This window comes from Ursus americanus, chromosome 5 (assembly GCF_024610735.1).
Source record: "Ursus americanus isolate L20-20 chromosome 5, mUrsAme1.1.p, whole genome shotgun sequence".
Lineage (NCBI taxonomy): Eukaryota > Metazoa > Chordata > Mammalia > Carnivora > Ursidae > Ursus > Ursus americanus.
Window position 1 is genome coordinate 27,248,038 of NC_142131.1, and position 71,692 is coordinate 27,319,729.

General features: G+C 45.7%; 1 protein-coding gene across 1 annotated transcript; it reads right to left on the reverse strand.

The window, feature by feature from the left end:
- Positions 1–7,683: 7,683 nt before the first annotated feature.
- THBS4 (thrombospondin 4) lies at positions 7,684–48,539 on the reverse strand. Its single transcript, XM_045796389.2, has 22 exons — positions 48,253–48,539; positions 43,358–43,561; positions 32,013–32,260; positions 29,514–29,622; positions 29,052–29,134; positions 28,655–28,706; positions 28,232–28,443; positions 26,623–26,760; positions 24,261–24,329; positions 22,407–22,559; positions 19,502–19,606; positions 18,864–18,971; positions 18,450–18,609; positions 16,536–16,654; positions 15,611–15,663; positions 12,989–13,182; positions 11,887–12,065; positions 11,230–11,278; positions 10,936–11,132; positions 10,129–10,301; positions 8,415–8,554; positions 7,684–7,892 (listed from the first exon to the last, which is right to left on the reverse strand). The coding sequence occupies exons 1-22, from the start codon at positions 48,338–48,340 to the stop codon at positions 7,831–7,833; spliced, it is 2,895 nt and encodes a 964-aa protein (XP_045652345.2). The 5' UTR covers positions 48,341–48,539; the 3' UTR covers positions 7,684–7,830.
- Positions 48,540–71,692: the final 23,153 nt, after the last annotated feature.

Genomic DNA, 71,692 nt, shown 5'->3' on the forward strand with positions numbered 1-71,692 from the left:
GAGGTTCCCTGGGCTTACGGGGGGAGAGGAGGTGGTGGTTCTTTCCAGGGTGGCCGCATTGGGCCTCCTCATGATGGGCCTGCCTGCCCTCGTGAGCTTGGCTCTCTGGGCACTGCTCCAGGGTGTGGCCGGCTGTCCAGCCCACGGTCAGGAACAGGTGCCCCATGAGAAGCTCCTTGCCCTCTCTCACACCGTGTAGGAGTGGGGCAGACAAGGCCACTCCGGACCCCACCACCCCTCTGCTGCTCCAGCCTTGGGGGATCCCTTTTTCTTCTTCTTCTGCCACTCCCTGCTCTGCCTTTGGAGCAATTCTGATTTCATTCTGTAAGTCTGACTTTTCCAAACAGTGTTCTTGGTGGCTGTTTCTTTTCTTTTTTTACATAGGCCCCAGAAACCCAGAGCAGATCCTACACCTTAGATCATCAGCATTTGAGGTCATTCAGACTGTGGTGGGGCAGCTCCTTAACACACTGACGCCATCTTCCTTTCCTATTTCCCTGTTCCCCAATTCTCCCATTCAGGCAGGGGCTGGACTCTGAGCTTATTACCTCAAAGGGCGTGTGGCGTGTGTGAGTCAGAGCCAGCCTGCAAGCTAAGCCTTTAGGAGAACTTTGGGGGCGGGAGTAAAGGAAGACTGGGAACAGACAGAATGTGTCAACCAAAAGCAAGGGGGAAGATGAGGCTTTCCTCCTCAGACTAGGGAGAGATTATCTCACACTAGAGGGAGAGGGAGAAGCAGGGAGGGGACGCCTGGAGGGCTCTCTGCAGCCCCACACGTGAGGGCCAGTAAAGAAATGGCTGCATAGGTTCATACAGGTTTGCGGGCCCTACTTGCGGCCTTTTTGCTTCAGAAAATGGAGGGTGGGCGCTGACCATGGTTATATTGGAGGAATCCGTGCAGACAGATACTCCCCAGCCCCTCACACTTTGGTGCTGAGAAGGTATCCTGGAGTCTTGAGCCTGGGAGAAGAATGGAAACCCCAAGAAACACCGGAGTCGTGTTTCTCTAGCATCTGGCAGAATGAGCTTTCAAAATAAAAACAAGCTGGAATTTGGGAATTAAAGTTGTTTTTCTCACAAACCTGAGTTCAGGGTCTGGGTTCATGGCTACTGCAGTGCTGAGGAGGCAGGCCATGTGAAGAAAATACTTTTCATTCTTTTGTGAGAGGCTCAGGAGTAGGCCTGGGTTACTTCTCAGTCAGGCGTCTGGCCGGAAAAGGGAGCTTTCCTTCTACAGGCCTCCGGCAGCCGCAGCCCTCGGGATAAGTACGTGCATTTAGGCATCCTTCTAAGGTTTAACACGGGGGCAGGGAGGAAAGAGAGGTGCTCCTCGCCACATCCCCAGCCAAGGCTGGCTCAAGTCCAGCCTGGCACATTCCCCAGGCCAAGTGGCCAGCCCGTGAGGCTCTGATGGCTAGAGCAGGGCTGCCGGGCCTTTGGGAGACGCCGCAGCCCGCTGCCTGGTGAGGCACCCGGAGCCGTGGGGAGCCGCACCAACGTTCTCTCACCCCCTGTACGGAGACAGCCCCCTAGTAGACATGGCCTGCAGTCTAGAACGACGGTCTCTACCAACCCGGAGTGGAGGCTGTATTTACCCAGACTAGCACTGGGCTGTTTTTTGTTGGTTTTGTTTTTTTCTTACGAGGGCAGTGCTTGTACACAGAAAGCACAATTTATGGCTACTTTAATTTTTTTAATTAGTGTTTGATTGATTACAGATACAGATGGCAAAGCCTTAAGTTTATACGTTCTACTTAGAAATTTTATTACTCTTCCATACTCTATAAGTACACAAATGTACTTATTACTCTATAGCAAAATGTATCATCACTTTTAAGTTTTTGATTGTTTAGTCTCATTTGCAAACTTAAATTTCCACAAGCAATTTCAATTGCATTTATAAATTAAATATATTTATAGCATGTAAAATACTGTATTTATAGTAGACTATAAACTTAGTATGTTTATATTTCATTTATAAATTTAATTTTTTGGTCATTTGACCAAACCTATATAGGTACTCAAGTAACTCTTGTAAATATAACAAATTTATAAATTGTGGATTTAACTTAACTACCTCACTCTTATATAGTCAACCAAATTCTTTCATACCATTTAACTTAAAACCAGAAGTCTAAAGTCAAATACACAACTATACATTTTTAATTGAACCACAAGTTCAATTTATTAGATTCTCTAATATGCCAAATTCTTTAAAACATTTCAAGTAATTTATTTGTATTTAAAAATTTTTCCCCTTTTTAATTTAAATTCAATTAACATAAAATGTATTATTTGTTTCAAGGGTACAGGTCTCTGATTCATTAGTCTTATATAACACCCAGTGCTCATTATAACACATACCCTCCCCAATGTCCATCTCCCAGTTACCCCCCCTCCCCTCCAGCAACCCTCAGTTTGTTTCTTATGATTAAGAAGAGTCTCTTATGGTTTGTCTCCCTCTGTGGTTTCGTCTTGTTTCATTTTTTCCTCTCTTCCCCTATGATCCTCTGCCTTGTTTTTTAAATTCTACATATCAGTGAGATCATATGATAATTGTCTTTCTCTGACTGACTTATTTCGCTTAGCATAATACCCTCTAGTTCCATCCACGTCGTTGCAAATGGCAAGATTTCTTTTTCTTTTTGATGGCTGCTATTTTTTATTTTTTAAAAAGCTTATTTCAGTAATCTCTGTACCCAGCATGGGGCTCAAACTTACAACCCTGAGATCAAGAGTCGCACGCTCTTCCAACTGAGCCAGCCGGGCACCCCTCAAGTACTTTAAATATCACATATTCAGGGGCACTTGGGTGGCTTAGTCGGTTAAGTGTCAGACTCCTGGTTTCAGCTCAGGTCATGATCTCATGGGTCGAGAGATGGAGCCCCTCTCCCCCTCCCACGCTCAGCGGGGAGTCTGCTTGAGATTCTCTCCCTCTGCCCTCCTCCCCCATGCACTTGCTCACTCTCACGCTCTCTATAATAAATCAATCAATCTAAAAAAAATACCATATATTCAAAGATAATTCCTAAACCCTACACAACAATATAAGATGGTAGGTTTAGCATCTCTGTACTTAATTTTAAGTTTTCTCAGGAGAAAAAACCCTGACCCACTAAGGCAATTATACTTAAAAAATTTAGGGTAAACTTCTCAGTGAACTGAGGTTATTAACCAAAGATTTGGGCAAGGATGTCCGTTCTGGAGCTGTGGACACTGGGGGGGGGGGATTTTGTTCGTAACTCTGAAAGGAAGGCTGAGTGCTCATAAACCCAGTGATTTTAGGGACCCTAAGTGTATGGCCTTTAACAAGGGTACCTCGTGCCTCACTCTTCTTGATTTATATCGTTAATGAACTAGTTCTCTAGTTTCTTCCAGACCAGATTCTTTTTTGTTGTATCAATATACTCCAAGGTATCTTTCTAGTCTGGGCCATAAGAAATGCTTATAGATACTTAAATAATGGGTAACTGGATTCTTTTATTTTTCTCATTCTCTTTCACTCGATAGCCCCGCATTAAAATTAACCTAAGGGTAGTCACCTGTAATAATTCCCAGATATAGGAATAATAACCTGGGAGAAGAGGAGGAAGAGCTTCCTTCTGGTTGGATGGAGGCAAAATGTGCTCCATCCCCTCTCTGCCCCTGCTTCCATGTTCCTGGGCCTTCTCCCCACGGCACCAGTGCCCTCCTCCTGCCCCAGGAAGTCTCCCCACATCCTGTGGGAGTCCACCCTAGTATGGTCTTTCCCCACGGCGACATGTCTCTTCTTTTTCCCAGTCACCCCTCCCTCAGGACCCTTGATCTCATGAACAGTCAGGAGGAAGATAGGCAATAGAATGAATTTATCCTAGTTGGTGAGTGAGTGAGGGCCGCTCCGACTCCTAGTAAGATTCAAACGAAGACCTTACTAACATGAATAGAACGCATAGAAACTCGAGTTTCTGCCGTAGGGTTGGGTATAAACATTTAAAAGTCCCAGATTTCACTTTGGGGGAGAGGGTCCCACACCGGCTAGTCCACTCCCGTAGTGTGTTGCTGGTATCTGGTTAGACTTTCCCAAGTGTTCCCTGATTCTCAGAACTTCTTCCACTTCTCCCCCTTTTTTTAATTGAATCAGTTTGACATGTAATGTGTAAATTGAAGCATTACGACTTGTTAATTGGTACATTTATATATTGTAGTATGATTGCCATCATAGTGATATTTAGCACCTCTACCATGTTCTATAATTATTCTTTCTTTTTAGCAGTTGGGATAGTTACGTTTTAGTCTCCTAGTAGATTGATGACTGTAGCACAGTATTGTCTGTATTCACTGTACTACACTTCAGCTCTCCGGGACTGATTGACTATTCACTACAAGTCTGTACTCTTACACACCATCGGTCTTATCCTGCCTACCCCCACCCTCTGGTAAGCACCGTTTTACTCTGTTTTTTAGGAGTTTGACCTTTTTAGGTGCCATATATAAGTGATATCATACGTAAGTACTTACCTTTCTCTGACTTATCTCACTTAGAATGTTGTGCTCAAGGTCCCTCATGTTGTCACAAATGGCAGGATATCCTCCTTTCTCGTGGCTGAACAACATTCCATCATGTATATTTACCACATCTTTTTTATCCTTTCATCCACTGGTGGGCATTCAGGTTGTTTCTATATCTTGGCCGTTGTGAACAATGCTGCGATAAACATGGGGTCACAGGTATCTAGTTGAAGTCCTGTTCTCCTTTCCTTTGGGCATATGCCCAGGAGTGGAATTGCTGGGTGGTATGGTAGATCTATTTTTAATTTTTTGAGGAACCTCGATAATGGTTTTCATAATGATTGGACCAATTTACTTTCTCACCAACAGTGTGAAAGTGTTCCCTTTTCACCGGCTCCTCACCAGCCCTTGTTATTTCTTGTCTTGATGACAGCCATTCTAACAGGTGTGAGGTGATAGCTCTTTATGGCTTTGATTAGCATTTCCCTGATGCTCGGTGATGTTGCCTATCTTTCTATGTGCCTGTTGGCCATTTTGATGTCCTCTTTGGAAAAACGTTTAGTTCTGTCCATTTTAAAATCAGACTTTTTTTTATTGAGTAGTATGATTCTTTGTATATATTGAATATTAACCCCTTATCTGATGTACGGTTTGCAAAATTTTTCTCTCATTCTATAGGTTTTTTCATTTAGTTTCTTTTCCTGTGCAGAAGTTTTGAGATTGATGTAGTTCCACTGCTGACTTTCACTTTTGCTGTTTGTGCTCTTGACATCGTATTTAAAAAATCATTGCCAAGACCAATGTCAAGAAGCTTTTTCTGTACACTTTTTCTGGTACTTCTCCATTTTTTTTAAAAAAGATTTTTTTTTAGACAGAGTGAGAGGGGCAGAAGGAGAGTGGAAGAAGACTCCCTGCTGAGCTCGGAGCCTGTCGTGGGGCTCGATTTCAAGACCCTGAGATCATGACCTGAGCTGAAATCAAGAGTTGGGCACTTGACCAACTGAGCCACCCAGTTGCCCCAGTAATTCTCCATTTAAACAAGAAGTTTTCTGAAAGTTTCAAACTTTCTATACCAGTTCCCACGATATTGAGGAGGGATGACTAGAAGTAAGACAAGATAGTGTACCCACCCAGTTGTGTGTTGGTAAATGTTTCACAGTCAGCTCTCTAGTGCTCTACTCTGTAGTGTTTGCCAATTTCTGTGGCGTAAATATTTCCACAATGGCTAATTTCAAACTATCAACAGCTTGACAACTAGCTCAAAAAATTCCTCAAAACTTAGTGGTTGGCTTTCACGAGCTGGTAAGCGCTGGCTTCAGCACATCACTGGATCTGTTTGCTCTCTGTATGTGATGACTTTGTCTTCCCAACAATGTAATAAGCTCCCTAAGGGATGCAATTAGATTCTTGATCTCCAGTAGGCTGATGGCACTAGCATGGTTATAGACACGAAAGTATCGATTAAGGAAACTTTCTTGTGGATATATTGCTTTCTCAGAGCAATGGCACAGCTAATAGCAGGGAGACTTGGGGGTGGGCAGGGCACAGGAAGGCTGCCTCCTCTTTCCACCGGCCTCAGGAAGCAGTGAAGAAGAGAACAGGGGAGTCACAGGATGGTTTCGATAAGGAAACCAGGATCATTGAAAGTCAGATCGAGATACTGTAAGAATTCACCTCAGATTCGCATCCAGATCTGATCAACACACCTTCCCCTCAGAGATTAGTGTATTTCCTGTCCAGGATCTGCTGTGTGCTTTGAGGATGAGAATGAAGTCTCTCAAGAAGTGGATCTGTGGTTTTCATCACAGACTGCCTAGGAAATTGCCAAAGACTCAGTAGAAGGGCATTAAAATGGCTCTAAAGGTCTGACCTGACCGTACTGTTGATACGGTGGATGGAGGAGCTCCTAGAGTCCCTAAGGGCCCGGGAAATAACAACCTTTGAGTGAGATACAAAAAGTGACGCAAAGGGGTAAGATTGAAAGAGGACAGTCTCTAACCAAGTGAATTTGTCCTTCTGAGGGTTTTTTGGAATTGGGGAAGATTTGTAGATGTAGAACCACAAATTGGAAAAAGCCCGTGACAGCAAGATGGTGCAGAAATCCTCGGAAGGCAGCTCCTGGAGCGGGATCCCCCTGGGAGACTAGACCGTGTCAGCAGAGGGAGCGGTTGGTAGACAGGCCTGAGTTGCATCCACTCCTTGAAAACCCTGATGTGGGAGATCAAGTGTGCTACGTTACGAGGCAACATCTGTCTCTGGGCTTGACGTGTGTAGATGGGATACCTCGAAACCCTCCATATCTCGTATTTGTCACGCCTGTGCCATTGTATTTTCTGCCTACTGAAATCAAACTGGTGACTGTGTCTCTCCTTCATTTAGAATCAATTTAAGAGACCTCCAGGAATTTTGGGATAGGAGAATATTTTACTACTCAGCAATAGTCTTTGAAACAGAATTCTTAGGGAATTTATAAAAACTAGCCAGGATCTTTACCTTACAGATGGGATGGTAAAAAAAGCTAGTGTAGAGAGGAGGCAATCTCTGCCCTGCTCTGCTGTGGTGTCACGGACACCACCCTAGTTCGAGCCTGTGTTGTGAGGAGCTGTTTGAGTTGTAAGAGGGCTCGTGTGATCCATCTACACTATTGTCCGTGTTACTTAAGAGGCAGCCAGCCCGCCAGCCAGCAAACACGCACTAGATACTTACTCTGTTCTAGGTACGATGCTGGGCATGGGGGATACGGATGGTAAGACAGGGTCCCTTAGCTCAATAAGCTTACCTTCCACTAGGGGGAGCCAGATCTATAAATAAGCAGAACAGCGGTGCGGAAGGTGCGTGTGGAGTGGGGGAGAGGGCTAGAAAGGACTGGACGGGTTTGCTCCAGGATTGGTCAGGAGAAGTCAGCTTGGGGAAGGTTCCCCCGAGCATGTGTTTTTGAGGCTACTTCCCCAGAAGAGGGAGGCTGCTGAGGTGAGCCTGGCACCTGGCCGCCTTCTCTGTGAAGCTAAGCGGGAGGGACCAAAGAGGAGACCTCTGGCCTGGGCCTTCCTGACTCACACACTTGCTCAATAATCTCCTGACTGAGCCCGTCCGAGCCAAAAAGATCCCCCTGCAAGTTCAACATGCGTCCCTCCAAGAACAGTACACAGCCCATCAAAGCCTGGGCCACACGTAAGCAATGTCTGAGTAACATGGTTTTTAGAAATTCTCTCTTCTTCTTTATTGTCACATTCATATAAAAAGTTTGATATATCTGGATTGGTACAAGAAAGCCACAGTGTATATAAAAAAAAATAGATGGCTTTAGTGTTTGGAAAAGCAGTTACGGATTGCTTCCTTGGTTTAATTATCCAGGCGATCAAAGTTCTGGGTTTGAAACTCTTGGAAGTCCTCTGGGATGGTGTCTGCAATCAAGAACAGGCAGGGGGTTAGGAAGGCTCCTTCCACCGGAATCCTGGTGCAGCTCGTGCTGTGCAAGCATCCTGTAGGGGTCACTGTCAGCCCGAGCAACAGGCCCCAGATGACTCCGCAGCCATTTTCTACCTCAGGCTGCTTTGTAAATTGTTGGCTTAAAGCCCAGGAGTGCTCATTGACAGGCCTGAAGGAAATTAGCAGGCAGAATGGATTTTGAGTGTGATTATGTTTGAGCCATGAGAAAATAAAGGCTGCCTGTAAATTAAATCTGATGGAATTTCTCACTGAACCCCCAAATCCTAAGCCAAGCAGTTAAATTCTGTGGGTCTCAATCTATCAAATAGGAAAAAAAAAGATCTACCATTTACTTTAGTTACACAGAGGCTGTTACATTTTAATGAAGATGGGGCATGAGCTTTGGGCTTCTGGGAGGAAAATGTGCAATAAAAATAAGGTGGTATTATTTAATTCTAGTAATAATATTGTATAGTAGTAACAAGAATGTGCGTTACCATTGCAGCGATACTTGAGGTTGGACCAAATGATGTTTTCTTGGGAGAAGCAGAACACGCCGAGCCGGCCTCCACGCATGGTGGTGTCTATGGTGACCCCGGAGTCGGCCACCAAGTCGGAGCCTTCATAAAATCGCACTCTGCAGATGACACAGCCCAAGCGGTCACCAAGAAACTCAAACCCAGGTCAAGGTACAACCCACTTCTTTGCTGTTCCATAATCCATTTTTCACAGGCCTGGACTGTGCTCCAGCTGCTGCCCCTTCCCTACTAGACGGGGGGCTCCATGCAGTCGGGGCTGGCTGCTCATGCCCTCCCATACTCTCTCCCCCAAAGGCCCAACGTGATTTGGGCAGAGTCAAACTCGAAGGTGCCTGCTGAGGAGTTAAAGAGAAAACACAGTATGACCCAGGACCAAGAGACTTGGTGACCTCACTGTCCTTTGGGTTACCTTGTCTGGACACCATGCTTAAAAACCACTGCTTTTCCTCTGGTCTGAACGATAGAATCTGGTGGAATCTCAGAGTAGTGGTCTCTGTCGGGAGCAGTAGCACTCCCTAAAGAAGGGTTTTAGAAATTTGTGGGGACATTTCTGGCTGTTCCTCTGGCATTTTATGACAGAAGCCAGGGAGGCTGAATGGCTTACAAGGCCTTGGAGAGAACAAGAAAAACTCGTCTTGCGCCCTATATGCTTTTGGAGTGTCCTCCAGACACTTGGGTAGGTGAAAAGCCCATTTATAATTATCTGGACCTAGACCCTAACTTCCTTTTACTTGTGAACATCAAGTATTTTTTGCGCTGTTTTAATATATACTGAAATTATGGAGTACTTTGTTTTGCTTAAAAAGAATTGTTCTCCCTTTTAGAAATTAAGTCACCCGCAGAACAATCCACATTAGAATGTCACTGCTTCTATTTCATGGTGTGTTGTAGTGTAGTGCTAAGTGTTTATGTGATTTTGTTACAAATTATTCTTATTTTTCTCTATTATAGGTGTTAGGGATCAGATCGTATTTTCTATGATTTCATTCTGGGAGAGAAAAGGAGGCCTTGTGCTTCACAGGGCTGAGAACACGATCGTCTTACTGTGCGGCAAACAGTACACTGGACTCCATGTCTCACAGGAGAACAGAACATGAGTTAGTGTCATGATTTTTTCCCCACTAGGCTGGCTTCCCGCCCTGGTCAGGAGATTGCAATGGGTACTCCTTCCTCAGTGTGCTACAGGGGGAAGGCCTGGCAGTGAGGAGACCAAGGTCAACTGAGATCCAGACACCGCCTTCATGGCGTTTCTAATCCAGCAGGGAAGAGCCGGTGAGCGACTCCCTGCAGTGCGCTGTGGACTGGTCATGAGTAAGCGCCGTCCAGGGCAGGTGTGGCTGAGCCACTCCTCCCCTCACACTGGCCAGCATGGCAGAGAGGGGCTCACCATCCTCCCCTGCTGAGACAGGCTTCCCCCCCCCCCCCCCGCCCTTTGCAGAAGGTCCCTCTACCCCCAGCTTGTCCTTAATGTCCAGGTGGTTAGTCTGAGCTTAGGTGTCTCCTTCCCGCTTCTTTACTGGGAGCCAGAGCCTGATGTCTCGGAAGTCCCGGCGTGCCCTTGGAGGCCATCCTGGGTCCAGACTGCTGAGGGCAGCCAAGGCCCTGTGATGCAGAATGAGGGTGAGCTTGGCTTCCCGTGCAAGGTGAGGAGATAGATAGGTCCTGCACGTACCTGATGTAGCCCACCTGGGGCCTGTGCTGCAGGAACCAGCGGTAGGACACCTTGTCCTTCCAGCCCACGTTCCTTGAGTCCTTCCAGAGCAGCCGCACCTGGTCGCTGGTGTCCCCAGTGTGCCACAGGGAGTTGCGGAGATGCTCCCCGGGACCGGTCTTAGACTTAACGGCCTGGAAAGGAAATAGGCAAGGTTTTAGAACAGAAGGCACAGCCCACCCTTCCTGCTTCCTGGGTCCCTAGGGGTGGTGATTTCATGGTTACAATGTGGCTGCCTTAGATCTGGACAAAAGCATAAACACTTAAATGCCCTTTTTACTGAGGTGACCCTTAATCCCTGAGTCATCAGCACTGGCTGATACCCCATCAACTCCTTCCATGTTTTTCCTGCTGTAAATCCAGTACTCCCCACATCTGTCCGAAGAGTGCTCAGAAGTCTGCCTTTTCCCAGAGCAGGAGTGACAGAGGCAGCATCTCAGCCTTCCTAGACGGAACTGGCCCCAGCGTGGGAACGGATGAGCCACTTTCAGGCGTGGTGCACCTGCTGACATGCCCCCAGAGCTCCCCCAACTCTTGATCCCCACTTGAGCTGACAGTCTCCCCGTTGGTCACCCCGAGGTTAGGATGTGGCTGGTACGCAGGAATGAAGGCAAGGCCCAGGGTGGGCTCTGGTGTTCCCTGCCCTGAACTCAACACAAATAACCTCAATTCCATAGACAAACTAACTGCCCTATGGGAGAACAGGACTTACTTAAAAGGAGGGTGAAAGGCTCGAAGGGGAGAGGAGTGGCTGAGCACTGTGGCTACCTTAAGCTGGATGCCGGGTTCGGCGACAGCCCGGAACGGCGTGGCTTGCCAGTATGTCTGCTCTGTCTGCTTCCACATGACCACGTAGAAGCTGGAGCTGTCCTGGTAACCGAAGATGAAGCCGGCGTAGTCATCGTCCGTCTGGGTGTTCACGTGGAAGGTCCCTTCAAAGTCCACTCCGTTGAACGCCGTGTACCCTGGAGGGATCCGAAGCAGATCAGAGAAGCAGACCGGCCACGTGAGCAGCCGCCGGGACTGCATTCCACCCACGTGGTGCGGAGGCCCTGGACCTACCCACTGCCAGGCCGGGATCGCTGTTCATCGTCTGCACGATCTCCATGCCCTGCAGAGAAAGTTAAAGTTCAGGGCCATCGTAGAGGGTGGGCAAGCTCCAGGCAGCCCGGAGCCTCTGGCGGCACTGGGGAGTGCTCAGCGAGCTCCGACCCCCACGCACAGATGGTGGTATCTGAGCAACTCTCTACCTTGCTGGGCGCTCCAGGAGCGCACATACTGTGGGGGGAGAAAAGGCTGAATAGAAATAATTTTGCCAGAACTGTAATGAAGGGTCTGTTGAATCGGCTTCAACTTCTAATGACTGTGACTTGCTGGGTGACGCTAAAAAATCGAAGCCTCTCCGTGCCTGCCTGCTGTAGTTTCACAGCAAGGAGGACGTGTGGAAGGCGGCCTGCTGGAGAGAGCAGGAGCGTGGCTCTGGGGTCAGACTGCCTGGGTCCCCACCCCAGCATTCTCAGCCGCTCCCTGCCGTGCTCCCATGAGCCATCATTTCCCGCTGATGGGTACACCGGGGCCTAGCGGCAGTGTCTGTCACAGGGCTACGGTGAGCAGTCCGTGCAGTGCGGGACGCCACACCCTCTCGCGGTTACCTGCTTCTCCCAGAAGGGCCGGTGCGGACAGGCAGAGCCGAGCTGCTGCCAACCACGGGGCACGTACCTGGTTCAGGACCACCCAGTTGGGATCGATCTGGGCGTCTCCTTCAGGGTCCAGGACCACAGTCTGGTAGGCTCTGAAGTCAGTCAGGGTGACCTCTGCATTCTCCGGGCAGACGTCGATCCGATCGATGACCTGGTCCTGGTCAAAGTCTGTCTCGCAGATGTCTCCCACGCCGTCGCCTGAGTGGGGTGGGGGAGGAGGAGAGGAGCTGGCTCCGGGCCGCACGCACCGCTGCTCCTTGACCGAGACAGGGCTGGGCAAGGAGCTGAGGGAGCCCATGCCCCACCTCCAGGGCCAACTTTTCAACCCACGTGGGCAGAGAAACCCAGAATCAGCCACGTCTGAGGTGGCCCTGGGCCCCGCCCTGGAGTCTTCATGGTGGCTTGGTGAACCCCACTGTATGTGACCAAAAGAATTTCCTGGGGACAGAGTGGAAGAAGAAACCCTGCATGTTCTCTGAGGACACTGGGGTTCACCAACTGGTGGATCTTGAGGCTGACCTTACATAAGCAACTGTCTGTAGCACTGTCTCTAGTCCATACAAAAAACAAGGAAATTGTTGTCATCAGACTGGCCCTAAGACCATAATTTCTGATGATCCTTAGGCTGAATCTGGCTCGTAGTAGGTTTTGTTCAGCTGACATGGTATTAAAATATTTGAATTAAATACTGCATGGCTGTGGATGGACATGCCCTCGCCAACTCTGTCTCATTTCTGGCTTTGTGCAGGCTTATTGGCCTGGTCCCCGCAGCCCTCTGAGTCTGTGAGCCCATCTAAGCCATTGCTGCTCTTCCCTTCTCTCTGTCCTGCTCCTTTTCTGTGACTCCTGGTGAAAAGGAGCAAGCAAGATGCTGGCGCAGTTGCCCAAGCTCCTGGAGCGGGAGCGTATGGCTGCTTCCTGTCCCGTGTGACCTCATCCCAGGGCTGCTCAGAAGCTGCAAAGCAGCTCTTCTCTGCAGAGTAAGAGAACGGGGTCTACCAGCCGTCTGCTGTCCACACAAGCTGTGGCTGCTCAGAGAAGCCCTGGGAGAGGCATGCCACAGTATGCCTGGCCGAAGGGAGTTTGGGGGTCCCACGCAGCCCTGGGCTGAGCCCACTTACTGTTGCTATCCTCCTGGGCTGGGTTGGGGACCAGCCGGCAGTTGTCCGGTCCAGGGGGCACCAGGTCTGGGATGCCATCGTTGTCATCGTCGTCATCACACTCATCACCAATCCCATCCTTATCAGTGTCCAGCTGGGCACTGTTAATGACTGTGGGGCAGTTGTCTGTGCTGTCCTGGTGCCCATCTCCATCACTGTGGGAGAAAGAAGAGGTGATGTGTGGCACTGGTGAGCAGAGAACAGGGGTAAGAAACAGAGCTGGGGTTTGGGGGCTTGTCTTGTCAAACCCATATGTCTTCAGACAAGGCTGCCCTCTGGGCCTCACAGACCATTTTCCTACTTCCTCATCTTGTTGAAACAAATAGATCATACTAAAGAAAATAAAAGGTGATTTTGTGATCAGATGCTCCTATCAGACCCCAGGGACTACGGTCGCCACCACTACCACCACCACCCAGAGAACGTACAAAGGGAACAAAGTGTGAAGGGCAGTGGAGCCCGGCTGTTCAGTGTGAATCCAGGCTCAGCGTCCTCATCTGTAAAATGGGCATAACAGAGCCTACCTCATAGGGCTGTTACAAAGATTAAATGCTTACATGATGAGAACTTCGCATATTACATCTGAATATATGATAAAGCATCTCTACGTGCTGGCTGCTGGGAAGCCCTGCAGTGTTTCCTAGTCCTCCTCCCATTCCTTGGCCAGCAGACCCAAGAAGGATCAGATGTGAATGCCGCAGGGAGAACGGCAGAGAGAAGAGGGCCGCCCCTTTCCGAGAGGGTAGCTTGGAGTCTGGGCTCACTCCTGCTCTCAAGCACTTCTCAGAACCCTCATTCTCTGCCCACGTGACAAGTCTTTTTCCAGGCCTAGTGGCCGCCCAAGGAGGAGACTGCCCTGTCCCCAGAGGTTTCCCTGAGTTGACAGAGGCCTCCCATGACTGCTCTGAATCTGAGTGGATGCACCTTCCACCCTCCTCCCATGGCCTGTCCCAGGCAGGGGTAGGACGGGGGAGGGAAGTCAGAGACCAGTCCATGCCTTTCAGACCAGAGGGGTCCCACCTGGCCAAGCAGAGGACGGCACGGCTCCAACAGCGCCATGCCTGTGCCTGCAGCAGGGCTGGTTTCTAAATCCCAAGATGGAGCTATTTCCATTCGCAGCCATTCTATACAGCCTTGAACATTTTTATGCAAAACAAGCAGTTCCTGTCCTCCTCCCCAAGGTTCAAGTTTGTGGGAATTAAAATGGAGCAGAATGAGTCATGTATTTTAGGCGAATATCTAGAGGCTGACAGGGCTGGGTATTTCAGAGATTCCTTGGATGGCAGCGCAAGAGGACCCGCAACAGGGAACATTCTTGATGTCCGCCACTTAAGGTACCCGTCCCACCTTCCCCGCCGAAATGGCGACCTCCTAGGTCAGACGCTCTTGCTGCCTTGCCTCTCCTCATGCTGTGGTAACACTATCACAGCCGGTTGGCTGCCGGTCACCTGAGGGCCAGCCTTCCGCCGGAGCCTTACCTACGTTCTCTTTCATTTTACCCGAACCTGCAAGGTACATTGCATTCTCTCTGCTTTGCAGAGCAAGAACTTGAGAATGCAATCGAGAAGTACACTGAAGTTCACTTGGCTCGCGTGGGCTCAGGCCTCAAGGACACTGAGCACAGGGACTGAGATGGGGCTTTCTAGGAGCTGTCCTCGCACAGGGTGCGGCTCAGGAACCACGGTCTGGAGGGCAACCTGAGAGAGGAGGTTGGGAAGGGAGGCCCTGTTTCCTCCTGTCTGCCTCCCCGAGTCCCTTCCCTCGCGCAGCCCCGTCCCATTGCCTAAGCGTTCCTGCTGCAGATGAAAGGGGACCGAGCCTCGGACCACAGGCGCCTCCGGGGGGGGGGGGGGTGCACTTGTCTACGTTCCTGGTGACGTTCCCACAGCAGCTGATCCGGCCCCGGGTTAACACAGGACTCCCTCCATGGGGGGCTAGGAGGGTTGACAAAACTCATTTGCCCAGAACAATACCACCAAATAACGGGCACAGAATGAAAGAATTCCAAGGACACTGAAATCACAGTGATCCCTCAGCAAACTGACAGCTTTGTTTTGGGATCATGGTGAAGCTTTCCGGAGCTGAAGGAATATAGTAATAAAAGAGCTAAAGCTATGGAGTGCCTCTCTCTGCGTCAGGGAAACTCATGTGCACTCTGTCAATTCACGCAGTCCTCACGGCAGACCTGTGAGCTGGATGCCCTTGTCCTCTCCGTTTTTCCGGTGAGGCTTCTGAGGCAGAGTCTGGTGACCCGCTCACGATTAGTTTGTAAGCGAAGGAGCTGGGACGTGTGTCCAGCTGCGTCACCCAGACCCCAGCTCGGAAGCACGAGGCTCCGCCGCCTCTCCAGTAATAGACTCTCACTTGCTAGAGCGCCTCCTGGCCCCTCTGGACACTGTCACCCGGCTACAGAGAACTTTCAAGGACGTGATGACCCTGACCAGAGGCAGGGCTACTGTCCCACCAGTAGCTCAATCTATTCAGAGAGATCCCGAAGCAAGGTAGCAGCAGAAAGCGCTGAGAGCTAAAATGGTCTCTGGATTTTTCATATGGCCCTAACGCAGCTGGGAAAATGTGCCATACCTGTCCTGATTGGTGTCACAGGAGTCCCCGACCAGATCGTTATCCACATCAGACTGCAAAGAGAACAGAACATGTTATTATTTATCCCTGGGCCTTCACGCACAGAATGTTCTAGAGAAGGCAGACCTGGCCCATCATCACTGCATCTCAGGAATTATTTCTCTGGAATTGGGTTGGTGCAGAACTGCAAAAGGACAACACCATATTGGTGTAGGCACAATGCTGAATTGTCAAAAAAGCCTTCCAAAATATCAAACCACATGGCTGGGCTGCCTACACACCAGATGAGCTGACTGGAGAGGGCGCCGGGGCAGGATGGTGGCAGGTGGAGACGTGGAACTCTGGCACGGGTCGGAGGGGAGCCAGCCAAAGGCCTGGGGACGAGGCAAACTGATTTTGCTTTGCCTCTGCATGTTGGAATTGGGCCAGAATGGGAGTGAGTCACAGAGGGCAACAATGACGCCCCTCTCACAGGGCTTTAAAAATACATGACACATCCCATCCAATTATCCAGACAGGAAGGAGGAGTGAGAGGGAAACAACCCGTCGCTGACTGAACGGCATCTGAAGCGTCCGTGCACAGGCTGTGTAGGGTTTGGGGGCTAAAAGGACACAAGGCTCCCAGTGGTTAGCCGCCACGTTGCATGTTCGTCTCAGCAAAAACAACTGGTTTTGGGCAACATTAAACTCCTGCTCCTCACCTCACAGCCAATGTGCAGCCTGTGCGATCCACCCAGACGGCCTCAGGCCCCCGGAGCTGTCTTCCCAGAAGCTCCAGGCCTAAGTGTGCAGTGCGGCCACCTCTGCTCCAGGAGGCACACAGCAACAGCAGGGAGCTGAGCCGGCGTCTCTAAGACACTTGTCATAAAGACTTCGTGCACACGGAAGCTCAGCCTAGAGTCCGAATCCCCCGAATGCTACTCACCTGGTTAGGGTTGCTGACATCAGGACAACTGTCACAGACATCCCCCACGCCATCCCCATCCTTGTCCCATTGGTCACGATTGGGAACTTTTGGGCAGTTGTCCAGAATGTTTTTTATTCCTACAAGAAAGGAACACTTCCCCGAGTCAGGTGAACATCGCAGAGAGGCTTAGAACACAGACTTCTGGGTGCTAAGAGACCAGGCCTGTACCCAGGTACGCGGGGAGTGACTTGTACCCGGGCCATCGTCCCAGAGCCACAACCTTTCTCGGCAGTTATCTGCACGTAATCTCAAAGGATGGATTCTGGGAGACTTACAAATGAATGGTGACCTGAGGCCTTTCTCCACGGAGTTTTAAGCTGTCCAAGACGTCAAGGGCTATCACTGCAACCAGATGAGGAGGTCATGAGGGCGAGGTGGGCTGACCCGAGAGAGGGACCTTGTGGGGGTGTGAACAAAGACTGGGACTGGAGGGCGGGGGCAGGGGCGTGCTGAGCCTGGCCCACCGTGCCCGTCCCCTCTCAGCTTTTGTCTCATCATGTCCTCTCATACCAGCAGCTTGCCATCAGTCATGGCGGGAGTGCTATTTCTATCCCCGAAACTGGCAAATGCTACAACTTGGGGCTTGTTTCCTTGAGCTGGTTTGCCAGCATACCACTGGATCTGGCCATCAGTCAGGCTTGTAGAAGATAGGAGTGGGGTGTGTGTGGGGTGTGTGTGTGTGTGTGTGTGTGTGTGTGTGTGTGTGTGTGTGTGATGGGTGGCTGGGTGGAGGGGAGGGGGTACATTTCTGGAAAGATTTTCCTTCAAGGCCCTTGTGATATGAGATGTTTCTCAGGAACTATCAGATCCAGTCTATACTTTGAGGATAGTCATGTATGTGTTATGAAAGCGATACAGAAACAAATGTCCTTCAGGGGTCCCGGGTGGCTCAATTGGTAAAGTGGCTGACTCTTGATTTCGGCTCAGGTCATGATTTCAGGGTCTTGAGATCAAGCCCCATGTGAAGCTCAGTGGGGACTTGCTTGAGATTCTCGCTCTCCGTCTCCCCCTTGCCACCCCCTCACTCTCTCTCTCTCTTTCAAATAAATAAATAAATCTTAAAAAACCCCAAACATGTCCTTCTTCACACCCCGAGAGGCTCCAGCGCTCAAGCTGTGCTCCGGGGGGTGTCGTTCACACAGCGCCCACTCGAAGGCCCCGTCAGTGGTGCCAGGCGCTGGGCAGTGCAGCTGTCCTGCCTCCAGCCTCCTTCCAGAATAGGCAGGGCATGCACACGTCTCCCAGGAGACGCCCAATCCCCCGCAGGAGGAGCCAAACCCGGCCGCAGCCTGCGACCCTGTCGAGGCCCCTCATTCTGCTCTCCGCTTCCAGGACTCTTAGGCATGGAAAAGAGGCTGGTTTGGGTGGTGGGCAAAGATACACTCTTTCTGGGAAGACAGAGGCCCTACAAAGACACAGCCCTGACAAGACACTGCTTGAAGTAATTCTTACAAAGTTTCTGGCTGTGACGTGGAGGTCCAGAAACACCCAGGGTTATTAAATAGGGGAGTGGGTTATGGAGTCTCCTTCCATGGAAACAGGTGGGCCAGGGGCCCCTGGGTGGCTCAGTTGGTTAAGTGTCTGACTCTTGATTTTTGGCTCAGGTCATGATCTCAGGCTTGTGAGTCCGGCTCTGTACTGGGTGTGGAACCTAAGATTCTCTCTTTCCCTCTCCCTGTCCCCACCTCCTTGTCTTTAAAAAAAAAAAAAAAAAGAAAGAAAAAAACAAACAGGTGGGCCAGACATAGGCCGAGGGGAACCACTCAAGTGTGGGAGGCCTTCCGAGGTAGCAGTTCCATTTCTGCTCCTAACAGACAAAAAGGGCAAAAGGACAAATGAGTCCCAAATAAAAGCAAAGCGAGACAAGCTGACCATCTCCGTCCATGTCGTCATCACAGGCGTCTCCTTTTCCATCCCCATCGGTGTCTTTCTGGTCATTATTCAGGACATTCCGGCAGTTATCACAGGCGTCCCCAAAGATATCTTTGTCGCTGTTCCTTTGGTCCACGTTGTGAGTCAGGACACAGTTATCCTAAAGCATCGGAAGACCAAACGTCTACTCAGACTCTACTTACCCTCCTCGGTTGCTGGCCCTGGGTGGGCGCCAGCCAGCCTCCACCCGCACGTGCATGCCCCGTCAGCGCTCAGGGTAAAGTCACAATGCCACGGCATCGCAGGCATGGAAACGAACACTCGGGGTGACTCATGTAACAGGTAACTTCACGGGCTTTCTTCCACCATCCCTGGGATGTGGCACCTCCCAGGCCCTCCCGGCAGAGCAAGCACCTGTTCATTGACGATCCCATCTCCGTCGGCATCCTCGTCACAGGCGTCCCCAATGCCGTCTCTGTCTGCATCCTCCTGGCCAGAGTTTGGCACGTACTTGCAGTTGTCCTAGGGAGAAGCAACAGAGCTCAGAGAGGCATCCATGTCGGACTCTTTTTCAATTTTAGTAACGCATAATTGACAAAACGAATATATTTGAAGCGTACGTGTCACGGATTCCCACCATTAACACGTCCAGCTCCTCACATGTTGACCTTTTTTTTTTCTGCAAACATTAAAGTTCTGCCCTTTCAGTGAATTTCAATTAGATTGTACTGTGTTATCAGCCAAAGTCACCATGTTGTACATGAGATCCTCAGACCTTATTCATCTTATCACTGAAAGTCTGTACCCTTTTATCCACTTCTCCCTATTTCCCCCGCCCCCATCTACCTCTGTCTTAGGTCAGAAAGGATTTCCGATCTCAAGTCTGATGGCAGCCACCTGACTTCATCGTGGATGGCTGTTTTGCAACGTGTGAGATACAGCTGCTTGAAAAATGCCATTTTCCATGGAGCCCACAGAATCTCTCCCCCAGAGAACACAGGGCTCTGGAAAGCCACGGTGGGTGTAGTTTTTCCCCCGTGTGCCCTTCTTACCTTCTTGCAGTTCCTGGCAGAGCACGGCAGTTCTTCGTCGGGGTAACTGTCGATGTCCACGTCCCTCCCGCAGATATAGCCGTCGCCAGCCCAGCCGACGCCGCACTGTGAAGGCAAAGCCCAGCACGCACTTGGGGAGCTGAGCCTGGTCGGGGGGGGGGGGGGCGACTCACAGGGGCCTCCGCTCTGAACCTCTGAATCCTTGCTCCCGTGTGCATGTCCCCAGAGGGAGGGCCCAGAGCGACACAGCATTGACAGGATTTTAAAACTATTATTTTTTGATTAGTCTAATGAATCAAAAGGTACAAAGGGACAGAGTGGAAACTCCTTCCCATTCCTGTTCCCTTGGCTCAGGCAATCCATTCTTCTGTATCCTTTAAGAAATACGCCATGCACAGACAGGCAAATACACATTCTTTTTCTTCTTTTGTCTTTTGACACAATTGAGAACACATCTATCTACTGTTCTGCAATTTAAAAACTTAGCATCATACCTTGGAGCTCTTTCCATACTCCCTCACGTAGAGCCATGCCATTCTTTCTGATGGTCACAGGTGCGTCCTACGTAAAGTGGTACACGTGTGCCTCCACGAATTCAACCAGTCCTTTACTGGTGGGTGTCTGGTTTGTAAAACACTTTTCTACTGCATACAATGCTAAAACAAGGAAGTCTAGGACATTTGTCCTTCTGCGCCCGTACTGGTTTCTCGGTGTGGAAAGCTTGCTTCAAAGGGTCGTTGTAATTTTGAGTTACTGTTGCAATGTTCTCCGTGTGACTATCTAATGTCCTCTCAGCAGAAACGAACGTGTGTGGCTTTTTAACATTTTCCTTATCATTCTTCAACTACAGTCCTAGCTCTGAATTTAACAGTCTTCTAGATCCGTTCCCACCAAAAGAATAACCTTCCAGGGTGCTTTACCTCTATTCATGCTCTTTCAACAGAGAAAGATTCCCCCAGGTGCACGGTTGGGTCTGCAAGTTCTCTTTGTCCCTGGAAAAGTCTACCCAAGTATCCTGCCACCACCAGCCATGGACTTCACTGCCAGCATAATAGGCATTAACAGTTATTCTATATCAGACTGTATTACCATTGTCTCCAATCGGCACAATGACCCTGCAAGGTCGTTGTTTTCCCATTGTACCAGAGACAACTAGGCTCTCAAGCAAGGGTCACCGGCAAATCAGAGAGAAGAGAAATGCTTCCCTACGTGGTGCCCTGGGCATGAGGTGGGACCTGGGAGCTCAGCCCAGGAGCAGGATAGACACCTGCAGAGGGGGCAAGTAGGACAGCAGGAACACAGAGGAAGAGGACCTGGAAAAGAGGAGGGAACCAGAAAGGCAGGGAGGGGGCAGAGAGTCTGAGGAACAGAAGCAGGGCCAAGGGAAAAGAAACTCTCCATGAATAAACGTTAAATTTCCTGGCCTTGCTAATCAAAATAAGGTGATTGAAGACCAGTGACTTCCTAAGCGGCAGCCTGCCTGCTCTCAATCACCCAGGCTCTCCTGCAACCAGAGATTTAGAAGGCAGGAGGCCAAAGACGCCCCTCCCTTACGGGCCCCTATTTCCGCTCAATTGCTTCGGTGGGCCTTCAGAAGGCCTGGAAAGCTCAGCCATGGGGTATGGTTCTTGACTCATTTTAATGAAGAAAAAATTTCCTCTAGGAACAAATACATTTTTAATGAGCCATTTTTCTGGCAGATTAAATTATTTTAGTAGTCACACCAAGTATATTAATCCTTTCCCATCTGTCGTTGTGCCTTATTACAAATTCAAAAACATATTAAGAGCCCCATCACCCACCATCCCAGGGAAGTCATTAATTTGTTCACACAAAATTAGGATTTACACATAGATTTACCCTTGCCTCTCAATGGTAATAAACATGCCCAGGCAACAGGAATTAGGAAAGTCGTGGGGTTTTCCCCTCCGACCTAGCTTGCTCCTTCATCAGGACCTTGTCACGGATTATCTGTGCTGCTAGAGAGAACGGACGCTATTAAATTTAACTTCTGATTCTTCTCGTTCTATTTGAAAAGCGATATGCTCACTGTAGAAAATTTTGCAAGCGTAACGTTAAAGAAGTCTAAGTTTGAGGTAGAAAGAAGGATCAGGTGATCACTGTGAACCCGCAAATCCCAGGATCGGAAGGGCCACCTGCCAGGGCCTGGCTCACTGCGAAGGAAGGAAGGAGAAGACGAGCAGCTGAAGTGGCTGCTGTCTCAGCATCTCCAGGCCCTGAGCACCCCAGAGCCCGGGATTTGGGAGTGGATGGCAGGCCTGGGCCTTCTTCTTCACCTCTGGCCCACCACACACTGCCTGGCATGAGACCGGGGTCAGCCTGTGACCGTCCCGCGCTCTTGCCAGCCGCCGCCTCCCCAGATCGGCTCCGGGTTGGGACACAGAGACGAAGAACAGTGAGCACCCCCTGAGCCATTCCGGAATCCAGGTGCGGGTGGACTCGGAGTAGTGCCGCCGGCCCCCTCCTGCTCACCAGGGGACACGGGCTCTCTGGGCGTGTCTGACAGCTGAACCACCTCACTGCACACAGCCGTGTGTCCAAAGCTACACGCGGAAGGGAGGGAAGGAGGCGCCTTCCCTTCTTGCTGCCCACTTCTTGGCCCTTCGCAGAGGGTGCCTGGGAGGGGGGGCTCCCCCGCGGATGTGCCCGCGGACATGGTGTCGACCCCGGCCAAGAGGGAGAGAGAAGGCAGCTGCTGTGAGAGGAACTTGAGGCTGCTCCCCAGGAGCTCAGTGAGCCCTGTTCCTATCACACTCTGCATTTATCTCCTTGGGAATGTTTTCACTTTTGAGTCCTTTTCACCGGGAAGCAAGGAGAACCGGAGGATGGGAGGTATTTAAAACGGAAGAGGAAAACATGGTGAGGCGGGTGACGAGCAACTCACCACACACGTCACGTCACCCTGCCTCTCTTCGATGCACTGCGCGTTCACGCTGCAAGGATTCAGCTCAGGGTTTCTGCAGCTTCTTTCGGTTTTGCATCCCCTCGTCTGATCACCCGTGTACCCTGGTTTGCAGGGCCCACAGCGGTAAGATCCCTGCAGGGAGCAAAGATCGGACGGTGAGCCGGCGGCTCAAAACTGCGGGCAAAGCTCCCGCGATCGTGTTCACTTTCCTATGTACCCGACGATGCCGAGATGACGTGACCCCCGTGCCTGCCTCTCCACGTACGTGTCCATCTCATAAAATTGTGGGAACCCGGAGGAAGACACCGCCAGCCTGGAAGCTGCAGCGAGCTGCGCAGACATGAGGCTAGAACAAACCACTGTCACTGGCCTGCCAGCTTCAGTGTGAGGACAAAGGGGGGAAAGGCCTGATGGTGCCGGGGAAGCTCTGGGAGGTGGAGTGAGAATTTATTCTGGGGACAAGGGAGGTGGTGTGATTGAAAAGCAGGTTAGGGGGGAAAAAGGGCTTTTTTTAAACCATTCCTTTGGCTTTTTTACAACTGAGTGACAGAGAACAGGTGCACAGAGAAATGTCAGTGGCCCTGCCCCAAGTATTCTCGGTGAGCGAGGCAGCCATGGAGGTGGCCTGGCAAATGAGCTCTCAGCGCCACGGCAACGGCACCGCCAGGCCAGCCACGACTTCATGGTTTCTTTAAACAGCTTGACTGAGATCAAATTTACATCGCATGAAAGACACCGTGTGAAACCTACAGTTCAACGATCTGGGTCACTGACAAACTCCTACTTGCCACATCATAAGGGTGTCCTTCAGTGGTCCTTCTTGGTCTATGAGCCTCACTGGACTGCTCCGTGGGGCCACTTCTTGCCTTTTCTCTGCTCCTGCTCTTTCACCTCTGCCCCTTCTTGAGGTTCTCTGCAGTTCTACTTTCTAGAAAGTTCCACTGTCTAGTTTCCTTCCCCGAGGGTGGCTTTAGTGATTCCCTTTATGTCAGTGTCTCCCAAATCTATACCTGCACCCTAGGTAAGACAGCCCGGGGGAGAAGCAAAGAAGCAACAATCCCCACCGGCTTCGAGGCAGCAGACTGTGTGAACGAGAACACGGGCTCTGCGGCCAGACTGGAAGCCTTAGGAGATGCGTGGCCCGGGCCCCATCACTTTTCCGTAGCCCAGTGTCTTCAACTGTAAAATGGGAATCACTGTGCCTATTGACAAAGTGATTGTGAGGATTCAAATACGTGACTTGTTATTTATAAAATGTTTTTACATTCAAGGCAACTAGGAACCTAGAGGCGGAATAACTTTCCCAGGGACGTCAAGTTGGAAGCCGCCATTCCAAAATGGAATCAGTGGCTCTCTTGTGGACAGTTTACTGGGATACGAAACCATATCTAAATATATACATTTTAGGCCCCCTCAAAGGCTAAGCATTTTAATACAAATGACTTTTGAAAAGACTTCTACAAATCATGAATACTATTTGGGGATTGTGTCATCACCAATAAAATGCATCTTCTGAACCAGATACACTCAGAAGCTCTTCACATTTTTAAAATACAAGAACGATGTTTTATTCAATAAATATTTTTCTGAAAGCCCAACATGGCAATTTTGGTTAAGGTCTGCCACTTATAAAATTTTTCTTATATAAAAATTACTTATCAAATTACTCTTACATGAAAAAACTCTTTTTCAACATAAACTTTTATCTTCATTTGCCAATCAAATATATTGTGCCCATCTGTTCTATGTGTGTTTTGGGGTTATGATTCATAAACATACACTTGTTTGAATAACTGATCTGCTTTGATAACATCATCCATAAAAAATGCTTACCAAAGTGTTAATACAGATAGAATTGAGAACACATGCTCCGTTTCGACACTCATCAATGTCGGTGCAGACCTAGGGCAGAGAAGTGTAAAGACATACTCAGTTTAAGAAGAAGTGCAAATAAATTTTGCTTTGTTTTGCTAGCTTTGTGTGAAGGCATGGAATTTCAGGTACGATGCTAACAGGAGCGTCACTTCCGCCACCTCCTTGCATTTGTACGGATCTGTACTCCAACTAATTTTAAGTGATAGTTGCCAACCTGGTATTTCAAGTTGTTCAGAAAACACAGCTGGTATGGTTAATCTGTGCTACAACCTTTTTACTCAGGAAGATTCTTCTCTATCCTGCTTGGTACTCCATGGACTTCTATCTGAAGATTTCTAGCTTTCTTCAATTCTGGAGAATTCTCAGCTTCCTCCTGCTCCTACTCTTTCAATTCTTTGGAACCACTATTAAACCAATATTAGACTTTCTCATTCATCTCTTCTTTTGACCCTTAACCTCCTTCTTGTTCATATTTTCCACATCTTTCTCTGTGCTGCATTCCGGATGACTTCCCTACATCCACCTCCATTCTCTACGTTCTCTGACAGCTGTCTTGCCCGTCTGTTGAGTTTTGTGGGTTTGTCTGTTGCTTGGTTTTAAGCGGGCTCCACGCCCAGTGTGGAGCCCAACCCGGAACTTGAACTCACGACCCTGAGATGAAGACCTGAGCTGAGATCAAGAGTCGGATGCTTACCCGATGGAGGCACTCAGACGCCCCCCTCACCCACTGAGTTTCAAATGTCAATGATGACATTTTTCAGTGAATAAATTTAACTTGGCTATTTTTCAGAGTTGCCCTTTTTTTTTTTCTCATGTTGTCCTATTTTTTAGTTATGGTATCTATTCCTTCCTTTTTCTCTTTATCCCTTCGAATTGTTCTGTAGGCATCATGTTTCCTCATGATAGCTTCTTAAGCAAATCACCATTTCTGTTTGTGAACCTATCTTTGGTGGCTCCGTTTTCCCATGTTCCACTGGCAGTGAGTTTCAGACTCTTCCCAGGTGGTATGGTGTTGGCATTAGCCAGGGCCCTGGGGGTTTTACTGCTCCGGGGCTAGTTCTTCATTACTGTTCCGGCCTGTACTCCCACATTACACGAGTAAGGCAGATGTGGAGCTGCTGACAGTGTGTGGTAGGGACCTGGGGCTCTGATTTGTTGTGGGCAGCTTTCCTTTTTGTCAACCATGTCCCAGAGAGGACATCCAGCTTTCTTGTCACTAGTGGGGGCTAGCAGTTTTCTTATCTCCTCCTCATGGGTAGGGTAGCTCTTTGAGGCTCAGGTCTTTAGGAAGGGGTGTTGGGTCTTTCTCAAGGTCCGCATAGGTGCTCAAACCCCAGATCCCCACTCCCAGGGGACACCCAGCCCCCACCTCCTGTGAGCATGAATTTGTTGAGCTGTGGCAAGATGGCTCCCTTCTACTTCAGTTCAGCCCACCACACTTCTGGAAATCTGACTAGCTCACATAAAGCACCAGTTATTTCCTCTGTCTCTTTTCCTTGGTTTCGTCTTGGAGGTTTTGTCTTTAGAGGAGAGAGAGAAAAACTCTGGGTCATCACTCTAATAGCTTCTTGTCACTCCTGTGTCCAGCTTGCCCTTTTTTCTAGTCTAAAAAAGGATGCCCTCTAGAATCCTTCCATAGGTGGCTAGAAAATCATGAACCCCTGCCCTTCTTCAAACCTAATAATTTCCCTAAGGTAGTAAAATATATTTATAGACCAACCATTTTTAAGGGCTGAAAGCATCAAAAAGAGTTTCACAGTCAGTCAGTTAAATAATGGCCAGGATATAGTAGTACATTTGGAAATAAATGGAGACTGTCACAAAGTGCTCGAGTGCTTTATGGCAATTTATAGCTTACATAGGAAGAAGGGCGGTTTCCTCAGGGGATTACTTCTACTCTTGAAATCCTCTCATCTCTGAAACAGCTTCTTATCAGCAACAGTGACTCTATAAAAGTGACCTAATTTTTCAAAGCTTTTATTTGTTTCCCTGATTCTCAAGTTATTCTGCAGGACAAAACGTTCAGTGGCTCACAGAAGAGGCCTGAAATCACACCACATACTTAGGGTTACCCCACTCACTGTTTTCCTAGCGATACTCTGTTATCCTGATTTAACAGCTTCCTCCCTACTAGACATTATGAACATATATGCTCAGAAATGAGTCGGAAAGCGTCCTCATTTGCCCTCGGGGCACCGTGACGTTCCGCGTGGCATTGGCTGTTCAAAGAGTAGTTATAATGAAAGAGGTGGGCGCAAACCAAAGTTTTTTGGTTGGTAATTCAGATTTAAAAAATAAATAGACCATCACTTCAGCCCACCTGCTTGTTTGACTTGGCAAAACTGATGCCGACACCCTGTACTATGGGGCCGGTGAAGCCCACGGGGCAGGCCTCGCACCGGAAGCCGGGAGCCAAGTTCACACAGCGCACGCCTGGGTAGCAGGGATGGTATTTGCACTGGAAAGGAAAAGAAAACAAAACAAAACCAAAGTCTTAAGCCACACAGGGAAAACACAAACTTTCTTTCATCTATTCAGACGTGCTTGTTTACTCAACTCCCCATTTGTCGGTGACCAAAATGGTAAAAGGAAAGAAAAGCTTCTCGTTTTATAGTTACCCACAGAATCCCAGACACACACAGTCGCCTTTTGGTGGGGTTTGCTCTATCACAGAATGACGGCACAGCCGAGTGAGAAGGTCCTTCATGACCACCAGTCTACCTCCCAGTGTCAATTCCCTGGTATTCTACCTTGTAATTTAAAAATCACCATGACAGGACAGTGCTCCTGGACTGCTTGTCACCTGGCTGTTAGAGGACTCCAAACACACTACTGAACCACCTTCTCAAATGAAGAGGTCCAGAGAAGACTCAGCCAGGGTACTTGTGTTTCTGGTAAGACGTGGTCTGTCAGGGTCTGGGCCTGCCTTTATGCCCTATCAAGTCCGTGGCTTTCCAAAGCTCTCGGAGCCTAGGAGACTGGTTCTTTTTTTTTTTTTTTTTTTTAACCACTTCAACTAATGTAAAAAACATGACCATTTCCTGCACTTTCAAAAGGAGGAAAATTCCAGCTCACAGATAGAATCCAGATGCAGTTCTGTGAAACATGCACGATGGTTCTCCAATAGAGGGTTTACTACAGACCATCTTAATTGCTTACTACCCGAGGAAGTAATTAGCTGAGTGCTACCATGAGCCTGCAGGAGCTGTGGGTGTGTCTGTGTGTGCATACGAACGCACACCTAAACTCCTTGCACGCACCTTGCCCCCTTCTTTCTCCTTCTAGCCCTCCTCTGGCCTGGGGGGAAGGGAAAGGCATATTCTGGTGGTCGTCTTGCTACCTATGTGAACACTGCTTTGGGACCGGACTAAGGACGGGCTAACCATGCCCTTGAACCAGCCTCCTGCATTGGCTTTGCAAGCCGGCCGAACAACCTGTGTTCGCCGTATGTGTCTTCCTTCAGAACTTTGATACTTACGGGTTATAGGACCTCCTCCACGGGTCTTGTGGGTTTAAGATCCCCCTCTGCATTTCCAATTTAGGAAGGCTGAAGAAATTAGTTGCAAGCCCTGAAATATACCCTAACACAGATCTTCCCCCTCCCACATATGTAGAAGGGTAGAAAAATCAAAACTAATGCTGACTGCATCGGAGAAATAAATTGGTGTTGGAATACAAATGTCAGCACGGTAGCAGCACGGCCCAGGCGACAGCTGGAGACAGAGACGGGAGATATAACGAACGCAGCCACAGCACTGTGTGCCTCCTTCGTGCCCCTGCTCGTGGTCACTTGTGCTCTCTAAGGGCTCATGACGGTGTAGTTTTTATGTCACCTGGAGGACACCCCGAGTCATCCCTTAGTCATCCACCTGGCTACAGGGTGTCCAAGATACTTAGGGATCCCCTACCCCATCGAGTTGAACTCTTACCTCGTCGATATCAGAACAGGTGATCCCGTTTCCGGTGTAGCCGTCAGGGCAGGGCCCACACTGGAAGCCGTCTCTGGTGTCCGTACACCGGACGCCGCGGAAGCAGGAGTTGGAATCACAGCGGCGCACGGGAGGCATCGGGGACGTCGCGGGCGCTGGGGGTGCCGGGGGCACCAGTGTGTTTGCGGTTGGAGACTGAAAGCTGAGTGGACCTAGAGAAAAACAACAATCCATAGACTTAGTGACCACCAGAGAAACACAGCTGATACAAAATGAAACCTGGTTTCCCAACGAGCTCCCCCTTCCCTCCAACTCTGCCAGTCGCCCAGAAACCACGGTCCAAGTAGCGTCCCCCCAGGCCCTTCGTCCATCCTCACCTGCCCGTCCAACTCAGAACAAAGCAGTTACTGGAACAGCACTTACCGCAAGCCTGGCACTCCGCTACAGTGTTTCGCAAAAATGTCGTTTCCTTGACCTTTAGAAATGGGAAGGGAAAAACAAGATGGAAAAGGAGGATCTGATACATAATCCAGTAATGAAAGAATTCACGTGTAGCAATCTAAGTAAACACTTCTCAGGGGGGCGCTCAGGTAGCCCTCGACGGCACCCTCTCTGCTCGGAGCCGTGATGTTTATCCCACCTCTGTCCCCCATCTCCAGAGCCCTCCTAACAGACCCCCAGGGTGGTGGGCACATGGGGCCACCTGAGGTCTGCCTCCTGGCCCGTCTCCCCGCCTCTGCAGCCCCTGCAGCCCCACGAGCTCGTACGATGAGCTCTCTGGCAGGACTGGGGTTTTCTGATGCGGTGTCCTCGTCGTTACCTGCTGTCTCAGAAGATCCTTCACCTCTCCCAGTAGCTGGTTCAGTTGTGTCATTTGCCCCAAGAACTGCCGATTAAAGTCTCCTGTAGCAACGGCAAAAGGCAAGGAGCATTCAGCCACTAACAGACGCTCCTACGGCGGCTCAAAAACAAATGATTTCCCGGAGAACCATCATGACAAATACCTAGGGTACAGGAATTTAACTTGGGGTAATTCGTCTAATTCACCTAAAACACGATAACGATGCTGCTGGCTGTTAGCCCAAATTCCGAGTTATAAAAATAAAAGTGCGATGGAGATATTTCTTGTCCTGGACTTTGGTACAAGAACCTGATTTCTGTAGACACATCCTATTGGGGTGCTCTGCCGAAGTCCACCTTTCAGTGATGGGACCCAGTGCCCTCGGGGGCTGAGGCTTTATCTGGATGGATGGAGGTGTGCCAACTGCCCAAGAGCCCACACCTGTGCTTATGGTGGCCAGGGGCTCACTCTGCTGTAGGAAGCAGTCTTGCAGGCTGGCCACCTGGAACAGCGAGCCTCTCACCACCAGCTTCAGCTCTTCCAAGTAGTCCTGGAAGAAATCACATTCATACCACACATTGCTGACACTGCCCAAAAGCCAACGTGCTTGCATATTCACACAATTTTCCTAACAGACTAACTAGCCCTGTATCCTTGGACTCTGACATCTTACATAATTTTGTGGGTTTGATTTTTCCTAAAACTGCCAGCCCCATCCTTTTGACGGAAGCAAATGTGGAAGTAGCCAATAGCCTAGGAACATGTTAGCATCCAGCTTGGCCTGAGGGTTCATCAAGGGGGATCTGAGGAGAGGAAAGGCTTTGCGTTTCATGGTAAACAAGTTATTTTGTGGCAGGAGCCTGTTCAGAATTGTCTGGAATTTATTTATGGAGTTTAGACCGTAATAAATAAGATACTGATCTCAATTTTAAACACTATTGTTTTTAGCATGTCTTAGCTCCAGGTTTTAGCGAAGTCTCTGATCGTCTTGGGCTAGGAGAATGAATAAACAGTACATTCTATGGTTATTAGGTAGCTGGAATCATAGTTTTACATTATGTGTTGATATCAATCATTCTGTGTTAGTCACAAGATCAATTTCCTCACCCCTTTATAACTTTTTAATTGTACCATTATATACTCATGACAGAAAAGCTTTTGTTAATTGCTAATGTAAAGTCATCATCCTTATTTTAAAAATGAGGATGCTAAGGATTTTCAGAGGAATTCTACTTTTTATTTTAGCTAAGTTATGACATATGCAACATGTGTTATATAACGGATATTGTTTCAGACATCAGGCTATGAGCTCTATGGAGACAGGGCCATGACTATTTTGCCCGCTATGCTTTTCCCTAATGCCTAGAATATACCTATTTGTTAATTCACTGAATTAATGAGGTGACTATGAAGATAGAGCACTGTAGTCTCTGATGGTCAAAGGACTTAGAACTTTTGAAAAAAATTCCAGTAAGCAGTTTCTGGTGACCTGTTGTGGCTGACTCCTGGCTTTTACAAAGTGACTTATTTGGTAGTAGACACCAATTTCTGCAATGACAGTGATGCAATTTCTATCATTCTGATTATTTGGGCTACTTTGGGGATTCAGAAATAAAGTTCTGTATATGTCTCTAGTCACTGTTTTTTTCTACGTAAACATGTACTAAGTATACAAACATCTTTCTTTTTCTGCAAAAACAAAACGAAATCCTTGGATTTTAGCTTTCTTGCAATTTCTGCTTGAAGACGCTTCCTGTTTTCCAAGCACAAAATTCTAGTATCAGATTCATAGTTTTTATATTATTTTGTATTATTTTATATTTTATATTATGTAAAACTCCTCAGCATTCCTAGTTGTAATGGATATTATTATTTACACCCAGCCTCTTAGTACAAAGGGCTCAGAGCAGCTTGTAACCAAAGCACATATAATAAAATAATAAAACAGAAATGCAAAGTGAGGCTTGAGGCTCAGAAAATAATATTACGGGCCATAACAGATGACTACAGTTACTGATTTTGGCACTGACTTCCACATCAGATAAAATTGAGGAACTATGACCAGTTACAGTTAAAATTAATGGAAAGGACAAAGAATGCTAGGAAACAAACTATTCCCTAACACAGAATTTTAAAAGAAATACATGTGGCAGTTTCTACGGTAGGTACCATGATATAATAAAAAAAAAAATATCATCAACATGGCATAAAACAGACGACAGAGGTGACGGAACCTTTAAGGCCTCGTGGAACTAAGTTGGCAGTAAGGTCCTTTTTGTTAGGGATGCTCTAATGAGACCTGCGAAAAATGTTGTTCCTAAGCCCTTGGCAGTTTCCAATCATTCTTTATCACTTTTGTTAAATAATATCATTATAGAAAGATTAAAAATAGATCATCCTATCGCTCTAAGATTTTGTTTTTGTTTTACGTTTAAGTCATCTCCATGCCCCATGTGGGACTCAAACTCACGACCCCACGATCAAGACTCACATGCTCTACCAACTGAGCCAGCCAGGCACCCCCCTAAGACTGTTCGATTTTTGCTAATCCTTTCCAACTCCACAATTATGTCCCAAAAGTCTTCACTTAGCACTAAAGCAGCAGCTTTCAATTTTAGCTTCCCACTAGAATCGGCATTTTTATTTATTTTTTATTGTTTTAATAATAATTTATTATGTTATGTTAGTCACCATACAGTACATCCTCAGTTTTCGATGTAGTGATCCATGCTTCCTCGTTTGCGTGGAACGCCTGCGCCTTGCCACCACTTCTATACATTCGATTCAGTTTCTCCTGCGGGGGGGCCTCCAGCAGAGTTTAAGCACCAGGTGATTCTAAGTACGCGGCCAGACCCCTTCCTGCCCTCGGCCTATTCCTCTGCATCCCCTGAGCCTGGCAGCCCATCTTTCCACTTTGGAGAATGGTTTGTGGGTTCCTACCTGTGCCTTCCTCTGGAAAGTCCTCAATTCGACGGGCTCAGGACTCTGGGAGGAGCGGGAAAAGGCTCTGGGGAGATTGTGCACAGAGTCCACCTGGGCGCAGTCCACATAGAGCTCCACGGAGCCAGCCCCTCGCTGCAAGTTGCTCAGTCTCAGGAGGACCCTGTGCCGCCTGCCGTCAGCCAACTGCAAGTTGTTGAAAACCACCAAGTGAATCTTCCCGTCATTCTTCAGGTAACGGAGGATGGCTGCAACCAAGCACAGATCGGTGAGTGTGAGATAAGGAGAGTCGGGGGGAGCAAGTCGCTGCTCGACAGCCTCCAGGTCCCAAGGCTGGGTTACAGGAAAGAATGCAAGTCAGCCGGAACCGGACATCTTCCACATCTTAAGTGCCAGGCGTTGTTCTAGGCACTGGTAACCCACCGTTACTGAGGATGCTCTGTGCGCATGAAAGACCGTAAGTAGTAAATCTGAAAATACGCTATTTCAGACAGTGATAAGTACGATGAGCAAGCAGAACTCATCGAGAGTCTGCAATCCAAGGAAGCTCCTCGACACCTACCTTGATTTACCAAACATGTACTGAGCACCACCCTGGGGGGCTCGGGGCTGCCCTGGGCTGCTTTCAGCGTTTAATCTCTATTCGTTGCAACACTAGCAAATTGGAGTAACTCCGGATGACACACGTGAAGGTCAGGTGAGGGAAGGCACTTGCTGGAGGACGTCGTCAGTGGCAGGGCTAGAATCTGAGCATGGCTTACTCCATGGCTAAAAGCACGTGACGTGTGGCTAGGCCTCTGTCAGCATATCCTGCAAGGGGGAGAATCTGCCATACCGGCCCTCAGCAACCTTTCTGCAGTTTAACAATGCTCAGTTAGAGAACCAGAGATACTCGTGGTTGCAAAAGAAGGACTAGAAGAGGATCCACGACCTCATTTTCTCTTTGTTTTTTCTTTTTCTACGCAGGTAGCTATTTACTCACTTATCTTGTTTCGGCTCAAGCATGTTCACTTTCTGTTAAATAAAAACTCACACACATTTTAGGATTCTGGTTTTCTGTCTGGTTTCATTCCATTATTGTCTTGAATTTAGTGAGCCCTGAGCTGAAATCTGTTCCTGGCTGCTGGGCCTTTGGGAGTAAAGCCCAACGGGTGAGGTTTGCTATAAAGACCAAAGTGAAGTGCTTCCAAGGACTTAGTGAGCCTACCAAGAACACCTCCAGATCCATTCATAGGTCCCGTTGCCAAACCCAAGTTCACTACCAGACGCATCACTTCAGAAATACATAAGAAACATGTGGCCCACCCTGTATGTGGAGTAAGAGAGGGTGGGCTGGCTACTTAAATCATGATGTAATCATGAGATGGAATACCATGGAATAGGTGCATACTACAAACACAAAAACGTTCCCGGTATTTTGCTGTGGGGAAAAAAGGGTTGAATCATGGTGTAATTTCATACAGAAAAAATAAACATAAAATTAGGAGGAAATACGTCAACATGACTATGTCACTGCTGGCTGCGTGGATGACGTGTTTTTCCTCTTGCTCATCCTCATTGTCTAAGTTTTGCACAAGAAACGTGCATTGCTTATATGATACAAAAAAGAAACGAATTACACACATATACGCAAACTGTGCTTCTGTCAAGTTGTACGATTTGTAGCAAGGAACGTGGACTCTCTTTCCTCGGGTACCGTTTCTGTGGAGAGTAGATGCCGACTTGGTGCTGCGTCCCGGAGTAAGCAGCCTGCTCAGGCTGCGGCACTGCCAGAGAAAATAACCACTACTGTGAAACTTCAGAGTCCATTTGAAGACTTCCTCCAAATACATTATACTTTCTAGGTTGCTATTCCCACTGCTTCTCCAGTCTGACTAGGTCTGCTTTTCCATTTGACCAAGGCTGGAGAGGGCCAGATGGCTTTAGGTTCTGTATGTAGAGAGATGCCAGGAGGAGTAAGGAGATCTTTTATGCTTATGTGGTCACTACCGCTTGCTTACCAAGAGCAAAGAATTGGTAAGACCTGGCAAGACAGACTGGCTAGAAGGCCTTTGTGTGACTATAGGACAACACTGCGTTTTCTGAAGTAAAGTACTGTTAAGACGTAAATAAATGTGTATGAAAAGAAAGAATGGGAAGGAAGAAAAGACACAGGAGCAGAAATTCTTGAGGTATTTTAAATATGGGATACCACAGAATTTTTACCCCTTTATTTACCATTGTTGAGAAGTTAAATAATAACTGCTTAGCTGGAGATTGGAGGCATATATGGTTCTCAAAGGGGTAAAATTGACCAGAACATATGCACGAATTCAACTTTTTAAAGATCTCATTCATTTGAGAGAGTGAGAGAGAAGGGGGGCGGGAGCAGAAGGAGAGGGAAAAGCAGACGTGGGGCTTGATCCCACCACCCTGAAACCACGACCTGAGCCAAAACCAAGAGCTGGACGCTTAACCGACTGAGCCACCCCGGTGGCCCACTAATTCAACTTTTTAAAACTCTTATTTATTGTTTTGAACAGTTTTACAAATACCTGTAGTTTTTACAGGCCAATGAAAATCCCACTGGGACCACCGAACTTCAATTAGGTCATAGACACGTATAGTCAACACCTCCTAATTCTCTTTCCAGCCACAATCTAGCCTCCTCATATTAACAGCTGAAGAGGACACCCACCGTGGCTTAAAACAAATGGCCTTGGTTTTCTTCCCCAAAGTGTTGGTTCTGTGGAATTCAAAGGAAACCTATTTTCATGGGCATCTTGCCTGCTTTTTAACAGGCCTTCCAGGGCATGTGGACCATGATTTATTTTCATAACGGAATCGCTAGGTTTAATTATATAACCAGTACCCGGTGGAGTACTTCACCCATAGCAGGGGCACAGTCAACACCGTGCGCAGGAACTTTCACTGAATAATAAAGTGATTGCATTGGAAGCGCTTCATATGTAGATTAAAAAGTTAGGAGAATGGCAATTCATCATCTATTGCCAGGACAGAACCTCCGCTTGTGGTCATGCTGTCACTTACGGGCCTTCTAGACTCTGCCTTGCTTTCTGTTGCAACGCAATACTGAGACGACACATTCCTCCTGCTCCTAGATCTTGTGACGATAGCGGGGGGGGGGGAGGAAAAGAAGAATTATGGAAACTTCCATCTTCACAATGTCTGTTAGCAGAAAAATTATCAAGTGCTTTGACATTTACCATTCTTCATATCTGATCCAGTAATTCTCATTTCTCTTACGGCTTCCATTTTTCATTTTTCTGTTTTATTGCAAACTCCTTACTTCAGTGCTTCAATACTTATTTTACCTTCAGAGCGGTAAGGCTACCCCAGAGGGCAGACAGGCACCTGCTCAGGAAACTCAATGTTTTCACATCCGTCATAGTGAGTCCAGAAACAGTCTACAGCTCTGGCTCCAGGAGCCTGCAGCCTGCTGGGTGGAAGCTCCCCTGACCTTCTCCAGAGACAGCGAAAATGGAACAGGAGAGAACAGACGTGGCCGCTTTCCTCTCTCTGGTCTCCTTTCCCAGTGCTCACCTAGCCCTATCTTAGCCCAACACACACACACACGCACGCACGCGCATGCACGCACGCACGCAGCAGAGAAAGCAAAACAGAGCTAGTAAGACCATCATTTCCTCGTCCAGCAGGAGTGCAGAGCCAGCCGCCTGACGCTGGAAGGAGCGGTCTTCTCCTGCGTCCACCGCACCTCGGCCCATCGCCACCTCCAGGAGCATCACACTCGGGGAAACCAGTCATTGGACGCATCTCTGTCTCTTCAGCTGCGGCTTGCCGAGTTCTCGTAGGCCCTCTTCACTCACCACCCGCTGAAGCCTGCTTGTTGGTGCTATCAGCCTGCCTCTCACAGGGCCAGTGCAAAGACCCGGTGCACATCTGACTACAACCGAAGGTCGCGGGTCTCCACGGGACGTCTCCCGCCTCTACTCTGTTCTATCGCTGGGTGTGGCCCCAGATTCCTGACTCACCTTCCTACTGAAGCTTTCTGGCTGCCGTTTCTCTGGACTGACAGGACTTGAGAGCTTGAGCTCCTTACAGGACTCTTCTGACGAAGTCACTGCCTCCTCCTCAAAGCCACATACCAGCAAGCAAGTGGAATCTTTCAAGAGCTCCCCAGCGGCTCCTAAGTCACACCTAACCTCCTGGCCCCAGGACTAGCTGCCCCCCTCCCCCGGCCTTCATTCCCCTCCGTGCTGATGCCCAGCCAAGCCAAACAACATGTCTTAGGTTTTCACCTTTCTCTAGCTTTCTCTGGCTTCCCTCATCCTTCCCTCTGTGTGGAATGTTCTCTTCTCCATCCCTCCCCTTCCTGATCCATCACTGCTGCACGTCTGAAGCCAACACCCAGCTCCAAGGCACCCTCCTCCCTGAAGTCTTCCTTCTTCCCGAAGCCTGGCAATTGTTCTCCTTCCTGTTCCCATAACACTTGCTCTGGACTTTTCTAGCTCAACCTTCCCAGGACGCAGAGTCCAGTCATGGCCCAGATACCTAATAGGTATGTGACCCTCACCTGTTCATTTTGCCAAGTGTCCATTTCTTAAACTATTAAATGGAGCTAATAATAATTGCCCTTTTGCTCTCATTTTTTTCAGTGGTGGTCATTAAGAAAATAAACGGCTACACAACTGCAGATTTGAGTATATCTATGTGTGTTTATCCTTATCTTCTCTATCAGAGCATAAGCACTTGGGACTAGGATTCTATTTATTATATTTCTCATATACTATACATCTGACAACACCAAATACAACCACTTATTGAATAAAAAAGAGATAAAATAGAGTAGTCCTGTATCCACTCTTTTTTTTTTTTTTTACCCACAAGCTCTTAAACAATGTACAGGGGCGTTTCCATTGATTTTTACAACTCTTTTCCTTCTAAACTTCACGTCTTTGTACAGTAGACAATTTGAGGTCGGATTTTGCGGCTCCATTTCCATGGCCGGATACCAGGCCGACAGCAGAACCACAGAGCCTCGCCTGATTAAAGGCCGTCTCCGCGACTGGCGGGAGACAAAGGAGCAAACCCAAGCAAGGAAGATTTGCAATACTGCTTTCTCGGAAAGGAATTTTCAAAAGGTGCTGTTTAAAAAGTGGACTTGGTAGTCAAAAATATTATGATGTACTGAATGTCAAAGCAATGAAGCAGGGTGTCAGCTTTCAAGGACTGGAAAGGATCGTATTTTGTCTGCTTGGGCAAAAGAGTTCAGGGTGACCTGGTCTGCAGGCAGCCAACGTGCGAAGGTAGTCCGGGGCTTTCTGCTTTGCTTGGCAAATGGCTTTGCCCTTTGGCACTTCTAAATATATGATGAAAGCCACTGCTGTCAACCTTTCCTCTTCTTTTTAAATAATTGTACATTTAAAAAAAGCCTCCTTGCCATTAATGTCTCTAGTGATGGATGTTCTTGTTTGCCTTTGCTTATTTATCTTTATGCCCTATACACTGGGTCTTTGTAACTTCGGCGCTTTGGAAAGGCATATAAAAGGTAAATCATCAAACGGCTTTTCCTGAAAGTACTCTGGGTGACTCCCAGGTGTGATGGATGCAGTCTGGAGGTTCTGAAATCTTAGAGCCGTTTGAACAAACTAAAGTATACATAGTAGACGTATACCCACCCACCCGCCCCCACACGCCCCCTGCAAAGAAACCATCCAGTGAAGGAAAGTGTAGCAGTTACGTTAAACATCTGCAGAACGCTTTATATTTTGAGAAGTTATGAGATTCATCATGGCCTCAACTATCTGGTTGACGACGAAGCTGTGAGCGTGCACAGAATCCCAAGGTCGGGCTGTAGGAGAGAGTCGCAAAGCAATTCCTTAGGCGCCCATGGGACCTCGCTGGCCTTAGCAGAACCACAGAATCTGAGCTCAATACCTCACTTCACAAACCCTGTCACTAAAAGTACAGCTTCTACCAGCACATTTCCAGGAACAAGGAACTAATTACTTTGCAGAGAAACCCATTTCACTTTTGGATTGCTCTCTAAGATTTTCCAAATATGGAGCCAATATCTGTTCCCTCTGACTTCCACCAATGGGTCCTAACTGTACTCTTCAGAGCTGTAGACAGATTTAGTCTTACCCTTCATCTAAATGCTATTCTTCAAATATTTTAAAGCAACCTTCATCTCTCTCATGTCTTCTACCTGGTTCCTTTATTTCTCCAGATCCCTTAACATTGTGATTTGTGATGTCATAAAAAATGGGGTATAGAGGCCTATAGTTCTGGTGAGTGTCCTTAAGGTAATTTTGGACTTAAGCGTGTCCCTGTGAAATGTGTCCAGGATGAGACACAACATTCTAGATGTGGCCTGGACAGTTAACAAAAAGGTGGGACTCATTAGCTCCCTTAATCTGGCCACATGAATGCATTAATGAAGCCTAAAATTTAAGATTTTAAAAAACTGTTATATCACCGTATCTTTTCATCCATTCATTCAGCAAACATTTCTGAAGAGCTACTAAACAGCAGGCTCTGTGCTCCACACTACTGGGTTCTCAATGTTGTTGACCAGAACTCTTAGGATATGTATCCCTTACCCTGCACTTTGGCAACGTACTTTTCACACCTAGATGATGGATTTATATTTATTCCCATTAAATTTCACCTGATTGCAGCCTATGTGTCAGACTGGTAGGACCTTGTTAATCTTGATGGCATCCAATGTGTTTGACTGTCTTTTCCAGCTATGTGATCTTTGCAAACATGATAAAATACTATTTATGTCTTCACCTAAGTCACTGATACGTTCAATGCCCAAGATAGAGCCTTGACAAAAGCTCTAGATGCTTTGCTATAAAACAGCTTACCAACCCCTCACAGTACTACTTACCTAGCTCCTTCTTTTTTATAGTACCCAGAAAGGAATAATGAGTGACTTCATAAAATTATTTTCTGATGTCAACATACATTATGCTCACAGCATCTTTTTGATCTCTCAGCTTAGAATTGTTACTTTAAAAAAAGTTCAGCATGACTTCTTTTTAGTGAACCCATTTACCTTCAGATAATCCCAGCTTTCTTTCCTAGTAATCCCTGAACACAAGGATAACAATAGAGCCCTCCAGGAGATTGTCCTAAAGTTCACTAAAATTCTTTCCATTTTCTGTATATGACCACTTTAAAATTGAGCTAATTCAAGGGCACCTCACAAGAATACTGTGAAGATTAAAAAAGAAAATGAGTGTTGAGCCTTCAGCACTGGTACATGATAAGGGCTCCATAAATATTAATGTCTGATGCACCTCATTTTCCACCTTCAGTACTGGGTTCAGAATTCTAATTTTGAAATTATTCTTTCTCATGCTGTGTTTCTCTTTAGCCCACAGGCTTCTCTGTGAACCATTACTCTAACTATTTGACACGTCCTATCCTTAGGCTAAGGAGCTTGACTGTCTGCAGTCATTACTGCAAATTCTTGGGGCTCCCTTCATTACTCAGCACCAAGTTGTTCCTCTGTGGCAATCCAATTAAGACTAAAGAAGCCATTCTTCTTGTTTTCTCTCTCTCAAGATTTTTATTTATGTGTGAGAGAGAGAGAGAAAGAGAGAGCAAGAGAGAGAAAGAGAGAGCATGAGAGAGAAAGAGAGAGCATGAGAGAGGGAGAGGGAGAAACAGACTCCTTGCTGAGCAGGGAGCCCAATGTAGGATTCGATCCCAGGACCCTGGGATCATGACCCGAGCCCAAGGCAGACGCTTACCCAACTGCACCACCCAGGCACCCTTTGTTTGCTTTTTCTGAAAGGTGAAGGCCTTATCAAGGTAAGCCAAGAGTTCACCAAATCATCTTCAGAAGACAGTTGCCGAGAAAGCAGAGATCTTCCCTCCCTCTTCTTTATTTCTACCTAGTTTATAGAAGCTTATGAAAGAACCTCGAATTTTTATTGAGCTTCGCAGTCTAAAATATATATATACACACTTTATATAATTCAGTTCTTGCAATCAACCTGTGAGGTAGCTATTATCACCCCCGCTGTAGAGACAGTAAACCAGAGCTAAGCAATTTAGAGACACATTCATGGGGACACAGCTGTTAAGATTGTTTAACTGTGACTCAAACTCAAAATACGAACTGGAAAGGTGCCCTATGCTAGATACAAGAAAAGCATCAACCAGATCTTCTGTCCAGCCAGGTGGTTTCTGTAGAATGCTTATTTCTATCAAGATTGTACCACCTGTATTACTAACAACCTGGTAGATCATTTACCCCAGAAATACTGTATTTCCTTTATAACCTCATCCTAATGGTCTTCAAAATTCACTAATTCATTAATGAATTTGAGCCAGATCCACTGTGTGCCGGACTTCGCGCACTTCCAGAATTTACGCAGTACTGCAGCTCTTCTTCAACAAACAAGGCTACTCTTCTCAGCCTCCATTTATTCAATTTGCTCATGAGCTACCCCTATGAACGAGCCCTGTGCTAGGCGCTGCAACAGACACAGCCGTGAGGTAAGGGAGGCTCCGTGCCTGCTTTGCGGGAGCCTACAGCCTACTGGAGAGAAGACCCAGAGGTAATTCATACAAGGCAAACTAAGATTAGTACCTTCTACAGAAGGGCGAAGTCCTATAATAAAAGATGTCAGAAGGAATAGGAGCTGGGTCTTGCACCTGTAGGATCTGGCAACTCTAGACGGTGCAGGAAGTGTACCAGTGGGGAGCAGAGCGCAAGCGTGAAGGACGGAGGAGGACAGACGGCATGGGTGGGCCCAGGGAATGGTAACGAGTCCATCCAGCTCCAGCGTAGGCTACGTGGAGGCTTGGAAGGAGGGATAAATTGCAAAGGCGGGTTGGGGGTCATGCAGCAGAAAATCCTGACTGCCTAGCAAGGACATGTGTACCTTATTCAGTTTCAAATGGGAAGCCACTAAATACGTCTGCTGTCAGGCATAACTGTGCCAAGTTATGCTTATAAACAGTGATGAGGCGGCCACGGGAAGGACGGCTTGGGAGCGGGAGGGCAGGAGCAGAGAGCTCGGCAGCAGACTTGGGCTCCACAGTCTTCACGGAATCCACTGATTTTAGGAGCTCATCAAGGGCCCTAGATAATGACTGGGGCTCACCCCCGGGGAAGAAGATGGTCCCCCAGCCCCCTCAAATTATGTCAGGCGTGCATGGCTGCCACCAAATGCCCCAACAGGGAGTCAACACATGCCCTGCCTTTTCCAGGGAGCTAATGGACCCAGTGAGTTCTCCTTCTTGTTCATGTCAGAATGGGCTGCTGTTCCTTCCCAGAACCTTCAGATTCACCAGTGTTGGCAAATCTCTGTCTTTTTTTCCTATTGCTCCCATGAAACTTCTCTATGTCAGAATCTTCAACTCTCCAAACTCTGGTATAAATTGCTCTTTGTTTTCTGAGAATTTTCATTTCTGGATTCTGTTAGAAAATATTTGTAAAAAGAATTCTAAGAGCTAGTTATCTTCTCAAACAGCTTGGAGGGTGGAGAGGTGTTCATCAACACGGAGATGAGCCGGAGTTTACAGCTCAGTCACACGACTGGTGGCTGTCCAGAGGAAACACACAAACACCGACCTCTCCACCAGCGTTACCTCTGCCCAGACAGAGCCAACAGAAAGAATCGGTTCTGGAAAGTTGCTGCCTTATGTCTCCAGGCAACACGGATTTTCCACAGTGGGCTCACACACACCGGCCAGTTTCAAAATGGAGGGGGAGAGTCAGTGAGGGCGAACAGCTAGACGCAGAGTGCTTCACTCTACAGAGGGCCCTTTGGCCACTCAGCTGGGTGAGCTAAACAAAAATCTTCTTCTAAAATACACAGTTCCATGAGAAGCTACTGATTTTTGGATGAAGAAGGGTGGTTTTTATAGACCACAAACTGAATAACCTGCTTAGTAGGGCGTGAGCAGTTCTTTCAGGGATGGGAGGCAAATGGGGCCGATTCAAGGCAGAGAAATAGGTGAGGTTACCTCCCATCAGGGCTGCGGATGGGGCAAAGGGGGCAGGGAAGGTTAGACCGTCTGCTGAGCCATGTCCCAAGGCTCCCTGCACTACTGGAGACCTCACCACAGCACCCGAGAGGCCCGAGGTAGAGAGAGCACGCATATGAGTGGGGAGGGAGGCGGGAAGGGGGAGGTTGGAACTCGACATCGAAGGGGTTAAAATCCCATTCCTTCCTGCTTTCACCTCTGGAGTCTTCTGAAAGCTAAGAATGGGGAATTTCTTCCAGCTTCTAATATCTGAAAATTTAAGTGTTCAATCACAATTGGAATCTGATAGTCTCAAGCACTACGAGTAAAGCAAACGGAAATAAAAATGAAACCTAGCCAGAAGGACCAGTCCTCCTTTCTCTCTTTTATTAAAAGCATACGGCAGCAGGAACACGTATCTGTCACATTCCTCAATAAGCAGGAACAGGTGCTGTCCTCAGGGCAGGGGTGGAGGGGAAGGAGATGAAAAAATCGTGACCTTTTTCTTTGCGAGCCATTTCTTAGTATTTGTAGTACCTCATTCTGACAGTGACACACTGGACAGCAAAGCAAACTACCAGGTGTCAGACCTGTGTAAACTGGCACAAAGCAGGTGGAAAAGAGACCTGCTCATTCAGTTCTACTGACCCAGGGAGATTCTCCCCATCAAGTCCAGGAGAGGGCTTGCGGGGGCTGGGAGGGAGGTCTGCTAAGCCACGTGCCTCCAAGGGGAGGCAAGAATGGTGTGGGTGGCTGCCACAGGCTGCATGTTTGTGTCCCTCCCTCCCTCCAAATTCGTATGTTGAAGCCCCAGCCTTCCATGTGGTGGTAGAAGGAAGTGGGTTTTTGGGAAGTAATTAGGTTTAAATTAGGTCGTGAGGGTGGGACCCTCACGATGGCGTTAGTATCCTTATAAGGAAAGGAAGACGGAGAGCTCCCTCTCCACTCACACACGCTGAGGAAAGGCCATGTGAGGACAGAGCAGGAGGGTGACAGCACCCAGGCTTTCTCCAGAAACAAAATCTGCTGGCACCTTGATCTTGGACTTCTCAGCCTCCACTACTGTGAGAAATAAATGTCTGTTGTGTGAGCCACCCGGTCTGCGGTATTTGTTATAAGAGCCCGAACTGAGACGGTGGCCTCATGGTCCTGGGTCCTGTCCCTTTCCAAACTGGATCCGGAATAACACAAGGATGGGCATTTTGGCCATAAGCAAGTCTTCGTTCTCGCGCTATGTAACAACTCGCCCTCCCCATACAGGTCAAGGTACAATAACTGAAATGAATGGTGAAGGAGGCTTAAACTGTAGGACGGAACCATCTTAAGGCAAGTAGACCCCAAAAGCTGGAATAGGAAAAGAGTCTTAAGAAAATGATTTCTGAAAATGTGCTTACCTTTGTTCAAGCGTCCCATCACGGTGAATTCAAAATATTTGCTGTTGTCCGTTGAAGAGTAAAGGCCAAAGATGGTGGCTGAACTTTTAGTGTGCAGCTTGAAGGTGGAGATCACGTAGACCTCATTCAGGGTGGGGTCTGTCAGGATCGGCTGCAGAGCAGCTGGGTTCGGCCTCTGGCTGGAGGATGGGAGAAGGTCAAAGACTGGGGAGAACAGGGAAAAGGGGATAATCAGTGAAAGACGTTTGAGACAAACATTTCTTTGAGAGGGCGCAGTGTGACAGTAAGCTGTAAGTAATGTCAACTAACACTGCTACCATGTTCCACATGGCTAAAGTCACCCGTTCTTATCACTCTTATAGTGGCTGGACAGTTGAACCCGAAAAAGTACAACACAATTTTCCTCACTAGGTCATGGCCCTCAAGAAAAGACTAAATTTGCAAACCCTAAATTGCATTTGGCCAAAGAAGTGGCTCTGAAAATGCCCACTAGGAAAAGCACTACTGGCTTAGAGTACAAAGGGGACAGGTGAGAGCCACAAGTCACTGTTTCTCCTATGTCCCTAAGCAGTGGGTATCTGCCTTAGGGCCCCTCGTGCACCAGCGGACCAGAGCTCTGGTCCTACTCTCCTGGTGAGAAACGATACAGGGAATGCAACAGAAAGCACGGGTGTGGTGGGACACAGTGTGTCGGCAAGAGGATTTGCTGCCTGTGAGACCCAAGTGTTCCCTTTATGTATTTACAGTTCTCCACTAGCTCTCTGTTAAAAATCCTGGTGCAGGGGCACCTGGCTGGCTCTGTCTGCACAGTATGCAACTCTTGATCTTGGTGTTATGAGTTCAAGGCCCATGTTGGGTGCAGGGCTTACTTTAAAAAATCCTGATATGAAAACAAAATGAGGTTTCTCTTTCTTAACTGTAACCTGACTGATAGAGGTGGTCTACGAAAACTAGAATCCACTTTTCTATTTATATAAAGTGCTTTTGATTAAGCCAGCAGTACTTTCAAACTTTGTAATTTTTATGCAAGCTGTAAGAATGTACATCCAGAGTTATTTTAAAGGCAAAGGCCAAATGGGTAATACTCACTAGAAGTTACTTAGTATTTCTGTTGGTTTATACAAATATTGTTTGAACAATTCCACAGCCCACAGGAATTTTTTTAAATTTTTAAGAAGATTTTATTTATTTGTCAGAGAGAGTGAGAAAGAGCACACAAGCAGGGGGAGCAGCAGGCAGAGGGAGAAGCAGACTCTTCACTGAGCAAGAAGCCCCATGTGGGATTCGATCCCAGAACCCTGGGATCATGGCCTGAGCCAAAGGCAGATGTTTAACCGACTGAGCCACCCAGGCGCCCCTGCAAATGAGAAGATTTGCAAGACAACACAATAGAATGCTGACATGAACAGTAGCTATCTCTGAGTTGTATAATTATACATTTATTTACGTTTCTTTTGCTTATCCAATTTTTATTTTTACAATGAACAGGTGTTGCTTTTACAGTAGGAAAAAAATAAAAGTTATATAACAAACGGGCAAAAACCTAGTTACTCAAGAATGTCTACTCTTTAAAAGGCACTTTGTCTTTATACTGGATCTGTATTGTTTCTTTCCCACGTACTTAGGGTCTTACAAAATAATGAATTTGATACTAGAAGTATTGGAAAGTAGAAAATCTATTATGTTCCTTCTAGCACTCCGCAGTCCCCCAAAAGGGACTTTTCCCTTCAAAAGGGAAAAGAATTTTAATTTCCAAAGAATTGGAAGCCTTACATTTCCACCAGTAAGAGCAAAGGGCAATCAGACAATATGTCTAGAAGTTCCATCCAGAGCAAGCCATCTTCAGATTTTAGTTTAAGGTATGTGAATTGAATTCAAAACTAAACTCTTACTATCCCTGATTCTTGATCTATGATTATGTTCATAATTTAGCTCTAGCTAAATTTACTCTATTTCAATCTGCAAGGTTCATCTAATCCATTGGCTTCTCTCTCAAGAGGCAGAGTTGGGATTAGTTAGTAATGAGTTTGGAGAGTGTTTTGAAAAGGAAATGAGACACAACAATTTTCTATTAATGTTATTACATTTTAGTAATAGTGCCAGGATCTAAGCACAACCTTCTAGTGTTAGAGGTGAAATTGCTACTACCAATTAGCCCAACCACCATGGTATGAAAATTGAATACATACTAATAAGACCAGCAAAGCAGCTCAGAGGAGAAAGGATATATGCAAATTATTCAGTTGAGCTGATGATTGTAAGACTAATTAACTCAGTAAAAGAATATCAGAAACTTGACTTAATCTGGTAATCTACAGCAACGAAATTAACCAGGTAATTTAGGTAGTATAGCCTGATTAAGTCCCATAAAACAGGCAGCTCTAAGAGGCAGCAGAACCATACCTGCAGCACACCATGAAGTCGTGTGTTCAAATGTCAAGAATTCATATAACACAAACTATGATGCGCATAAATTCAAAACTGCAATTTGCAGGTGAAATGCAAAGTTTAAATGGGTGCTTACTGCAATGGGAGGGGATGGAATTCGAGAACTCCCTCACAGGCATTCTTCACTCGGGCTTTGCGAGGAGTAACAACTATTACTTCAACCTGTGTGACTCTTCCAGCTTTATTTCATTAGTCAATACATCAAAAAAAGAAAAAAAAAAAGAAAAAAGCAAAGGCAACAAAAGCAAAAACAAACAAGTGGGACTACGTCAAACAAAAAAGCTTCTGCACGGCCAAAGAAACCATCAACAAAATGAAAAGATCACCTACAGAATGAGAGAAAATACTTACAAATCCTATGTGATAAGGGATTAACATCCAAAATATATAAAGAACTCCTACAACTCAATAGCAAAAAAACCAAACGATCCGACTTTTGGTAGAAGACATGAACAGACGTTTATCCAAAGAAGACATACAGGTGGCCAACAGGCACATGAGGAGGTGTTCGACATCAGTAACCATCAGAGAAATGCAAATTAGAAGCAATATGAGTAGTCCCCACACACCTGTTAGAATGACTGGTCTCAAAGAGAAATCGCAAGTGTTGGTGGGGCTGTGGAGCAAAAGGGAGGTCTTGCGCGCTGCTGGGGGGAATGTAAATGGGTGCGGCCACTACGGAAAATAGTATGGAGGATCATCAAGAAACTAAAAATCGAACTACATATGATACAGCAATTCCACTGCTGGGTATTTATATATGTATATAAAAAAGCAAACAAAACCAAAACCCCAAAAACACTAATTCAAAAAGATAAATACAGGTTCCTGTCCACTGCAGCATTATTTACAACTGCCAAGAGATGGAAACAACCCAAGCGCCCGTTAATAATGAATGGATAAAGAAGATGTGGTATATGTATATAATGGAATATTATTTAGCCATAAAAAGGAATGAAATCTCACCGTTTGTGACACCACGGATGGACTTTGAGGGCATTATGCTAAGTGAAATAAGTGAGACACAGACAAACACTGCGTGATCTCACTTTATATGTGGAATCTTCAACAACAACCACCCAAGCTCATAGATAGAGAACAGATGGAGGGGGAATGGGTGAAGGGTGTCAAAAGGTACAAACTTCCAGTTATAAACTACGTAAGTTGTGGGGATTTAAAGTACCGCATGCTGACTGTCGTTAATACTACGGTACTGTATATTTGAAGCTAAGAGAGAAGAGCTCAAAAGTTCTCATTATAGGAGAATAATTTTTTGTAATGCTGTAGGGGGACAGCTGTCAACTAGACTTATGTGGTGATCATTTCACAATGTATACAATTACGGAATCACTGTTGTTCACCTTCCTAGAAGAGCGGTCACAATGAATATAGATTACGTTCTAGGCAAACTAAATGCAGAACATTACCCCCGAAACCACAATTTTGGCTGCCTGGTCTAAAATCAAAGGAGTTATTTGGTGATATGCAAAGTTTAAATGGGTGATTATTGCAATGGGAGGGGAAGGAATTTGAGAATTCCCTCACAGGCATTCGTCACTCTGGCTTTGTGAGGAGTAACTTTTACTCCAGCCTGTGTGACTCCTCCAGCTTTATTTCATTAGTCACTAATACATCAACAGGTGAAGGTCATCACTGGATGGCTCGTTAGAGCGCTAAGATCTTTTCTCGCTTAAATAATTTCTTCCTTTTGGCCTTTACAAAAAGAAAAAAAAAATCAGTTTAAGCTTAAGTGCGTTCTGCCCAACAGTTATTTTCACCCCATCTCAGGGGTTTGAAGATTGCTCAAATGTCTTTTTAAAGTATTTATCGGTTTTTTACCTCTGTAAGAGAAGCACCGACTTCTCAGTCCTTCCTGCTCTATTTCTATCACGAACCAAGAGATCACGTCAACTCCCAAAGGAGGCTTTGGGGTCCAAACAAAGAGCAGAAAACAGCGAGTGGTGGGTCAAATAGAGTAATGCTGTGCCTTTCTGGGGGATGTCGGTCTCAGACTTTCTGGGGGAACATCACTCCCGCTGCGCCGGAGAACTTAGGGTTCCAAGGGTGAGGGGGTGGCCCGCCGCAGAGAGCCGCAGGGAATAGAACCTGGATTTCACCCCACTCCAGACAAGACCTGTTAGAGGTCTAGAGCCACGTGGTAAGCTCGGAAATGAACCCCACTTCTTCGCATAGACTGAAAAGTTTGGCATCCCCTAAGCTGTTGTTTAGGGAATTGGTCTCATCGCTGGATAATGGACTCAGAAAACGCTATACTCTCATCTCCACTTCCAATTACAAAATGCTGTGCCTCGGGCCCCAGAGGAACAGAGAAGTGCCAGGGACCGAGCAGCGCGCACGGAGTTGGTTCCTCCTGTCTGTCGTTCAGGCGGAACGCGAAGGAGGGACCCGGGGGCCGTCGCCCCCCGGCCCGGCGCGAGCCCACTTACCCTGGGGGGTGGCTTGGGCTCCGGCCCCCAGCCAGGGCTGCAGGGCCAGGTGCAGCAGGAGGAAGACGGCTCCGCGCGGGGCCAGCATGTTGGCTCTTTCTGCAGCCGCGGGCGTTCGCGAGCGACGGCAGCTTGGCCGTGCCTCGGTGTCCCCAGCGGCTCGCTGTGCGTCCGTCTGGCCCCGCGGGCGGCGCAGGTGAAGGGAGCGCGAGGCGTGTGCGGGCGCGGCGTCCGGGGCTGCCGTCGGGGGCGGTGCTGGCGTCCAGGCGCCGCGCAGAGCCGGGTGCGCTAGCGCGGCTTCTGCGGCCGCCGCCCGCCTCTTTATAGTCTGGCCGGCCGGGGCCGGGGGAGGGCCCAGGCCGGGGCGGCCCCCTTGGCGGGGAAGGCCGTTCGCCGGGAAGAGAGGGGGCGGCCGGAGCGGGGAGCGTGGGCGGCGGAGGGGAAGGCCTGAGTGCCGGGTGGGGAAGCCGACCCGGCCGAGCGGGACCTGCGCTGGGCGAGGACCGGCTTTGGGAGGGTCGGGAGGCCGGGGCTGCGATGGGCACACAGGACGGGGAAGAGAAGGAGGAATCGAAGGGAGCGAAAGGAGGAGGAAAGGGACACTGTCCCGCTAGCGTTAGGCACCATCAGTCCCCCCACCTCCTGTATTCCTTTTGTTTTCTACAAAGAACAGCATTTAGAGAGGCTTTTTAACACCTGTCGTAGGTTCCCCTGAGAGGGAACCCTGAAGGCTCTCCAGGAACACCTGCTTCCTAAAATGGTCCAGAGAGCAATTGATTTATTTCTTCAAGCTTTTCTTGAGTACCTCAAATGTTGGATATTTTTTCCCATCAAGTTTTCAGACATGAACAGTGAACGTTTGAAAGTTTTGAGTTTCTAATGGAAATAAAACACATCCCAAGGAATCGATCCAGATAGGACGGTGGTGCTTTATGGAGAATTTCTTTTCAGTCTAGTTTCCAAACACTCTGCCCACTTCTGTTCCGTCTTCCCCAAAGATTCCACGTGACAGTTTAAAGGTATGGGAGTAGGGAACATACTGAAAGAGAGGGAAGAAACATAAGGAATTAGTCTTTCTCCTAGGTGAAGCCCCCTAGAAATAATGTGGATTAACTAGAAGAAAAAATATTTCAGAACAATGGCAAAACGTTTCCCTGTTGAAAAATGTTTAGTATTGGAGAAGATCCAGCAAAGCATTTCTATCCTTATCTTCATGTCTCAAAGAATTTCACTTTGAAGTTTAATCTGCCACAAGCTGGAAGATCAACTCATCATCTTGTTTTCAGACTGTACTAGAATAACTGCTCACCAATCATGATGCGGGTCAGTTAGTGACCTGGAGATTCGGGAGATATCTTAAGATATCCCTTCTATTGGAGGTCTGCCTTAGTTCTAGGCGTCATATAATGTCCCATTACACTAACACTGCTCCGTGGAATGGGTCACCGTTTATCTATGTAGGAGAGTGCACGGTAGAGACAAAGTGTATGTGTTTCTGGCAGTGTGACTGTAAACTAATGAGATGATTGAAGGATCTGCAAATCTTCAAACTGTGTCCCCAACAATGGCCTGAGTTAGAGGGAGCTGCAGGCTCCCAACTTCTGGTTGAAGCAGAACTTCAGAGTCAGCGAGACTGAACTGTAAGTTATCTGGAGGAAGATCTTATTTTTTAGTCATCTTTGCTAGGTAACCCCAATTCTTAGAAAATTCCCAGCAAAACAGCTTGCCCAGGGATGCACACAATAAATTTTGGTGGAAACTGAATGACTACTAAGTGTAATGGATCAACAAGAGAACCCAGGGACTTTCTGCTAGCCTCGCATACTTATCATCTAATTTTGCTTTTAAAGAGCCTGAATTTTTATGAAGCCATTCACTAGAGAATCTCAGTCAGCTTTTTCTTTATGTCTTCAAAACCAAGAGGAAATTTGATGACAGTGATTACAATACGATCCGTTAAATTGGCTATGAAATCTATGATAAAGGAGATGAAAGGGTTAATCAGTGTCTTTTCTGTACCACCTCAGTAAAATAGCTGTTGTCGCACTTATTACACTGGATTTTACTGTATTGTAATAATGTATTATTTAATTTTTCCCCAATATCAGACTGTGACCTCCTTAGCACTACCTCATTTATTTTTGCAGCCGCAGTTCCTAGTACGTAGCGCATACTAGCGCGTAGCTCATTGAATTGACTTTCCTTCTCTCAGCACCGTCAAGTAGGCTAAGAGATGGTGAAAGTAACCCATTTGTGCAGGTTGCAAAAGTTGTCCCAGTTCTTTGCTCTCCATCTACTCATCTTTTGCTTTCCCACTATGCTTCTAGGCTTGGCCATGTAATTTCCTTGGCTAACAGATTTTAGAAACAATGCCACATTCAGAAGCTTAAAAAGTATTTGTGTGGGGGCTTCTGGGTGGCGCAGTCGTTAAGGGTCTGCCTTCGGCTCAGGGCGTGATCCCGGCGTTCTGGGATCGAGCCCCACATCAGGCTCCTCTGCTAGGAGCCTGCTTCTTCCACTCCCACTCCCCCTGCTTGTGTTCCCTCTCTCACTGGCTGTCTCTCTCTGTCAAATAAATAAATAAAATCTTTAAAAAAAAGAAGGTATTTGTGTAGTTGGGCTTGCTTACTCTTTCACTTCTGCCTTTGCCTGATAGTATGGCTGTGCTAGCTTGCTGGAGGGTGAGAGACATGGGGCCGAGCTGTGACCCCGCAATCATCCCAGTCATCTTGGGCAAGGCCCCCTAAGATCAGCTGACAGCTGTTTCAGGCAGGTGAATGAATTCAGGCAGATCAGCGGAGCTGTCTAGCCGATTCCAGACATGCGAACAATAAGAGTTTATTTTGTATGTCATTAAGATTTTAGGATTGTTATGTAATATTATTGTAGCAATAGGTAACTGATAGACCAGGTGTCCTTCCGTGTATACTGTTTCATGCAGAGTATAACTCCATTTTTTATGTTTACTTACAGCTCTCAAGCTCTACCATTCTCCTTCCCAGTGGGCCCACATCTGAGCAAGCTGATAAGAAAGCGCGGGTGCTCCTCCTTCCTTTGGTGCTGGAGGAACCGTGCAAGCCCTAGACCATGCTCAGGAATCCTCACCCCAGCCCCACCCCCCACCACCATGAAATCCCCCCAAGCCATCTCCTTTCCCTGCTCTCTCAAGCCATCTTCACGCCAGCTTGGGAGCCTATCCTACTCTTGCCAGAAAGCCACACTGTGTAGGTGATATACTTTTTCAAACCCTTTTGCTGCATGTGTGGCATTGTCATCAATCTCAACATCCACATTTCATTCTGGGTGTGGAGATACCCAACCTGCTCCTGCTCCTTGTGTTCCTAAGAAGTGCGAGAAGTGACTCATATCACATACTGCTATTTGACACAACGCAGTAGAAGTTTAACACATATTTGTTAATTGATATTTGAATAAGATTGTCATTAGTTACGTTTTCCGCTTGAATTCTTGAAGGGAGTAGAAATGGAAAATAATTATTAACATTTAAGGATGGTTTAAAGGGAATATGGTTTGGGGCGCCTGGGTGGCTCAGTCGTTAAGCGTCTGCCTTCAGCTCAGGGCGTGATCCCGGCGTTCTAGGATCGAGTCCCACATCAGGCTCCTCCACTATGAGCCTGCTTCTTCCTCTCCCACTCCCCCCGCTTGTGTTCCCCCTCTCACTAGCTGTCTCTGTCAAATAAATAAATAAAATCTTTAAAAAATAAAAAAATAAAGGGAATATGGTTTATACCCTAGTGTGTGATAACATTTATGCCACAGCACTGGAAAATGTAGACTTTGGGCTACTATGCAGTTTCATGTTAATAACAAAGGAGGTACTTGATTAACTGACAGGATAATAGCTTCTCTAGAAACTAGTTAGCACAAATAAGGGCCTGGTAAATTAAGTAGGGGGCTTTTGATTAGCGTGCAGTTAAAAGTAAAAAGGTTTTTATTTTCAGAACTTAAAAGACAGCAATTTAGGCACTGAAGATTAGTGAAGCAAGAAACAAATGTGTAAAATCACTCATTTTCATTCTCACTAAGGGTCTAAGTAGACTATTAAAAAAAACTCTCATTAAGCTTCTTTGATATACTTTACTAAGTACTGTGTAAAAATTCCTTAGAAAAATGCAGTTGTGTGGACCATTACTACAAATAACTATGTCTACCCATCTTGAAGTCCAGAGTTTTGACAACTAGCATTTCTTTCTTTCTTTTTTCTTTCTTTTCTTTTTTTTTTTTTTTAGATTTACTTATTTATTTGAGAGAGAAAGAGAGAGAGAGTGCACATGGAGGTGGTTGGTGGAGAAGAGGCAGAGGGAGAGAGTGTCTCAAGCAGACTCTACACTCAGGGGGGCTGGACCCCACAACCCTGAGATTACAACCTGAGCCAAAACCAAGAGTCGGATGCCTAACCAACTGTACCACCCAAGCACCCTGCAACTAGCACTTCTTAAAGTAACTTCCCTCTTTCATTAAACAATACCTTAATCCATACACATGGTAGTTCCTTCAATGTCAAGTGATAACAATGATTATTGTGCCAAGACAATACTAAATTTAGTGCCAGATGTCTAAGTGCTAAAATTCTATTCATTTGAATGTAAGGAGTTTAGAATTAGGGATAATTTGCTTTGAATTGAAGTTTATCTATGGAAAAAAATGTTTGTAAGCAAACAAATAGCATCACTTGACTTAAACAATTAAACAGTACATGTTTAACCTAACTAAAGGAACAAACATATGAAGGATCTTAGTTAACTATCAACAGAAAAACTGGTACTGCTAATTACAAATGAGCCTTAATGAGTTCATAAAGGAGTTGGACTAGATATATACAATTTTTCCAACTCCAAATTTTTTTTTTAAAGACTTTATTTACTTATTTGCGAGAGAGAGAAAGAGAGAGAAAGAGAACCAGTGGGGTGAGGGGCAGGGAGAAGCAAGCTCTCCTCTGAGCAGGGAGCCAGATACAGGGCTCCATCCCAGGACCCTGGGATCATGACTTCAGCTGAAGGCAGATGCTTAACCAACTGAGCTACCCAGGTGCCCTTCCAACTCCAAATTCTAAAATTATGTGGGTGTTGCTATCCAATCAGTGACAAAAGTGTTAAGTTAGAAAGAACATTTGTCTATTGGGTATGAAATCTTAATTAAAGGGAGTTTCTTCTCATTAATGTGATCAGTTAAGCAACAAATAATTACTATGTGTCCATCGCTTAATTCACTCAGAAAATATTTACTTAGAGTCTTCTAGAATGTGCCCAGCACTGTGTTAGACAAAGAGAATACAAAGAAGAATAAAACACGGTTCTTGTTCTACTCAGGAAAGCAGATGATATAAAAAGTATGATAAGGGTTATAATATACAGGTGTCTTAAGAAATAAAGAAATACTTGAGAGAAAGTAACTTGTAATTAGAATTAGAAAAGTCTTCCTAGGGGTGCCTGGGTGGCGCAGTCGTTAAGCATCTGCCTTCGGCTCAGGGCGTGATCCTGGCGTTCTGGGATTGAGCCCCACATCAGGCTCCTCTGCTAGGAGCCTGCTTCTTCCTCTCCCACTCCCCCTGCTTGTGTTCCCTCTCTCGCTGGCTGTATCTCTCTCTGTCAAATAAATAAATAAAATCTTAAAAAAAAAAAAAAAGAAGAAAAGTCTTCCTAGAACAGCTGGCTTTTTATTTGGGTCATGAAGGATGAGAAGGAATTCTGCATGTGACAAAAAGCTTTTGGACTTTCCTCATGGTTGCAAGATGGCTGCTGCAGCTCCAAACATCATCTCTTTACATGACATCATCCAAAAGTAGGAAGCAAGGAGATGAGGCTTCTGCTCTTGTCTCTCTCACTTTTGCTGTCCCTCTCTCTTTCTCTCTTTTGCCAGTGGGAAAAAAAAAAACCTTTCTCAGGAGCACCCAAACAGACTTCTCAGCCTTAATTGTCTAGGAGTGGATCACAGACATACCCATGTCTTTTCTACCAGGAAGGGTGGGAAGAGATGACCAGTGTCCAGCTTCTACTGTGGGAGTAGACTGTACCAGGAAGGAAGAGAAAGAGGACAATGGATAGCTGACCATGTCAACATGTTCAGCCACAGACTCTGTGTCTTCCATTTTGTTACTGCTCACCATGGTGCTGGGTGCTTATAGGAGGGGTCTTTGGCAAATGGCCTTTATTCTCTTGTGAGTTTCATCGTGCAAAAAAACAAGTAAATCTAGAGGAGAAGTGATGTGCTGGTAAGTCAAAGCAGGAAGGAAGCTGTGGGAAAAATGTAACCAATGTAGGGAAAAGTGGAAGGAAAAAAAAAGACAAAATAACTTCAATTACGATGGGTCTAATGGGAAGAATACTCTTAATATATAAGAAGTTCTAGACCAGGAATTGGCAAACTTTCCCACAGTGGTCCATTGTGTTTCTGTAGGCTCAGCAAGCTAAGAAAAGTTTTTATATTTTTCAAACGATAGGAAAAAAATAAGAGTATTATTTCTGACATGTGATAATTATGTAAAATTACAGCTATAAATAAAGTTTTATTGGAACACATTCATGTTCACTCATCTGCAGCTGCTTTTGTTGTATGACTGAAAGGTTGAGCAGTTGAAACAGAGTGCCTGTGGTCTGCAAAGGCCTTAAGTCTGTACTCCCTGACCCCCTACAGAAAAAGTTACCAAGCTCTGTTTTAGAGCATACATTTTCTGAAAATCCTATCCATTAAGTTAGGCTTAATTATTAAGCAGAGACCAAAAAAAAAAAAAAAGGGGGGGGGTGGGGGGGGTGGGAAGGAAGAAGCAGCAAATATTGACTCCTGTTGCTGATACCCCATTCCTTACTCTATAATCTTCTGCTCAGACCTAGGAGTTGAGAGGCACAGGGCATGAGTTACATCTTGCTGCCTAGTACCACAAACTAATCAATATTAAATCTACTGTTCCTCTCCTTCCTCTCTCTAGGTATAGTATTTTCCCAGTGGCATTAAAATGGACCAGCTTTATATCACTTTCAGGAGAAATGGGAGGGAGTTGGTTACTGACTTGAAAAATGTGTAATGAAAATGTGATTCCTTTTATGGGAGATGTGAACTGCAAACATATTTATTACTCCATTTGGACATTGACTTTCATTGGTATATTGCATGTGTTCCATCATACATGTCCTTTAAAAATGAAATTCTGACTTAAGTAATTCTCAGAAAGAGATTCCTTTATGGGGTTCCAGCATGTCCCTTCAGAGAAGTAATTCTGAGTATGGATGTAACTGCTAGTGATGATTATTCTGGCTGCTGCGCTTAAAAATTGACCAGCAGGAAAGGAAAATAGACCTGACCAATTCAGTAAAGTAAAAGTTGTGCCAGAAAAAACCAGAAGGAGCAAAAGTAGAGAAGAAAGAAAGAAAGAAAGAAAGAAAGAAAGAAAGAAAGAAAGAAAGAAAGAAAGAAAGAAAGAAAGAAAGAAAGAAAGCCTGGGAAGGAAAGGGAAGAAGGCAGCAAAGCTCCCCTCAAGGACAAGATGATTGTGTCTGGGGGTGTTAAATACGGATTCTTTTTAAAATACCTGTCAGAGAGTCCATGCCCCTTGTAATACCTTCCTCTTCATCATTCCACATCTGCCCCCCCCAACCCCTGACTTGACAGCTCATTTCCGGTGCCCTCTGGGAGGGGGGAGCTGAGGATTCCAAGGCAGCTCCCTGAAGTCCCCAGTGGAGGCGCCGCTTCGTGCCAGCCCTTTGAGAACTATCGTTCCTCTTATCGTGGTCACAGCAGCAATCTTTCATCACCGTCTGTGTGGAACACCCTAGTTAAGCGGGCTTGCCTTACACACTCTATCAGGGCTTTTCCTGTGACATTATGACTAGTTTTTTTTTTTTTTTTACCTTCATCTGCAGAACATAACTTACACATGGTACTTGCGTGCGAGTTCGTGCACGCATATGGGTGTGCATATGCACCAGCACACACGTACACCTCACCTTTCTCTTTTTTCTGTGGAAGAGACTTAGCACCCCACAAAATAATAGTAATCAATTTTAAATATCTCATTAAGTCGCTCTCATATATTTGATCTCGATCTTCGCAACAAGGTGTGATAGATAGGATGGTTATAATTCCCACTGTGCAGACTAAAAATTAAAGGTCTGGGAGGTTGAACAACCTCCTCAAGGAAATGCCAGAGCTTGGACTCACACTCAGGTCTCTGACCCCAGGCCCAGCACCCTTCCACTCTTAGGGAGAATGAATATCTGACCAACGCATAAAATCCTGCAGCCTAGGCAGATTAAGTGAAGGGAGGCCCTAAGGTGAATTTCTCGTTGTTCATTTAATTTTATATGAAAATTCTCTATTATCTGAAACCAAAAAACTCAGTTTTTTTGTAGTTCCTTTTTCTTTCTTTACACTTTTTAAAGACCATTGCCAAGATGGCGTGGCCAGCAGCACAGCGAACGATGACCTCTCCCTGACCTGAGGAGGAATGCCACGTCTAATCCGGGGACGTGGCCTGGAGGAGCCACACAGGGCTCAGGCACTTAGTAGGGGTAGGGCTTCAGGAATTCTCTGACGCTCTGGTTGTGGGAGGAATGGTGTTTCTGTTTCTTCGGCAGGAAAGGCGAATGACACCAACCCTGAGGGTTGCATGAGAGGCAGCCACAGGACGGTGCCCCACGTATTGCGGCTTCGGTCAGTAGTGGTGGTTTATTCCTAGGCTGGGGCTCTGGCTCTGGAGGTCTGCAGCCGACATCCCAGACAGGGGAATTTGAAACATTTCTGAGCAGAATTGGTGCAAACGAGCGGGGGTAGTGTCCTGGTTGGGACTGCAGCAGGCTCCGTGGCCACGCTGCCTGGTTTTGCCCCTGACTCCATCACCGTCGCTGTGTGCCCTTGGGCAGCCATTCACTGGCTCTGGCTGTGAGGCTGGAGTGTCACCCTAGATAGAGATGCTAACGGTACTTGCTGTCAGGTGAATGGAGATGCCAGTAGCACTTTTTAGGTGAAAGAATAAATACTTGCCCTAATGCCTGGCACACAGTTGGTTTATTATTATCTTTTCTTTCTTGCTTGCTTTCTTTTCTTTTCTTTTCTTTTCTTTTTTTTTTTTTTTGGATGAGGTTCAGGTATTTTCATTTGTCACTGAGTTAGTTAATCTATTATTATCCTGAGCCTAAAGGAGAGGAAGTGGAGAAGCGGTAGGTTGCCTTGACAATCTTTAAGCAAGCAGAGCACATTCTCCTAGGGAAAGGGCACCCAACCCTCTTGTAAAAAGAAGAAAAGGACAGCAGGATCAAGAGGAAACTCTAATTACCCTGACTACAAGCGAAATTAATGCTTTTGGCCGCTCTGGTAACCTTGGACAAAAACTGAGCTCCAACATCAAGGGGCAGGTGATGCTACTACATAGAGAAACAGAATCACCTTGCTCCTGGGTCCCTATGCGTGTGCAGGGTCACCTAGATATGTTGGCCAGCATACAGATCAGGAGAACAGAGTCTGGAGGCTGGTTCAGGCCAAGGAAGGTCCTAGAATAAAAATAGCCTCCATCCACAACCTGTTACTGACACTGGAGAACAATTATTCTACTCTAATCAGGGACTGTGGAACATCACAGAATGCTATGATTCTGAGATTGGCTTGTTGCAGAATGAATAAGGTTCCTTTTCTTTTCTTTCTCTATTTTCTTTAATAAATGTTTCTCTTCATCACTTGAGGCTGCTGTTCACACCACTGAGGAAATTGATGATAGTGTACTCAGCCATTTAGGGGAAAGGTTCACCCTGGTTCTTAACTGGAGGCTTGTGTTAAGGGAAGTGTGACATCCCAGAGTAGCTGGGTCCAGAGCATCCCAAGTCCACTACAATAAAAAGAAAATGTGAGAGATGTTGGCTTTAGTAGCCTGCTCCTCATATAAGCAAATAAATAATGCATGAAAAAAGGGATGTATTGCTCTTGTCAACAGGCTGTTTCCACTGTTGTTATGAAAGGTGTTTATGACTTACTGAGAAGGTGTTCTTTCATGATCCAGCCTCTCTTTATATATATATATATTTTTTGGCACAGAATGTAGAATTATGACTTTACAATGAATTGAATAAAAAAGCTTTATAACTTAGGGGAAAAGACTGGCTTGATGGAGTACTTTTTTTGTGTTGAGACAACCATATTTTCAACTGGGTAGTTGAAAGGTAAATATACTGGATTTATGTATTAAGGCCAGGGGCTTTATAATAATGATATCATAAGGCATATTTTTTCAAAATGTGCTTATGGTTTTAACTGCTTTTTAAATCTCTACAGGAATTGAAAGAAAAACAATACCTTTCTTTTAAAATATTGTTGCATGAGGACTTCTGTTTCTACTAATACAGTACGACAAGATGCCCTTAATGATTTTCCTAGTAAAAATAATTAAAATTTTGGGGTGGATAATATTTTTTTTTTTGAGATTTTATTTGTCAGAGAGATAAAGAGAGGGAGAGAGAAAGAGAGCACAAGTAGGGGGAGCACCAGGCAGAGGGAGAAGAAGGCTCTCTGCTGAGCAGGGAGCCTGATGCAGGACTCAATCCCAGGCCCCTGGGATCATGACCTGAGCTGAAGGCAGATGCTTAACCAACTGAGCCACCCAGGTGTCCCTATGTTGAGGGAGCAGAAGGCTCGCTGAGGACAGAGCAGAAGCTGGCACCCTATACCTCCTCCCCCCATACAATGTATGTGACATTCCTCAGGCAATCCCGGCTGCCCTAAAGGAAAAGCAAGTGGTTGACTAATAGACATCACAGTCCTGCAGGACAGGAGTCTCCCTCAGTTTACAAATATCCTAGTGAATTACAAGATAGAAGCTTTCTTATCAAAAGCCTAACTTCCAGAGACCCATAGCTCAGTTTCCTGAAGCCCTAACATCACCCTCCCCTAATAAAATTGAGGGAGGCTGAGGTGGAAGAAAATGTAAATAAAACTGAATTTCTTCTAAACCTAAAGCCCATTGACAAGGACGTGTGATAGGAGGGATGTAACATTCCTCCAGGAAACTCCCAACTGTCTTCATTTTGGTGCCTCATTAGAGGGAAAAACACCCTTGGCTTGACAATGACCAGGTCTCCATTATCCTGAGAGCCTTCTTTAGCATATGACAGTCCTTCTGGACCCCCCCTTTGCCCTCACCTCCCCAGCTCCCAAGTATATAATCAACCACACCTCACAAACCCAGCTCCTTTTGCCCATGGGTCCTGTCCCCCTTGCTTTAGTAAAATCACCTTTTTGCATCAGAGACGTCTTAAGAATTCTTTCTTGGAGGGCCATATGCACCCCAATGTTCATAGCAGCAATGTCCACAATAGCTAAATCGTGGAAGGAACCGAGATGCCCTTCAACAGATGACTGGATTAAGAAGTTGTGGTCCATATATACAATGGAATATTACTCAGCCATCAGAAAGAACGAGTTCTCAACATTTGCTACAACATGGACGGCACTGGAGGAGATAATGCTAAGTGAAATAAGTCAAGCAGAGAAAGACAATTACCATATGGTTTCTCTCGTCTATGGAACATAAGAACTAGGATGATCGGTAGGGGAAGAAAGGGATAAAGAAAGGGGGGTAATCAGAAGGGGGAATGAAGCATGAGAGACTATGGACTCTGAGAAACAAACTGAGGACTTCAGAGGGGAGGGGGTTGGGGGAATGGGATAGACCGGTGATGGGTAGTAAGGAGGGCACGTATTGCATGGTGCACTGGGTGTTATACACAACTAATGAATCATCGAGCCTTACATCGGAAACCGGGGATGTACTGTATGGTGACTAACATAATATAATAAAAAATCATTAAAAAAAAAAAAAGAATTCTTTCTTGGTCATTGGCTCTGGACCTCACACCACCGAACCTCACCTATACTCAAAACTTCATCACCTGGGGTGGAAAATATTTTACAAATTAGATGAATTGCTGAGCTGCAAGAAAGCAAGAAATCCACAACAGCCAAATATAAAGGTAAAGCGTGAATCCTGGGAGGTAGATGAGCAGGAAAGTCAGCTTTTACCCTGAGATTACCCAATAAACCCTGGGATATTGAACTTCTGTTTTATCAGCTTCCTAGGTTGAAGGGATTTTTAAAAAGCCTAAGGCTTTCCTAGGGTGAAGAGTCTAATACAGGACCCCCTCTTCCATATAAAGCTGAGACCTCAAGGGGTTACACTCTCAGTGTAAGAGAAGATTAGAAATAAACCCTCTGTTCCGAAGGGGAGAATAAGGAGACTTGCCTGTCTTCATCTTGGCTCTTGGGGAGGGGAAAGTCTTCCTCCTGAAAATTTGTAGCCGTAGCTGTCCCTCATGTGGTTTTTTGTTTGTTTTTGCCTTTTTCCCACAAAATTTAAAAGTTCGAATGCTTCCAAACTTACAAAAAAGTCAAGAGAAAGGCGCAATGAATAGTTCTCCTAGAATCACCAATTTGTCTTCCTATATCTGTGTGTGTGTGTGTGTGTGTGTGTGTGTGTGTAGATAACCATCTGGGAGTTTTTGTTTGAACCAGCTGAAATGAAGTTACAAGCACAGGACACTCTACCCTTAAATACTTGAAGAGGCATCTCCTAGAATAAGGATATCCTCTTACATAATCACCGCATCATTCTCTCACCTCAGAAAAGTAATGATAATTCCATAATATAATTTAATATATACTCTGTATTCTAATATTCTTGTCTCCCAAGTATGTTTTATGACTTAAGAAAGAAAAACCAGGGGGCGCCTGGGTGGCACAGAGGTTAAACGTCTGCCTTCGGCTCAGGGCGTGATCCCGGCGTTCTGGGATCGAGCCCCACATCAGGCTCCTCTGCTGTGAGCCTGCTTCTTCCTCTCCCACTCCCCCTGCTTGTGTTCCCTCTCTCGCTGGCTGTCTCTCTCTCTGTTGAATAAATAAATAAATAAAAATCTTTAAAAAAAAAAAAAAGAAAGAAAGAAAAACCAGCTGATTAATGTGAATGTGTTGCATTTGATTCTTCTGTTTCTTTAGGGTTTTTTTTGTTTTGTTTTAATTAAGAAGAGTATCCCAACTTTTCTTTTTTGCATGTGTGACGACTTTTTAAAAAAAAATTTGTGCCAACAGTCATATTCTGTTTGACCAATTTTTTCTGGGTTTGACCAATTTTTTCTCATGTCTAGATTCAGGTAAAATATTTTCATCAAGAATGCTTCATAGCTGATGTTGCTCCTTGTTGTTCTGTACTCCCAAATTCATACTAATATACAGTGTGAAAAACTCAAATGGAGAACTGGTAGTGCCTCCAGGCAACTGAAGTCACAGGAAATCCTGTCTGGGGGACAGGACCTTTAAACCTAGTTCTCAAACAATTCCTACAGCTAATGTTCCAAAGAATATAAGCCCACAATGAAAAGAAAATTACAAAACACTCAAAGAAACAAGGACCATAAGTGAGAACGAACAGAAACAACAGAGAACAGAATTACACTTTGACAGATTTTCAAACTATACAAATAGTACATTTAATATGCTTCAAGAAATAAAAGAGAATCCTGAAAGTAAGAGCAAGAAACACACAAACAAAAAGTATTAAATTAAAAAAACCAGGTGTATTTGAAATAGATCTAGAAATGAAAAATAAAATTGAAGTTAAAACCAATGTATGAATTAAACAACAGATTGGACAAAATTAAGAGATAATTAGTGAAGCAGAAGATAAAGCTAAAGAAATTACACAGAATATAGCACAGAGAAACAAGATTAAAAAGAAATATGAGAAATTAAAAGTAAAGGAGGGTAGAGTGAAAACGTCCATATGTCTAATTGAAGTTCTAGATGGAGACATTAGAAAGAATGAAAAAGTGACAGTATTTAAAGAGATAATGGCTGAGAATTTTCAGAATTGTTGAAAGACACTAAACCACAGAATCCCAGCAAATCCCAAACAGGATAAATAAACAAAAAATCACTCCTAGGCACATGGTAGCAAAAGTTCAGAACACTGAGGTCGAAGAGAGGATCTTAAGAGCAGCCAAAGATAAAAGACAAATCACCTCAAGTGAATAAAAATTAAAATTACAGCACTGTTTTCAACAGCCTTTTTGGAAGCCAGAAGATAAGGAATATTATCTTTAATGTGCTGAGAAGGGATAATTATCAATCTCAAACTCTATAATCAGTGAAAAGATCTTCTAAGAATGAGGGCAAAATAAAGACATTTTAAGACAAATAAAATTGAGTATAAATCCACACAAAATGAAATTCTAACGGATATACTTCAGACTCAGTGAAAACGAACTCAAATTGAAAGTCTGAAATGCAAGAAGAAATGGTGAGCGAAGACACTCATAAATAAATTAAATCCAAACATTGGTCGTATAAAACAACAACGATGTTTAATTTGTAGAATTACAAAGCAAGATAGAACCAAAGTACTATAAACTATAAAGTTGGGAAGGAAGTAATTTGATACAGTCTTATAATGTCCTTGTACTTCTCAGGAACATGTAAAAATGTTAAGCTTAAATGTTATCAAATATTATAATATTTATGCTAACATCTGGAAGAATAGAAGATGTATTGCTCTAGTAAAAGGAAGAAAATGAACAAGGAAAAAAAACCCTCAAAAAATACAGAATTCTTTTGGTTTGTTTGTTATCAAACGATAGTGTGGGATGGTGTCATCCGTATCACTGAGTCTTTCTTACATCAAGATGTAAGTAAGAAATGTCTTTCAGCTTCAAACACCAAAAAAAGCACTTCGTTTATTTTGGGAGGTTTTCTTTATGTGGGCAATAGGTAATTTCATATCTATTATATTATCATTTTTCCTTTTGCCACCAGGAAGCCCGGCCCAAACACTGACCTCCACTTTAGTAATTATGCAGGAACTGCTACTGTCATATATACCTGCTAACTCCTCCCTCTCACCTGATCTAACATGGATTTTTATTTTTCCCGATCCTAACTTTCGTCTTGTGTTCTTGTCATCTGTCTTAGGTGCTTTGGGGAACAAATCGGGTAGGAATAAATAGATACACGATTGAGTGGATCAATAAATAAAAATAACGAGATTAAAGCAAATACAGGATTGAAATCTGGAAAGCAGCAACTATGTCACCTGCTCTTTAGTGTTCTTTGTTACTGGGAGTGAGGTATGGATTAATCTACCCTGTTGTGAGTCTGTTCATCTAAGTTTGGGATCATAAGCAGTGTATCTAGGCTTGGGGTGTTTAGTAGCTGCTAGTGGTTACAAAACACTAACAAGACAAGGAACATCATATGAAAAAGAGCAATAAAAACTTATGACCTCACATTGTCAGTATTTTACTGACCAATTTTAGAGCTAGTAGTAATTCTAAATGGGATAATATACGTATCTTCATTTCACTATTTATGAACATAGTTTTATCTCTCAAAGAGAAATTGTAACAGGGAAAGAAGCTGCCCTCCTTGATATGATGAAGTTGATTATGGCAGTGAAATTTGTTATAAGATTTCCTCTCACTTGATTCAATTTATGCTAAAAATAACGTCCGTTCTCAGAATAATCCCACTCAAAAAATCAGTGGAGACATTCAAAAGAACAGAAAATAAAAGTGAAATGAAATAAAACAAAATGACATTTAAGACTACAGTGTAGGTGTTATATGGGAGGAGGGCAACAATGGGGTGACCCCAAGAATTAGGCGATGAAAGGAAATAGCCTTTTGCCAGCGTAGCACGTATATTGGGTCAACCCAGTGTGCAGCCATATCTTGGAGTGCGACCTGTCCTGACGAAAGATTTTAACACATTTGAGGAAAGACTGTGTCAGTCAGAAAGGGAATCGGTCAGACATTGAAGTTTGGGAATGGGTGGCAGGGAAGAGTCAATGAGGCAAAAGTTGGCAGTGGACATACGAGTACTGACCAGAAGTGTTGTCCTGGCCCTGAACACAACCCTTCTGGTCCAAGAAGCAGGCAGGCCACATGGTGGAAATGGACACATCAGGTAATTAATTACAGGCTGACCCCATTCAACATCACCTTTGCTGCTTGCCAGACAACTTTCTGTTCAATTGGCTTCCTTGGCAGTTTGTCTAAGAATGTACTTGCTAAACTGATGTGAATGTCAACCTCCTAAAAGACACCTTGACTTTTAATGCCAACACTAGCAGTCTGCTGATTATTCTCCAGCCTCCCTCACACGCGGACAAGAGAAGAGTTTCTGTATGTCTAAGACTGAATCCCAGACCCTGGGCTCTGGCCCTTTCACCATGGAAAGGAACACTTCCCTTGGGAGCCTGTCTTCCAGTCTGCCCTGTGACACCTGGCCTCCCCAGGGACCTTCTCCATGAATGTCCACAATCAGCCATCATTTTACTAATGATGAGGATGGTCGTGTTCCAATGAAACACATGATTATCAGACGTTCCTTCTCAGAGGGGGATATGTGCCAGAAGGCATAGGGATAAGCTCCAGAACATGAACTCACCTCGCCTAGCACATCTCATAGAGGTGCTGGTTGCCTACCCACCAGACCCCAGGTGAGGCCAGCTTTAGCCCTTTAGAATGTGCCCTCCTATCTCCCCAAGGACTTGTAGCCTTTTATAGAAGTTCTCCTACTTATGGCCAAGCATGCCAACCCCAGAAGGGCATCATTTGACTTGGCGGCAAGGAAGCAGCCTGGATACCTGCATCACCTCGGGGAAGTCCAAACCTGACGTAGTCAACTCCTACTTAGCTTTGCTGCCACCAACTTGGGGCTAAAGAAACTAAAACTTTCCCCATCCCCTAACTGAGTATTTGAATGCCCAAAAGAAAAAGTGTGATAGGGTAACACCTATTTCCTTGCTTCATCTCTCCTCACCTAAATTTGGATAACGTTCTAAGGTTGAGTACTGAATGTTAATTATTTTAAAGGATGTAATATTTCCATGAAAAGATCACTTACCAGAATGGTGACATATCCAAGTTCTTGGAAGTTACACATTTCAACTGGAAAAGAGTGTTAGAGGGACCTTGGCTTTATCTGAATCTGCTAGTGATGAAATAAAACCATTACAGAAAGGGTCTCAGTTACTAAGAATGACTCTCTTCCCTCTTTCTGTACATGGATAAGCTGAGGTTCAAAGAGGTGAAGGTGCTTCTCCAGAGAGAGTCAGTGGCAGGCTAGGATGAAAACCTAGTGCTCCGGGCTCCTGGTGCAGCACACACTCCACTTCCTCACTGAAATAGGGGACTGTAAACGAAGCTCTTCATTTGACTCTTACAGGGATTCCCAGATAATAGAAGCATACGCCATACCTCCTTGCCTATCTTCTTCACTCCAGCTCACCTCAGAGTCTCTTCTCCACTTCCCTCATACCCACATTTCTATACCTTGGGCTATACCAGCACATGTTCCTGACTGAATACTAGCAACTGCTCCCTGGTGTCAGCCATTTTCTTCCTGTCTTCCCCTAGTCACTGGCCAATGCCACAGCCTTGGGCCCCAGCACCACTTGGTCCCAACCAGCCTCACACTGTTGCTGTTCCCAGGGTCCTGCTGCAGCCACAGAGCCCCATTATGCTTCTTTTAGAGATACCACCATGTCTGCTAGGGACCATTGCCATGTCTGCTGGAGATCATGATTACCTCTGCTGGGAGCCATATTGATGCTTACTAGGTACGGTCATCATAACAGCTCGGGGACCACAATCATGTCTGCTGGAAAAATCTGTCACATTTGCTGGGTATCACCTCTGATGCTTTGGATCCTGTGAGATTCCAAAGCTGTGCAGCATGTTGAAGGGAAGTTTGAGGGATTACCTCTCCCCCGGTCAGGTGGATCATATATATATTGTAGGCATTGGTGGTGGTGCCAAAGCAACACTGCCTTGTACCCAGCGCCTTAAGGAGTTTTTAATGAAACAGCTCTTTTCGTAACTTACTTATAATCCCACCTCCTCACAGAATTTGATGATGAATTGCTGGGAAGGTGGGCCAGGAAACAGAGCTAAGAGCTGGGCACCATGAAACTGTATTCAGATTCTCTCCTTCTGAGGTTTTTTTTTTTTTATTTTAACTGGGTCGAGCTGACTTTCTTCTTACCTTAAAGTGAATTTCTGCTAAGGAGTCTTATTTATGGGGTAGCTACTATTACAGCTGTCATTTTTTTGAGTGCTTACTACATTCTAGGTCCTGTGCCAAGAGCTAATTTTACCCCACATAATTCTTACAATGGCCCTGGGAAGCAGATACTATCCCTATGTCCTTATTTTACAAATGAGGAGATGGAGGCTTAAAGACGACACATGACTTTTCCAAGGCCACGTAGCTAATACGTGGCAAAGCTGAAGTTTAAACCCAGATCTGCGGAATTCTGGAGACTGCTTTCTTAATCTTTATCCTATACTGCCTGGTACAAATACATGTAGGGTAAGCCATCACTACCTCCTACCACATGGACTTCACTATGGCTAAATCCCAGAGGTGGACATAGATGGGGCTCAAAGTAGTGGCCTTCATGGCAATATCACTTATTCTTAAAATATCAGTGTGCAGAATCCTGGCAAGACTCTTCTGGAGTCAAGAAATGAAACATATTTTCGGTGGGGGAGGGCAGAAACTTGGCCCATTTCGGTGGGGGAGAGCAGAAACTATGGACCTGCCTTTATGCAGCTAAGAAGTGTCCTGAATTCCAGCCCTGGGTGTGTGGGAGAGGATGGGAATCAGGAAAGAGGGGAGAGGGAGAGGTGAGAGGAATACTTCTAGGAGTCCGTCAGCCATTTTGAAGTCAGACTTACGGTCCCCCATACTCCCTGTTTGGTCTCTATAGTTTCACTATGATTTTCCTGTTACTGCACACTGGCCCCTCCTCTGTCTTAGCCCAACTGCACAAGAGGATCAGCTGGTTGGTTAGTCCCATGCTATCTAATACAATTCTGTTATTGGTAAGAGTTTATTACCAGACGTCTTTAGAGGTTGCTGATCTCCTTATGTTCAGTGGATAGTGGTGGCTTTAATTTTAGATTCCAATCTCTGGTCCAGTTGGTGACAGGGACTGGTCTGGCTGCTTTGTTCAGAAAGAGGGGATGTCAACACTTAAGCTTTTCTTGGTCTCCTTCCTTTCCACACCATTATGTTGAAAATCCAAGTACCTTTAGCAGAAAGTGGTAAATTAATATTAGTGCTATCTGATTTGTGCCTGATTTGAGTCAGAACAATTATTATATTCTTTTAGAATCAGAATCATATTTCAGTGTACTTTTTCCTCTACATTAAGTGACTTGTTCTGACATACATCAGGTCTTAGAAAAGCATCTAATCCCATAGCTGGCTATAGATAGAGCCCAAAGTAGGGTCCTTCATGGAGATACTGCTTTATCTGGTTCTCCTTGTAGCTTGGGGTTTGGGGAAGTAGATTGGAATTGTGCCTCCAGGAACCTCTTCCTGCAGAGCTCTGGGGAATCACTCTCTGGCTCATTCCAAAATCTAGCTAAGGTGTGTGCAGTCATCACTACTCAAAGAACATCACTGGGTATGAGCAACCTCTGTTGTTCTTGCCCCATTTTTAGCCCTCTTTCTGCCTCTGTGCTTTGCAGGTAGCTTCCTCAGTGAAATCATTTTTGATCTAAAATAGTCAATAAGCAGAACAAACTCAAGCAATGATTTCCTTCTCTCTTGTGATTGTTCCCCAGTATCCAGTCTTCCCTTCTTCCTTTTAGTCATAGCTAGGCACATGGCCTCTTAGCTAAAGGCTATATTTCCCAGCCTCTTTTGCAACTCTGGTGACCATTCTAGACATTCTCAATAAGAAGCTCTGAGTAGAAGGGATTTGTGCAACTTCCAGTCACATCTTGTCCTGGCTGCTGGGCTGCACTGCCATGTAGCCATCCAGATGGTTGTTGGCTGACAGCCCTCTTTAGGAATTGCCTCAGCTGAAAAGAGCCATCTCATCCAAGGTCATGCCCCTTGCCTGAAGCAGGTCACAGTTGATAACTGGTCAAGGGATATAAAGGCCCAATGTTCCATCCGACCTCTGAAGGGCCATCTCAGCTTCAGGACTCTCTAGAAGGTTGGCTGAAGCCTTGTCATGACTATCCTGCAGCCTAATTTCTCTCCTGCCCAATTCTGCTTTCTTCCTTTTTTCCTACAGCTGTTGATCTCAGGAGCACTCCCTAACCAACCTCCTGCATGCTAATTCCCATCTCAGAGTTTGTTTCCTAGGAAACCACCTGCAACACATCTTTAAAAGAAAGGTTTTTGCCTGATACTCTGCCTATCTTTCTATGGCTGGAGCACAGAGAGGGTGCTGGTGAGTGAGCTCTGACCATATGGATGAGGAGAATGCTTACAAGGTGGAGGAGCAACAAGAGAAAGAGTCCCTGGGCACTGGATCACCTCATGGATCCAGCTCCCCACAAACCCTGGGCCACCGAACACCTGCATAATTCTAATCTGTTATGTGAGAGAATAATTAACTTTGATATTATTTGAGCCACTCTACTTTGGGGTCTCTATATTAAAGCAGGTTAGCCTAGGAGTTGGAGAAAACGTGATCAACTCCAGTCAGACAATTTACAACCTTGTAGACTGCAGGAAGGATTCAAGACTTCATTTTAAGAGCAATGGGTCTTTGCTACACCTTCAAGCATTGTGTATATTGTTTGTCTAAAGAAAGATCTGCAGACCAGAACTGAGAGGCTTCACACTTAGAGCAGAATTGCCTTGACATAACTTTTTTAAAAAAGAACATTGATACAGATGTAGTGAAGTGAACCCTAATAATAGCAGCAATGTCCACAGTAGCCAAACTGTGAAAGTAGCCGAGATGTCCTTCAACAGATGAATGGATAAAGAAGATGTGGTTCACATGTACAATGGAATATTACTCAGCCATCAGAAAAGATGAATATCTACCACTTACATCGACATGGATGGAACTGGAGGGTATTATGCTAAGCGAAATACATCAATCAGAGAAAGACAATTATCAGATGGTTCCCCTCATATGTGGAACATAAGGAATACTGCAGAGGACAAAAGGGGAAGGGAGGGAAAACTGAAGGGGAGAAATCAGAGAGGGAGATAAACCATATGAGACTCTTGACTCCGACAAACAAATTGGGGGTTGCCGAAGGGGAAGTGGGTGGGGGATGGGGTAACTGGGTGACGGGCATTAAGGAGGGCATGTGATGTGGTGGGGTGTTATACACAACTAATGAATCATTGAACATTATATCAAAAACTAATAATGTGCTGTACATTGACTAATTGAATTTTTTAAAAAAAAGACATTAGTAGGGATATTTGCCCCCTAAATTTAGTTAGAATGACTCCATCAAAAGACATCTTTTGCACTTTCCTCACAAAATACAAAACTGTAGATTGCAAATTAATAAAGTCAGAATAAGAAGTTCATGTATTTTCTTTGGAATTTCATTTGAACCACTGTTCTCTTGAGTCTCTCTTCACTGGAAGTTGATTTTATTTTTCACTCCAATCTGGCAATCCTGTAGAACTTGAGTGGAAAATAGGATTATGCTGAAAATTCTTTGGAAGAAGGAATGATTAGTGACTCTCTCTGTATGACCAAAGAACAGTAATTAGAGCCACAAAGGCTCAAGAGGTTAATTCCTTAAAAAATTCTCTAAATATGTGTAACCACACTACTTTCGTGGTTTAGACAGAAAACTAAATTCATATGTTTTCTTGGGGAAACAGAAGCAACAACACCATACCAAAATTTCCTCTCGAATTGTTTTCCAAAGATCAAACAGTAAATAGTTTTCCCCACTCTGGTTCTCAACACATCTCTCGGCAATTTGGTATTTTTTGGACGCACACACGATTATTCAGCTAGGTGGTCTAGGTTGGAATTTCAATTATTGCTATCCAAATACAACACTCCTTTTTCCAGAAATCAGCTGACTCAGTACTAACTGTTCTTTCAGAGGCTGGATGAAGGCTGTGTTGAGAAACCGAGCCTTCTCCTAAGTCCTTTCTGCTGCCTTTTTCTCTCAAAGAGAAAACAGAAGCTTCTCTCACAGAGCCTTAGATAGCAAAACAATCCCATGTCTACCAGCTCTTCAACTCTTCAACCACTTTCCACCAGTTCTCCACTGGTGTGTCTCCCAAGAAGCTTTAAAATGAAAATTGTTTAAAATACAGTTTTCTCCTTCTTTCTTCAAGACCAGGATAGGCGGGGCACCTGGGCGACTCAGTTGGTTAAGGGACTGACTGCCTTCAGCTCATGTCATGATCCTGGTTCTGCGTCAGGTTCCCTGCTCAGCAGGGAGTCTGCTTCTCCCTCTAATCCTCCCCCATCTCATGCTCTCTTTCTCTCTCTCAAATAAATAAATAAAATCTTAAAAAAAAAAAAAAGACCAGGACAGGCTAGTTTTCTACCAAAAAATACACACACCATACTTACTTATTTAAGCTTCTATCCTCAGAACAGTGGTCCTCAGCCAGAGACGATTTTGTGTCCCAGGGAACATTTAGCAGTGTCTGAACATTTCTGGTTGTTACAACTAGGGGGTGTTATTGGCATCCAGTGGCTAGAGGCCAGGGATGCTGCTGAACATCCTGCATTGCTCAGGACAGCCCCCACGACAAAGAATTATCCAGCCTAAAATGTCAGTAATACCAATGTTGAGAAACCCTGCCTTAGGAAGAGTTGAAATTGTATTTAATTATTTTCCAAATTAATTTGCCATCCTATCCTTTGGTTTTATACAGGACCAGTGTTTAGAAACAAAATTTGCCCCTCAGATTTTGGTTTCCATATTTATCAAATAAAAATACAAGAAGCCGAGTTAAAGTTTTTACTAATATAAAAAGTATTTGTTATTCACATGAAATTCAAATTTAACTGGGCATCTTGTATTTCGTCTGGCAGCCCTACCTTAGATGGAAACATTTGCCTTCATTTTTCACTGGTAGATCCATTTTTATGTCTCAACTTAAATCACTGACTTTAGTTAGAAGAGGCTCACTGGTCTTTAAAAAATTTTGTTTACTAGAGTACACAAACAAGCTAATTATCTTTCACAAAGACTATATTACTCTGAACACAGCTTGAGTGTATCTTTAGTTTCTTCTCTGAAATATACCACTCTGATTTTTGTTAGCATAGCTGTGATGTGATAATAAATGTCTTAATGTCCCTGAGCTCTGCTAGGGTGGTCCGCATGTATTTTGGACCTGGGTGCAGTTTGTAATAAGATCTTACCCCAAATATACAAATCAGGGTCTTACGTTTTCTTTTCTTGCAGGGGCATCTATGGCCCTCTTCACGCTCAAAATAAAACTAAATAGTTATGATTTGAGAAGAGTATGGATACTTGATACTGTTCATCTCAGATAAAACTCAACATACCATCCACATCCCCAGAAGAAAAGTAAGAGATCCAAAACAATATTTGTCTTTCATCAGATATGTGATACGCGTACGGGCCAGGGCTTTTCTCAGAAGACCTGCATTCTGCATGAGGTTCTGCGGGTGGGCTCGCTC

Bases quoted from the DNA above. Each gene is read 5' to 3' on its own strand.
- THBS4 (XM_045796389.2), bottom strand. From the start codon at position 48,340: ATGCTGGCCCCGCGCGGAGCCGTCTTCCTCCTGCTGCACCTGGCCCTG. The intron at 29,135-29,513 runs GTGTGGGCTCTT...CCGTTGCTACAG, and splicing joins CCTGGCCACCATAAGCACAG to GAGACTTTAATCGGCAGTTC. The intron at 22,560-24,260 runs GTAAGCATTTTT...TGCTCCCTGCAG, and splicing joins CTATCTGTATTAACACTTTG to GGATCTTACCGCTGTGGGCC.